General features: G+C 37.0%; 1 pseudogene; it reads left to right on the forward strand.

Moving 5' to 3' along the window:
• The first annotated feature begins 2,912 nt into the window (after positions 1-2,912).
• LOC124973898 (flavin-containing monooxygenase 5-like) lies at positions 2,913-26,442 on the forward strand (annotated as a pseudogene).
• Positions 26,443-72,089: the final 45,647 nt, after the last annotated feature.

Here is a 72,089-nt window from a genome sequence, read left to right on the forward strand (position 1 = left end):
AATGAACTAGATGGAGAATTGCCCATAATGAAAGCAGCATTTAGAGCAAGCAGAATGAAAGTGAAAACAAAATATCTTTCTTTGTTGATCGATGTCAATTAAATCTTTCTTGATCGACTATGCAAAGTCGATTAAATCCTAGTCCACAGACTAACCTTTGCTGATCGACTATACAAAGTCGATTAAATCCTAATCCACAGACTAACCTTTGCTGATCAACTATACAAAGTCGATTAAATCCTAGTCCACAGACTAACCTTTGCTGATCGACTATACAAAGTCGATTAAATCCTAGTCCACAGACCCCATTTACCTGTGGTATTAACCGGTGCACCCCCTGACCACTGAAAGTTCTGATTCCCGGGTTTCGGCACCACTTGTCGTGTCCCTCGCCCGCAAGAAAGCATGACACAGGAATCTTCCTTCAGCAGTTTAATCAGGACCTTAATATTATAAAACCATGGTTTTTCTTCTTCTCCCTCTTGAGCTGAATTCATACACTTTTATACTCTTGCAATAGCCAATCTACTCCTGCCACTTGGCCTATGTTCATAGGTGCTCCCATTTGCAACAGTTAGCTTAACCAAATATGGGCTTGTTTACCTAGAAAGCACTTCAGGAAACCAGTGCCATCTTATCATGGTGGTGAGGCGGCTCACCACAGATGCTGAACATTTTTTATGTTTGTTGTGTGCTATTAATATTTTCAAAATAGTATACTCCTCACAGGTTAAGTAGAATTTGCTCACATTTGCTCCTCTTATGTTCCTTGGTGATAACTTGATCATAAATTTACACATAGCTTAAAGGAGAACCAGAAAAATACAGTTCTTCTTTGGGCAGTCCCATTCCAAAGGGATAAATGATATTGTAAGAGGAGGAGAAAATATTTTACTGAGTATCTAGCAGTGTCTGCTTCTTGTCTAGCCACTAAAATTCAAGGTTAATACTGCTCTTGATATGCTCATTTCTACCCCAAAGATGACAGCTCCAAACCCATATGGCTACTGCACCCAACTTGAATTGCATGTCTGGGTGACATGCAGTTGTCACTTTCAGATTCAGTTGTAGCTCCTTGTGGTTTGGTGATGTATTAACAGAAAGAATGCCATCTGTGTTCTCCAACACCTGACCATTCCAGTTTAATAGAAACTGGATGGTTGTAGATAAGATGTCCTGTTCTTAAGTATTCCTTGGGCCTTCCACTACCATAGGTCTTAGGAGGGATGGATTGGGAAACTAATTATTCTAAAATCTCAAAGATTTAGGTAAATGAAAAAAAGAACATTGCTTTATCTTTATAGGAGAAAGTAGAATTGGACATAAGGAAAGGTACTTGGTGACAAAAGGCACTATTTTGATGGTAATCTGTGAGGACAGACACTAGTTAAATAAAGGTTTTAGTGGAAGTGTTGCAGGACAAAGTGAGAAGAGAACACAGAGCAAAATTAAATAGCAGCTCTTTTAAAATAAGAACTACTTTACTAGGTTATCTTGATGTGTCCATTGAAAGATTAGTGTATTTTAATGAATAACTTTTGACAGAACCACATCAAAAATTTAAAACATTCTGCCCAGTGCTGTGGCTCTCACCTGTAATCCCAGTGTCTCAGGATGTTGAAGCAGGAGGATCCCAAGTTCAAAGCCAGCTTAAGAAAAGTAGTGAGGCCCTAAGAAACTTAGTGAGACCCTGTCTCAAAATGAAAAATAATGGGTTGTGGCTCAGTACGTAAGTGCCCCAGATTCATTCTCTCATACTGCAACCAAAGTGAAAACATTCCTTTTTATTACATATATAAATACATATATAAATATATACATATACATATATAAATATACATATACATATATATATACACATATTTATGCACACACAAACAACTCCACCTTTGATCCTCTTTTCTTTCATTCTCCCAATAGGTGATGTGGACACTATGTGTTCCCCATTGTGTGCTTCCTATGTTTTTATATAATTCAGACCATATATTGATTGGTCCAAGACAGGCATCTTCCTGATGGAGTAAAATAATTATTCAAGCCAAAGATCTATTTGTAACCATATTTAAAAGCATTTGAAATTAAAACAGCTATAGTTCATCTAAAAGTAGTTTAAAACATGCATGGGGATTTTAAAGTAAATTCTACCAGTAGTGTGGATCTGAAGATAAAGTCCATGAGGTGGGGAGGAGGTAAGAAAAGAGTAGGATCACTTGTTTGAACAGATTTCCTGAAAGAAAGGTGTTCTGTATTTTGGCATTTCTATCAAGCTTGCTTGGGAGTTGTTGACAGTTTTGTTTTAGTAGGAGTTTGTCACTTTAAGGGAAAAGCAGAAGTTAAAAGTGAATGTGGAGAGTAGGGAAGCAAAAGAGTTTAGAGGACCATTCTGTCTCCAGAGGGAGTAAAAAGGCACTGCCTATAACAGCAGCTGAAAACTACAGAAGTTGTAGATGATTTTTGTTTGTTTTTATATTCTGCTCAATGCAGATTTGCTCCACATTTTCTTCCCATTAAGAGAGGGAGAATTGCTGCCAATGAGTATTGGCTGAAAGGAGGTGGGACAGAACAGTGCATCCCCATCAACTATTGCTGCTGTTTGTACTTCTGTAGTTTATATTTCTTTTATTACAACAGAAACACAGATTAACTTCCAGATCACAGTTGAAGAATTGGCCAGGTGTTTCTGGAAACAGTAAGATAATACTATGGAGCTTCTCAGTTCTGAGTCCTGCAGGCAACAGGACTGCCCTAGCCTGTGCAGGAGATTCCTTCTGAAGAGGGCAACCAAATCTGACTTTCGCAAAATCACCTCTTGTTACAGCATTTATTTGAGTGTCATGGCAACTGTCTTTTTTAAAAACTGTTGACAGATTTATGGTTTCTGTCTCTTGTCATTCTTTCTTTAGGAAAATTGGCATTGCCATAGCCAGGTGAAGACCTCTGGAGACCATGACCAAGAAAATAATTGCTGTGATTGGGAGTGAAGCCTGTGGGCTCTCTTCTGCAAAGTGCTGCCTGGATGAAGATTTGGAATCTGTTTGCTTTGAAAGGACTGATGACATTGGAGGGCTTTGTAGGTAATCAGGTAAATCTCCTTGTCCCTTAATACTTGAATCCCTCCTTGTAGATGGGTGCATGCAACACTTTATCTCATGTTAGGTAATATGAGAGCTTGATAGTAACTAAACCTGATAAAATTCTGCCTGTTGACTTCTTAACATCCCCCCACCCTACATTTTATCAGGGTTTCTGTGTACTTCTGTTGGCTGCAAAATGTAATGCAGATGTCCCTTTTTTTCCTTTTATACTGTCTATGAAAACCACAGACAACATTTTCATTTCATTAGTTTTTCTGTTTTCAGAAAAAGAAAACAATCTGGTAAAACAGGGAGGAAGAGTAACAGAACAACAAATATTAGAAAGCACAAATGGATTAGAAAATATAGGGATTAGAAAATGTAGAGTGGTTGCTTCTGATATGTCTTTAAGGTAAATGAGGTAGAATTGCCTGCTAACAACTCCTTCCAGAAATACCCTCCTCCAATCTTCAACATTACATTTTTATTAAAAAAAAAATCCAGGTATTTTTCTGACATTTCTTGTTCTTGAATTAGGTATAAAATTTGATAGTATTGTTTGCTGTGAACTTCTTGCTTTGAGAAATTCAAAGTCCTTTTTCTTCCAGAAGAGGGTAAAGGGCACCAGCAAATGGGCTTTCTTGTCCTTACACATACTCAGTTTTAAAGTTAAATTGTTTTAATATGCATTTGCAACCCTGCAACTTGTTAGGAACCATTGACAATATCATCTATTTAAATGGTATGCTTACTAAGTGCCAAAAAGTATCATTCACCTTCATTGATCTATAACTTGGTTTACTTTTAAACTCATTTTCTGAACAAGTGAATGGAATTGAGATGTCACAGATATATTTCACATGATAAAAACTAACACAGTGTTGGCCAACTACTTAAAAGTGGCCTTATGACATTTCTTAGTTGAACAAATGTGTTTTATCTTGGTTCCATTTTGGGAATTAATTCTGACTATAGACTTATTCAGATCTAAAATAAATCCCCTTAGCAAATCCCTATACCTTTTTCATAATCATATATGGGCTCAAAACCCTGTTAATTTGTTTTTAGTAACAGAAAATTCTACTCTTGAAATCCAGTCACACCCTAGTGTACAGGTTAAAAACACTGTTTCAGATTCAGAGACTGTCATTTACAAGATGTATCACCTTGGGCAAATCATTAAACCTCTCTGCCCACTGTTTTTTTAATCTTTAGGAAGGGATACTAGTAATACCCACTTTGTACAGTGATCATAGGAAGTAAGTGAATGAATAATTACATCAATCGCTTATAAAAGTGACAACTCTGCATATGGTTACATGTCAGTTATTATTCATACCTAGAGTGAGACCCCACATTTTGAGTCTCCTTAAGCATCCTAGTCAGGATGCTATTCCAGGTTTGGCAATTACTGAACAGCTGTGAAATCAATTGAGGCAGGGATGATGTTGGGAGTGTAGCCATTATTCTGCTGATTATCAGTTTTGTGGTTTCTAAACTCTAAAGGGATTTGAAGTTAAAATCTGCTGAATATACAGCATGGGGATTTCTTTCTTATTATCCTCTGGGCAAAATTTCAACACCTTATAAACTGCTTCCATAAAAAATAAACTTTTATCATAATGCTCTGCCTTCTCTGACTTTTCTTAACACAGACATACCAATATGGTTCATTATTATATTCTAGAACCAAGAATGATGCCTGGAATATATTTCCTACCCAATATATTTAGGTTTAATAAATGGATTTCTGAGACAGAAGCTGTCCTGAGTGGCTGCTAAGAATATTTATGAAGGTATAGACCTTCCTTTTCACATTTATCAGTTACATAACTATGGAGACTAAGATATTATAAACATCCTTTAATGGACTGAACATATTCTGCATGCTTCTTGTGGTTACCTTGAGAACTTTTTCCTGAGATGTACTTCGCTATCAGTCCCATGATCATTATTTGGAGTGTAGTTGTCCCTCCATCCCCCAAAACTTTTTTATAATTTGTTAGAGATTTCATATGTAGAATTGATCTAAGCCCTTTGAAATTGCACCTCCACTGGTAGGTGTCCAATAAGAACACTGGGAATTCAGGGTTTCTATTTTTTGTGACAATTTCCTGGGATTCAGTATATTTTTATTTTCTTCTCAGGTAGTACCACTTGCACTTTCCAATAATGATTCCTCTTTCATTTTTCTATCTGCCAAACAAGTGTTTTCTCTGACACCACCATTTCTATTTTCTGATCATGTTCCACCTACCAAACTGGTATTGTCTCCTCCTTGTACAGCTGAAAACTTTCTAATAATTATATGAGTTCTCAAGACATTAATTTCAATCAATTCTTGATCTCTTCATTAACATTGAGTAAGATTGATGGTAGAAAGTAGGTTGTGATATAATATATATATCAGTTTATTTTGATGATACCTTATGAATGAAATTACTTGAAAAGTTAATAAATTTCTTTCAAAATGCTAAGGATTTAATAAGTACTTGATGCTATAAAATAATCTTGATTTTTTTAGTCAAACTGCATATCTAAAAATTATTAAAGCATGCTAAATTGTGCTTTTCAAACTTTAATGTACACATAATTGCTGGAGATTCTCATGAATTAATTTGGCATATACCAAAATTCTCCATTTCTGACAAGCCCTAAGTGATATTGTTGCTAATGATTAGATAACTATTTCACATAATAAAGTTTTAAAGTATAGACAGATAAACAAATAGATGTCATGTGGGTGCAATATAATATAAAAGTAACTGTTACTGTTTAATCAGAAAATTAAATAATATACACCCTTTAAAGAAATATGTTTTTTTAAATAAATTTTATAACTCCTCCTTTCTCAAAAAAAGGCAAAAAAGAGAATAAAACAATAAATGGATTGAAAAAACACTTAAAAGGGTATACTTGTCCACTTTTGCTACATATTTAAGAATTAATCACTGGGAGAACATTAACAAAAAATAATGTCAGCCCATTCATGAAATTCTGGTTGTGTTAATCTGGAGTCCCAATAAAACTCTCTGCTAGGTAATATAGGAAATGTGAACAGTTAAAATGTTAATTAGGGCAGAGATATAGTCACAACCACACCTTAAATAAATACTTTGGTTAAAATAGGTAAAATAAATAAGAAAAGACTTGAAAGGAGACTCCTGAAAAGTTTATTAGCAGTCAAAAAGAAATAATTATGGGGCAGACAAATGAATATGATCAATTTTGGATTCCTAGATTAAATAATTCTTTAATAAGAATTGGGAGGAAAATAATCCTGAATGTGGACAAATCCAACACTCTGTTTTGTGGCTATTTAATGTTTTGTAATACCCACTCTCCTAATATTTATGAATTTCTGTAATACAAAGGAAGGAGAGGGTTCAAATTGGTTAAGGTGATTTTCTATAATCAAAAAGAATTTAAAATAATAGATTTGAAAACCTGTGGTTTGTGACGTTTCAGTGACAGAATAATAGGCTGGATTCATATTGCATTATTTTATTGGATTACCACCTTAACCCCATGAAGTAATTAGTTGGAAATTTTTGAGGAAGCAAAAAGTTTGTTGTAGGAAGAAAGACACTGAATTAGGGATTAATGTCATCTGAACCAGTGCTTCTCAGTTTTCATGTGCATCTCTATCAGTTGAGGATTTTGTTATGTTAGTTCTGATTCAATAAGTCTAGGGAGGGGCCTAAAATTCTGCATTTCTAACAATGTCCCTAGTGATCCTCTTTGTGCTGGTCCACATACCTTACTTTGGGTAGCAAACATCTAGAACAGTGGTTCTCAAATTTCAGTTATTTTTTCTTAAGCATTTAACTTGTTTTCTTTTTATTTTATGAATAATGCTGACAGTAACATCTTTAACAATAATCTTTGTTCACAAGTCTGAATATTTCTTTAAAAGGCTATGTAAATTTCAAGGATTTTTATATACATTGCAAAATTACTCAGAAAATATTGTACTAACTTATACTCTCCCTAGTATGTTTTAATCTAACTCATTTTAACTCATTTAAATGACTGTTATTAGCAATAATAACAATGGGGTAAATAACTTATACTGGAAAGAGACTTAGTACATTTTCTTGAGAGCAATGTCTCAATATATATCAAAATTCTTGAGACTTATTCCTTCAGCTGGAAAGTTCTCACTTGGAATTTCTTGTGATTGCCATCCAATGAGTGCTAAGACTGAATTTGATGTGACTACTTCGTTCACATGTTTAGAAATTTAGGTGGGATAACTAGAATTTCTGTAGGGGATTTGAATATTTCTCTATCCTAGATATTTTCTTCCATGTGCTAGGTTTGGCTTCCTAACAGTATTGTGGTCTCAATGTAGTTGGAGTTTTTATAGGAAATATTTAGAATATCCCCATAAAGCCCAGGTGTTCAAGTCTTGGTATCCAATGCAGCATTGTCCAGCAATGGGTCTTTTGGAAAGTGATTCAGTTATTAGAGTTCTGATATTATCAATGGATTAATTCATTGACAGCTGAATAAGTTACTAGGCAGTGGTAGAAACTGTAGGCAGGTGGGACATGGTTGAAAAGCAGATCATGTATTCAGGGGGGATTACACTTGGGGACTCTATCTTGTCCTGGGCCTCTTCCCCCAACCCCTGATTTCTGGCTACCATGAGCATAGAAGCTTTCCTCTGCCATACTATTCCACCATGATTTTCACCTTGCCTGAAGTCAAAAGCAGTGGAGCAGAAACCTCTGAATCCATGAGTCAAAAAAATTCTTTTTCATTTTCAGATATTTGGGTCACAGCTACAAAAGCTAACTTCTTACATGGCTGCTGGGTTCCACCAATGTGAGTCTTCTAAGACACCCAGGTGAAAGCTGCAAGACTACTTAAAACTTAGTATTGAAAGTCATTCAGTTCCATTTCAACTGTATACTCTTGGTCAAAAGCAAGTCATAAAGATACTGAGATTCAAGGGAAAGGAACTACACAGAGGTACAAGTACTGGGAGATGTGTGGAGGTGGTGTATTTGTGTCATTTGTTTGAATTGGCATTTATTTCAGGAAATTTTCAACTGTTCACTGGCTATTTGTAAATCATGAAATTAGTTCTCAAGTTGCCATGAACTTCTAATTTGCTGCAGGAAAGTCCTGAAGAAGGGAGAGTCAGTATTTACAAATTGGTGATCATCAATACTTCTAAGGAGATGATGTGCTTCAGTGACTATAGCATCCCAGATCATTATCTTAACTTCATGCACAATTTCCAGGTCCTAGAGTATTTCAGAATGTATACCAAAGACTTCAACCTTTAAAGTATATCCAGTTCAAGGTAGGCAGTTTTTTCATGTGTCTTTGTGTTTGAAGTTCTTCATCAAGTAAATGAATAAGGTGGTTTAATTAACCAGTGCTTATGTGCAAATATAAGCTTGATATGCTCAAGTACAAAGACTCCACTCTTTGTTCTCTCTCTAAAATACCACTGGGAAAGTCTCTCATATCTTTTGGCTATGGATACAGAAAGATACCTGCAACTATTATTTTCATTATCTTCATTTCACACTCTGCTTATAATAAAGGAAATGAGGGAAATGAATAGGAATGGGAATTTTAAATCTTTCTGGTTCCACAACTTTTCCACTATTACTTTATTCTTTTATACTTTCTGAGGCACTTTTCAATATATTATTTTTTGTTATCACCAAGACAACCTGGTGAAGTACCTAGTGACTGGGAAGTTATTGAGGAAGCAAAGAAGTTAAATCCGGTGGAGAGAGTAGAACACCAAATTAGAAAAAAAACCCTGAATTCTGGCCCTTGTTCTTACCACTAATTAACTTGTGACCTGAGATGAGTTAGTTTCTCAACTTGAATTTGTCATAATTTTCTAAATATGTAAAAGAAGATGATTGTACTGTATGGTTTTTGGTTTGGTTCCTTCCTTCTCTAAAGTCTGCTGTGATTTTCACATAATTTATAATCCTGACCATAAACAGATAAATCACCTGGCCCAAACCTTCCACCTTTTTCTGTTTGTCAACAATAATAAAATGGTAATATCTTGTGACAATTTCCAAAGTCAGTCATTAAAGCCCAGTGGTGCATCTCTGACCTGTCTAAGTGACAGTTCTTTAACAAGTTTGTTACTGTACTAAGCAGTGATGATGCAAAAACAAAAGAAATAAGTAACTTAACTAAGTAACTGTGTTTAAAGACACAGAAAAATGAAGAAAATTATTATTATACATATAAGTAATAAACCAAGTGATAAGTACTATAGAGATCTATACATTGCAGCTCAGAAGAGGGATATTTAACCCATCAGGGAGGAGGAATCAAGTACCAGGAAAGATTTTTAGAGAAGATAATGTCCAAGCTGGGTCTTGAGTAGAAAGGAGTCTACCAAATGAAGAAGGAATAAAAGGATGATCCAAGTAGAAGCAACAGCTTGTGTAAAAACACATGACAGGAACTATAAATAGTACAGGATGGTTAAGGCTTATTGTCTCTATTATTCAACCAAGACATTATAGCCAAGACCTTAGAAGCTCATTGGAATGCATTCTTGATGTTTCCTTATGCTGGCAGAGTAACCCATATTTATTGCTTTTATTTTTTGAAAAACTAAAAGTTATACAACTGATTTCTGTATCTCACAGCCTCTTTCTCTATAATTACTTGTAAAGTGGGCATATGTAAAAGGCAAAGAGAGATTACTATAAAACAAAATAAGAGCCACTGAAATATATTCCTGTTCTAACATGGAAGGGAACCTCAGAGTCACATGTTTGAGGTTAGTAAAAGAGAACAGGATTTGGGTATCAGAAGACATCAGAGAGTTTGGGGATGTCTGAGGTTAGTGGAGGAATAGGTGTTTAGTGCACAGAGTGTCACAGAAATGCAGGAGAAATTCAGGATTTATTCAGGTGCTACAATGCCTTAAGGCAGAGAGTAAAAATCCTTACAAATCCTACTTTTCTAGAGGCAAGGAGAGTACATTAGTCTGTCAACTCCATTTTACTTTCTCTGCTTTATAGAAGTCTTCTCATTCAGACCACAACCTCAAACAAAACTAAACTGTTCTTTATGGAGTATGAAAATCAAATATTCTTGCAAGGACCCTAATGATGTGATGGCACCTGCGGTATCAACATTTTGTGTAACATTTTGCAAGATAAGTCATGTCTAGGAAGATATACACTGTACTGGCTATGGTTACCATCCCTTGTGTATGTTACTTTTCTTTCAGACCACTGTGTACAGTGTGAAGAAGAGGCCTGATTTCTCTAGTTCAGGCCAATGGGAGGTGGTCACTGAGTGTAAAGGGAGAAAGAAAGTTCATGTCTTTGATGGAGTCATGGTTTGCACTGGCCATCACACTAATGCTCACTTACCCCTGGAAAGCTTTCCAGGTGAGTGACCTACCAGAAAGGAGGTTGACCCTTAAGCCATGCCTTTGACACTAAGGAATAGAAGGTTATGGTCTATGTATTTCTGTAAATAGAACATGATTGTAGAGTTTCACAATGACTTTGATCTCCTTAAGGATCAAAAAGGAAGACTGTGGAACTCTTACACAGCATTGGTTCAGACATGAATTTTTTTAGTGATTGAGAAAACAAAGAAATATTGAGTTTCTAAGTGTTAAATGAAAGCTTGAATAATTTAGTTTTAGTTTGGGGCCTGAATATTCTTTTTTTTTTTTTTAATTCACTTTTGTATATCCTAGAGTATACAGAAAAATAAATACTCTAATTGAAATGGGAGTATGTATCTAAGGGAATGAAAAGACAAAAGAGAATGGCAGTTTTCTGAAGCAGTTTGGTTTTGTGAGTTTGCAAATACAAAATACAAACTACTTATGATAAAGGAATCAAGTTACTATTCTGGGGCTATGGAAGAAAAAATAAGCAAAAGTATTCAGAATGACAAGAATAGCTGAATAAAGGGAGATCATATGAAGAATATGTTCTTCAACTTTAAATTCTACAAAAGAATGATTTAAAAAATGATATCCATCATATAAACTATCATTAAAAATTATTTTCTGTTCTTTTGCAGGAATTGAGAAGTTCAAAGGACAGTACTTCCATAGTTGAGACTATAAAAACCCAGAAGCATTGACTGGAAAAAGAGTATTATTGTTGGGAATTTTGGAGAAGATCTTTTTGCAGAGATTAACTACACAGCCAAGCAGGTTTGAGTCAATGGTTTACTTTGCTTCATTCTATCTTCAGTCTTATCAAGAAGGTAGACTCAACAAAGTATGGATGGCTGCACATTGCCCATCAGTAGCAATGGCAAATATGAGACTTGCTTGCATTATTTCAGTTGGAATCATGGTTGATGCTAATGGAGGGGCTTGATTACTGGTTAGAGTTCCACTATTCAGTTGGCTTTATACTAAGGAATAAGTTCACTGCTTCATGCTGCACTCAGAATCCCAGTTAGTGCTGGGGCTGTAACTCAGTGGCAAAGTGCTGTCCTGGCATGTGTGAAGTACTGTGTTCCATCCTTAGCACCACAGAAAAATAAACAAATAAAACAAATGCATACTGTCCATCTACAACTACAAAAAACATTTTTTTAAAGAATCCTAGTTAGCCTCTCCCTGGATTTGATGAACACCAGGTATTTGCTGGAAGATGTTGTGTAAATGCAATATTGAGAGTGTGAATTATCCATTGGCCATAAGGAATGCCATGTTCTCATACAAAGGAAGGCACATTATGGTAACTAAAAATTTTTACTTAATCGGATGGTGGGTGAGTTTTCTTTTTGCCACTCAAGTGGAAAAAGAAAAGAAGCAATCTGAACTTTCCAAAAACATATAGATATCAGCACTTACTCACTGAGACACTTCCCCAGCCCCTTTTTATGTTTTATTTAGAGACAGGGTCTCACTGAGTTGATTAGGGCCTTGCTAAATTGCTCAGGCAGACTTTGAACTCATGATCCTCCAGCCTCAGCCTCTGGAGCCACTGGGATTATAGGCATGTGCCACTGAGTCCAAACTATTCCATGATTTCTAATGAGTCCTATAGTTGGTAAGTGCTAGTGAAGTTCAGAGGATGGAGAGAGAATTGTCAGCCTTAAAGGTCAGTGGTGTTCTCATAGAGGAAGCCAACTTGATCTGGATCTTAAAAATAAATGGGCTGAAGAGAATTTAAAAGAGGAGAACTTTTCAAGCACATTATCTTTAAACAAAAACAGTGGTGGATCACAGTGAGATATATTCTTGGATAGTTTGGGAAGGAAAATGGCAGGAAATTTTTTAAAAAGATTGTACACAACTAAAATTCCACACTAGTGAGTTTGAACTTAATCTTAAATAATGTGGGAGTGCTTTCACATTGTGAACCAGAATGATGAAAGTAAACAATATATTCCATGCCTTTGGTATTCCTTGCAGCAGGAGTGGAGCTTGGATTCTGAATCATGTAGGGGAACCATAGAAATCCTTTTAATATATTATACTTTTCTCAATTTAAACATCTTATATCAAAGATATATGGCCAAGCATTAACAAGTAAATTTTTGGAAAAAGTATGAATCAAAGACTTGATTTTGAAATTTGGCCTGAAGCCTAAACACAGGTATGTTCTCAGGATGGGAATGGAGTTGGTGATGGCTAAGATACAAGAACAAGGATTGTTCACACAGGCTAACAGATCTATCTCAACCCATACATTAAGACAACTCAGAGATTTGAAATTCAATTTTTACCTTATCAACCACAGAAGACCAAGATCTGCTGGTCTAAAGGATTTCTGTCACTTATTCTCATTGGCATTAACCATTCTCTTATTCTGTCAGGTATCAGTTCTTTTTATATTGTGCCCAACAACAAAAAAAGGTAGTACAGGGCAGTGCATCATTCAGTCAGTCAAAAAATATGGGGCACCTTTTGTGAGCAAGGCATTATATTGGGCATGAAATACAGAGAGAAAAGACATGATAATACAAATAATACCTTAACTTTTTTGAAGAGTTTTTAAAGACAAGCACAGTGATGAGTTATATGTATTATCTCATTACCCTCACAAATGTTCCTGGGGGTCTGTACCTTTTTTTATGTCCATTTTACAGATTAAAAAGTTTGAAACTAAGAGAAACTAAGTAATTTGCCCAAGAAAAATATGAGTAACAAATGGAAGACTTCAGAATATATCTTACCTTAAAAATAAAAATGAGAAGACAGACAATAGAATATGACAAAGAAATGCATAGGATGCAGAGTATAAAAAAATGAGGTTCTCATACAGCCAGGAGGACAATTGTGAAATAATTTGTATATACTGACTTTAAATGATTTTCTTATAATTTCTCATTTTTGAAAATGAGAAATGAAGATCTACAGAAAAGCTGTTCAATAATAAATACATTGAACATTCATATATCCTTTACCTAGATTCACCTATCAAATATGGCCATATTTGCTTTTTCTGTTTTCCCTTTTAGAAGGTAGGAAGATCCAAACATTTTTTTAAAGTAAGTCAAAATCATTAATATCTACCTAAGAAAAAGGGCACTCCCTTATATACCATAATACAATTATCATATTTGGGAAATTTAACATTGATAAAATACATTATCTAAAATGTTGGCATATTCAAATTTCCAAAGATGTCCCAATAATATTCTTTTCTTTTTTCTTCAGGTATTGGGATTGAACCCAGAGTCACTTTCCAACCGAGTTACATTCCCAGCCCCTTGTATTTTTTGTGATAGGGTCTCACTAAGTTGCTTACGGCCTTGCTAAATTGCCTCAGCAATTTGAAATTAATTAGTGAGATGATACTTGGAATCTGATTCCCAATAAATTTTCTTTTAGTTATTTAAGCATGAATATCTTTTGTAGTTGCAAAACAAATTGAGGTGTTATGAAATAATAAGAGGTAGGCAAATAGTGTCAGCATGTAGCATTCTAATTATAATATCTTAGAATAGCAAAAGGCACATTGTAGCCTGAGACCTGCACATAGTCTAATACATCTAGACTATATGGCAAAGGTAGAAGAGTAGTTGAATATATATCTAGGTCTATCAGATAAGAAACTTTTTGTATGCTCTGCTAAATAAAAAGTTTGGGAGGTTGGGGATTTAGCTCAGTGGCAGAGCACTTGTCTAGAATTTAAGCAAGTGAGTGATATAATAAATCTGTAATAAAAGTATTGTAGAAACCACAGTACCTGATCCAATAATATTCTTTCTAGTTTTTTATTTTCTTTTCTAAATTGAGGATCCTAAAATGATTTTTATTTGTCTTTCTATTCTAAGGCAAATGATATAGAAGGCAGATAGAAAAAGAGCCATAAAGACAACTGTCATAGTTCAGGGGAGATAAGGAGGAAACAAAACTATTCTGGCTAATCTTCCTTTTTAAGAGATAAAGAGCATAGACTTGGTAAGCAGATATGAGACAGTTTTGTGACTTGGCCATCTATGTAAATGTTGGTACTCCTAGTAAAAGGGAATAAGTTTAGAGAGAAAAATGAATTAATGAGTTTGGGATGCAGAAAACATTCTTCCTAAAGGTTAGAATCAAAGCAAATAAAATTCAACAAATCAGGTATAGTTGTAAACATATAATATTTCTGAGGCTAGGCCAGGAAGATAATGGAATGAGGACTGTCAGAGCCTACTGACTTAAAATTCAGAAATTCAGACTGTTAAAAAACTGAATTAAGACTTTTTTTTAAAGACCCAAGATACTGGAAAACTGACATACTTATTTTGTTACAGTTGTTTTCAATGCTGTCTCTAGAAAACACTACTTAACAGGTCCAAAGTATCCCAACAGAGTTTATAGAAAACTATTTTAATAGAAATTCTAAAATATTAGGCTTAGGCTGTTTAACATTGGTCAAGTTACTTCACTTCTCTTGACTTCAGTTTCCACATCTATACTACCTAGATAACGACACCTATCCTATCTCCTTCTTAGAGTTTGTGTGACTGTCAAGTTAATGAATGGAAATGTAATTTAAATTCTAAATTGCTATATGGATGTAATTTGTTACATAGTTTGGGAAATGAAATTCTAAGTCTACCTCTTGGGCCTATGGAATTAGAAATGGAACTGAACAGAATATTAACAGACAAGTTCTGCCAGACTTAATGATATGTGGACAGAAACTATTGGCCTATAGCCTTATGATACCACAGAGTGTTAGTATTATTTAAGAAACCACATAAGCATTCCTCAAATAAAACTCTTCTTCCTTCACTTCTCCAGTACTTTCCCCTTTCAGTGACTTCTGGGTTTCAGTTTTTGCCCTGAAAAGCTGATATAAAGTAGAACTTGTATAAAGTAGAACTTTTCCAAATTTCATTAGTAGAGTGAGTGGAAACCATTGACATATTGTTTAACCACCTCCACTGAAGCAAAAATTTACTTACATGAATTATTTCTCTCTTTCCCCTTCTTTCCCTCTCTCAGTCATTTCTCCTCTTCATCATTATCGGCACTCATAGAGCTCTGAGCAAGCATCCAACAGTAAATGATGATCTGCCAAATATATAATTTCTGTGTTGGTAAAAGTGAAAGGAAATGTGAAGGAATTCACAGAGACATCTGCCATATTTGAGGATGGCTCCAGAGAGGATGACATTGATGCTGTTATCTTTGCCACAGGCTGTGGTTTGCCTTTGCTTTTCATGAAGATTCTGTCAAAGTGGTCAAAAACAAGATATCCCATATAAAAAGGTCTTCCCCCCAAACTAGAAAAGTCAATCTTGCTATAATAGGCCTGATTCAAACCTTAGGAGACATTATGTCCATTGCAGAGCTCCAAGGACACTGGTCCATTCAAGTATTTAAAGGTAAGTGACTATACAAATTAACTACTTAATTACTTGATGATGTTTAATTGTGTTTATGTACTTGCTTTTAAATAGCAGTATGTGTGACTGAAATCTTGAGGATTGCATAATATCTCTCATACCGTTAGTACTAGAATGTTTATTTTTAAGTGACCCTAAAGTAGTAGTTTATAACCATAAACATATTAGAATCACCTGGGATATTTTCCAAACTAAGAGATGCTTGATCTCATCCCTTCAGTACATCTGGGTGGGACAGGCATAAGATTTTAGATAAAATTGTTCCCCAGATGATTCCAGTCATCTAAGTTTTGGACAACTGGCATGTATTTGTGAAGTAAAAGAATGCCATCTTTCATTATAGAGAATGTCAAATATAGAAATGGTTTGACTTAACTTCAGACAGCAAGTTAACACCTGGTAGGAGAGTAGTCATAATGTAGAATATTCAACTTTCAAATCCTCACACTCCCTTTACATACCTTCTTTCAGTTTTTGCTAGGAATACTAGATAAAAACATTGAGGTTTGGGCTAGTAGACTCAATATGAATCAGCAGAGGATAAGGCTTCTAAAAGGCATGATTAAATCTAGCATCATCAAAATATTACGCCCCAGTACACATAATTGTTCTCTAAACTGATCAGACTACCACCTGAAAACATAAAAGTAAAACTGGAATTCATTGAATAAGGAGAGAGATAAGAATGATTTATGGAATGTGAAAACATATCATTTGAAATATACATAAATTTACTGGAGAAGTTTAGGCAAAAGAAGTTAAGATCTGGGGGAGATCTGAGAGTTCCCTTCAAATATTTGAAGGAATAACCTACTTAGTAGGGCAAAGAATCAAACTAGAACCAAGTAGTGAAATCTTGTTGGTTGCATAATATCAGCCTAACATTAAAAAATAAAAAAGACAAGACCTTTTCCTTTTTTGTCCACATAAAGTTTTTTTCTTAATTTGTTGTTTTTAGATATACATGACAGTAAGGTGTATTTTGACATATTATACATACATGAAGTGCAATCCATTCCAATTTGAATCCCATTCTTGTGGTTGAACATGATGTGGAGTTACACTGGTCTTGTATTCATATATAAGCATAGGAATGTTATGTCTAATTCATTCTACTGTCTTTCCAATTCTCATCCCTCCTCCTTTCCCTTCATTCCCTTTGTTTAATCCAGTGAACATCCATACTTTTCCTCCCTACTCTCCTTTGTTATGAGTTATCATTCACATATCAGAGAGTACTTTGGCCTTTTATTTCTTGGGACTGGTTAATTTTTTTCTAAATATTTTTTGGTGTATATGGACATAATAGTTTTATATTATTCATTTTTATGCAGAGTTGAGGATCAAACCCAGGACCTCACACATGCTAACCAAGCACTCAAACATTGAGCCACAACCATACTCCTGATTTATTTCACTTAGCATGATATTCTCCAGTTCCATCTATTTACTGGCAAATGCCACAATTTCATTCTTCTTCAAGGCTGAGTAATATTCCATTGTGTATATATACCACATATTCTTTTTGTATTTATCTGTTGAAGGGCACCTAGGTTGATTCCATAGCTTTGCTATCATGAATTGAGTGCTATAAATATTGATGTTGCTGTGTCACTGTAGTCTGCTGATTTTAAGTCCTTTGGGTATAAATCAAGGCATGGGATAACTGGATAACTGGGTCAAATGATGGTTCCATACCAAGTTTTCTGAGGAATCTCCATACTGCTATCTGCAGTGGTTGTACCAGTTTTCAGTCCACCAGCAATGTATGAGTGAATATTTTCCCCTACATCCTTGCCAACATTTACTGTGACTTGTATTCTTGATATATTTCTGACTGACATGAACTCTCAGTATAGTTTTAATTTGAATTTCTCTCATTACTAGAGATGTTGACCATTTTCTCATATTTCTTGACCATTTGCATTTCTTCTGTGAGGTGCCTGTTTTGTTCCTTTGCCCATTTATTGAGTTTTTGGGGATTTTTGGTATTAAGTTTTTTGAGTTCTTTGTATATCCTTGAGACTAATGCTCTGAGGTGTAGATGGTAAAGATTTTCTACCATTCTGAGAGCCTTTTTATTGTTTCCTTTGTTGCAAAGAAGCTTTTTATTTGATGCCATCTCATTTATTGATTCTTTATTTTACTTCTGCTTTAGGAGTCTTAAGGAAGATGTCGGTTCCTGAGCCAAAATGATACTTTTTTTTCTAATAGTGTCAGGGTTTTTAGTCTAATGCCTAGATCAACAAGACCTTTTCTTTGTCAGCCTCTGAAATTGTGAGAAATCCAAACATAGTAGCAAAGAATGTCACATGGCTAGATAGCCATTTGAACAGAGGTGAATGGAGGAGAGTTAAGCCTCGGAATAGGGAAGACAGATGACTTTGAAGTTTCTTTCTAAAGAAATTCTTTGATCCTATAATTATCATAATAAAATTTGTTATCATTACTAGTATTTAATTAAAACTATTTAGTGTTTTCATTGGAATTATAGCTTACTGTTTACTAGTGAGATCCTCATGATGTCAGAGGGAAAAAAATAGTGCTATATAGTTAATAGGTAAAAAACATCTTTCCAAATGTCTGACATTTCTTAATTTCTTACAGTCTATGCAAGAGATCATGTACTATTTAACAGCACTGGACCACCAAATGCAAGGTCCCATGATTGGCTTAATTCTAGTCATATTAAATGGATATTTTAATTAGATCAAATAATTAAGGGGAGAAAAATTCATTAACACTGGGCAAAATATCTTAGTATGCTTGAAGCAAATGGGACTCTTATTCCATGCCCAAGTAACTTGCAAAGAGAAATTGGAAACATGAGTATTTGGAAGAGTCTGCATTATGGGTATGAGAGTAGGTGATCCGAAGGAAAATGTACAAAAATTTCAGGTTCTTATGGTAGCAGAAGCCTAGCACATATTCTTCCAGCTTTTGCAAAAAAGAAATCTTCAAAGAACCCCTATGACTTTACCAAACTTCCAACAGGAACCCTGAATTATTTATTCTAGCCATGACTTACTGTCTACCTACCAAATTCTTGTCTTTCTCATCCCTGAATTTTATCTTCACTAAGTTTATCTTTGACCTAGTCTCTCCTAGTCTTTTGAGCCTGCCCAGCTTTCTCTTCTTTGGTCTGTCTTCCCTCTACTAAATCCCATTTTCCTTCTTCTTTCATTCTCTGGAATAATTGCCCTCATGTCAAGGGAAATATTCCACCCTTTTCTATAATGCTGAACCCACATTCTTACCATGTATGAAATCAAGTTTCTTTCTTCTTTGCCTGTTTTGCCAGTCTCACAAGGGTTCTTTCATTCAGCAACTTTCTTTCCTTGAAAACCATATCAAGTTATACCAATTCTTTGTATTACCAGAAGGTATAATGCCATAGGGTGATATTTAGGTTCCACCACAGATTGGTCTAACCTGCTTTTTCAGGTTTTTTTTTTTTTACTATTCTTTACCACACATCAAGTCTTCTAGAAGCACTGGATGACTAACTAAGTAACAATATAGCAGATATCCTTGTAACCAGAGCTTTTGTTTCTGATGTTCTCTTCTTAGTATGCCCTCCCTTTACTTTCTGTTTATACAGGACCAACCTATACATATTTTCCCCCTCCTTTATTAGTATATTGAAAGCTCTTTAAGTAATCATGTTTATTTACCTTTCTATTCCAAGGTAGACCAGTACCTAGCACATAGAAGGTATCTAATAAATTTCACTTCTAATGAATACAGTATGGCCTTCTAGCAAATGAAGTTCTGAATTCTGTAGTAGAAACTTCATAAGATCTCAGGTTATCAAGTGCCTTGGCCAATTTCTCTTCATGTTAAAAGGCTGAACTTGTCTGGAAGACCAGTATGACGGTCATATCTCTTTTCTCTTATAACATTATACCAAAATATGCAGGGCAAGTCAGGATTTCAAAAAGTCAGGATTACACAAATACAATATGCCTTACTCCTGAGAGTAGATCTTGAAAGACCCATTACCATAAAGCTTAATTTAGGCTCTCTTAATTCCCACATTTTCTTGGGACCCTGGGAGAATAAACTCCAATTCTTCACTGTTCTTGAACAACATTGTTCAGCAAACATTTACTGATCTCTCAGTATATATGATCTCCTAGGTGCAGAAAAAACAGAAAAACAAAAAAATCCCTATTTTCATGGAACTCAGTCATAGAAGGAAGACAGGCAAGAAACATTTAATGTGTTCATTCACTTCAGATATTTACTGCATCCTAAGAAGATGGTCTAGTGACAAAGTAGAGAAGCTACTATGGGAACAATGGGCAACAAGTACCTAATTCTTCCATGACTATACTCTAAAAAAAACAGAAAATTTTGATATATGAGTGGAAATATCACCAATATTTATATAAAGTTAGAGGAAACTCACAGTAAATTGAGAATGTTGGGAAATAATGTTATAGGAGTTAAGGAAAATGAAGTCAGGGGTATTCAGAGGTGATATCAAGAAAGTTCTTGGCTGCCATGCAAGTAACTTTTTAAAAATGTACACTATAAAGAACAACTGAAAGATTTTAACTGGGACAGGAGAACTCAAATCAGATTTGCAATGTAGAATACATGTTAGAGGGAGTAAAAGGGGAACATCAGTCCAAGTAAGACCTCATGAAGCCTTTAAACAAAAGTAATGGCAATGTAAATGAATAGGAGGAGAAAAACTTGAATGAAAATTCATAGGAACTTTTAAAAGGAATTGGTGGCAGAATACATTTTGAGATAAGAGAGAAAAGAATCTGCCCAGGTGCTGTGGCTATTATTGTAAACTAGGAATATAAAAAGGGGAGAAAGATTTGAGGGAAATAAGAAATATGATACAATATGTGTCTAAACAAGATAATACTGAAAGTTAATGAATTCAAAGAGAACAGCATCACAGAATGTTGTAAATATACTTGTCCATCAAATCTTGACAGATTTTTGTTATTGTTTATGAACTGACTGCCTGTCACCAAGAAATCTCTATCCACTCCTTCTCCATAAAGTTTCAAGTTAATAAATGCAAGATTTACTTGCATTTATTTACTCCCTCTGACATGTATTCTAAATTTCAAATCTTATTTGAGTTCTCTCCCAGTCAAAATCCTTCAGTGGTTCTCTATAGCCTACATTAAATGCAAATTTCTTGCATGGCAGCCAAGAACTTTCTTGATATCACTTCTATGAATACCCTGTAAGAAGTAATTGGAAATAAGCTCTCAAAATGTATTTCATGAGCATCCTAAAAGACCTGTGATTAATTTCAAAGGAAATATTCCCATTCTTTCTTATTGATTTATAAGTAATCATTTCTGCAGCTAAAATGAGAAAAGACATCAAAAAACACAGTAAGCTCTGAGTATTGAATTTCTGACTTCTGTGTTTCAGGAGAAGCATATCAGGATAGTTAATGCAGTGTGCCCAGAAAAGGGCAAGTAGAATGTCAGAGAACATGAAACCTGTTATATAAAGGAACCTGTGCTGGTTAGCCAGACAATGAAAAGATTAAAGTGGTTATGACAGGTGCTTTTCATATATTTTAAGACCTGTCATGTATTAAAATTCATTTCTGTGGCTCCAGAAGGAAGAACTAGTTCCATTGATGCAAGTAGAATAGAAGTAGATGTGGGGATCAGTACAAAAAATAATGTTCCAGCAACTACAGCAATCAATTACATCATCTCCTTAGATGGCAGTGAGATCTCCAAGACCAGAGACTTTTAAGGAGGAATGAGATGATCACTTGATATTTTTTTGTAGAAAGAAGGATTGGACTGAGTAAGACACATTCCTGTACTGATATTCTACATTCCAGAATTTTATAGAGTAACACTTTAGGATTGTGGCTTAACTTTTCTACATGGCATAGTGCCTACATGTCTGGTCATAAGGCTATATATCTTGGCAAAGGCTAATTGTTTGAGCTAGAGTTGTTTAAATGAACTTAAATGTGATTCTGCCTTTGTCTAGCCACATCCTTGGTGTTAGATCCTACTACAGGAACTATTTGTACATTAATGCTTAAATTTATTTGTCAAGATTGGGTATTACCCTTGGCCTTACCCCCCACACAAACTCCTATCTAATAAAAGAGGATAGAAGGTGAGGCTTATCTTTCATAGGACTTTAGCATAAAATGTGATTGAGAATTTATGTTTCCTTCCTTTACTCTCCATTGTATAAAAGACATTTATTATTAAGATACCTGTGTAGGTGAATTTCTCCAGTCCCCTCCTTTTATGAGATGGTGTTTTATTACATTGCTCAGACTGATTGAACCCCTGGACTCAAATTATCCTCCTACTTCAGCTTCCCACATGCTGGAATTGCAGGCTGTGTCATCACATCCAACTTGCCTTTAACCTTGTGCACATTTTCCATGTGCTTTTAAGACCATTTGTCATTTCCATGTGTCCATATTTCATTTACCAATTCAAAGACTATGTTAGGGAGGAGGCAGTTATTTGTTGGAAAGCAGAGTACAGTAAACATGTTAAGACAAAGCCAAATAAAGTAAGCTACACATATTGATACAGGAGAATATTCTTTATCTGAAATGCTTAGGATTACAGGTGTTTTGAACTTCATGTATTTTCAGAGTTTGAAATATTTGCATATGTATAATGGCCTATCTTGTAGATGGAACCCAAATCAAAAAATGAAATTCACTTATTTTTCTTATGTACCTTATAAACATAGCCATAATGTAATTTTATACAATAGCTTTAATGTACCTGTTTTTTGACTGTGAGCTATCACATGAGTTCAAGTGCTGAATTTTCTAATTGTGGCATCTTGTCAGGGTTCAAAGAATATTGGGGTTTGGAACATTTCAGATTTCAGTTTTTGCAATTAGGTATGCTCTACTTATATTTTGATGGTGGCAGGATCAGGTAATCAAGCAAAGTATAATCTCTGAATACAGAAAATTATCCTATATTTCTTTGAATTTCTCATAACACAGTAATTGTTAATAGGATCATTGTTTTTACTGAGGTAATTTACACTCAAATTTTAATTTTTCTTTAGGGCTAAAGGAATTTTCCTCACAAAGTGAAATGATGGCAGGTATAATTAAAATTCAAGAAAAAATGGCAAAAAGATAAGAAATTCTCCCAGGATGATGTATGGTAACTCTTTATATATATATATATTTCTTAATACAAACAATATTTACTACATTTCAGTTTCCTCTTGTTAATTTGAGAATTCTGATTAAAAATGGAACAATATTGGTGACAACTGAATGGGGAAATATCACTAACAGTTTCAATGCAAATGAGAAAGGAGAGAAAACTCAAGAAAAGGGTATAAAGACTATGTTTAAGACTTAAAAGAAAAGTTAGGTAGAAAAAACTCATGGAGAAAAAAGTTAGGTTTGTTATTTTGGGAGAAATTACTTGAAGCAGTAATATAGCTGCCAAAGGAAGAAAGAGTATGTTGAATTAATGATAAGTTCAAATCTGTTAAGTAGCTTTACAAATCTGAAGTGACTGCTTTGCTATCTATCATCAAGTGAATAGCACATGCAGGTTAGACTGGTTTGGAGCATGAAAAGTCCATGTGACATTGAAAGGTAATAACATCAGCTGACTGCTTAGTGCTTTGTTGAACACAATGAGTCAGAAGTCTGAACTTGAGCTCAATCCTAGGGTTATTTTTATTCAGAAAAAGTGGAAATTGATTGTTGAAGTCCCCAAAAGGGTGGTTTTCTGCAACTGACTATACTAGCTTAACTCCCCTATCTTGGAGGAAGAGAAAGTAATTTTTTATTAATCTTCTTATCCTTGCCATGTCTTCTCCTATTTTCTTCCTCTCTTTCATTGCCAAAACATCTGAAGTTTCTGCATCCTATGCTCTCAGGCCTCTCCCCTTTTTCCCCAGAGTCCCTGCATTTTAAACTCACCTCCTTACTCCTGACACTGTTCTCTTGAAAGTCATCCATGACCAGGTTCCAATCTCTTACTACTGAGCTTTGCATTTTCAAACCTTTTCCCTTGGAGTTTTTCTTTCCCTTCTTTTCTGGCAGTAAACTTTTATTTGGACTTTTCTGCTATCCTTCCTTCGACTTATTCTTGTCCCACCACCTTCTGACTATAACCAGTCTTCAAGAATATAATTTGAACTTTATTAAGGGTTGACAGTTATATTCAACATTTTATATACATGGAGTTTATTTAATCCTCAAAACAAATCCTGCAAGACTGGAACTAGTGAATCCTTTTGAGAAACCTTCATGAAAACTCCAGCTCTTGACCTACTGCTATAAGATAAATAAAAGCACACATACAAACACCTGAGTTAATGTCATCTCCAGAAAGCAAAGTTCTCAAATTCTTTCCTATTTAATCTCTTCAAAACTTCAGCCCCATTTTGATAAAGTACTACTTGACCATCTATCAGTTCCTTCAGAATTCCATCTCAAGAATTCTACCTAAACTTTATTTTTTAATCATATTTTTCCTGTCCTTGGTTTTGGATCCCTCAATCAGCTTAATTTGATTTTCCTCTTATTTCCTTTGTGTTCTGTTTTTCTTTCTATTACAGAAAGTGTCACTGGCTCTTTGCGGTGCCAAACCCACAGATATTTGTCACCGCCTGCAGTAACAATTTGCGAGGGTCTTTATGGGTGGTGGACTGGAAACTGAGCTACCTCTATTTCTGAGCTGCTTCCTTCCTTGCTTGCTTGTTTATATATGGTAGAGGAAATGAGGTTTACTTGCTTTGAGAGGAGAAACAGAGAGTCTTTACTTATCGGAGAGAAAGAGACTTTGCTTAAGAGAGACTATACTTTCAGAGATCTTATCTTTCTTATTTCTGCTGCTTCTTCTTAAAGGTGCATCCTGCATCCTGTGGACTAAGGGTGTGTCTAACTGAGGTGCTTCCTAATGATGCATCCCACATACCGCAATCTGCCTATCTGTGATCTGCAACCTAAAGATGTGTTCTCAGTTCTCCGCTCTGCGATCTGCCTTCCGCAGCTTCCCCTACTCACTGCTTCTATCTGCTTGCCGCTTCTTCTTCTTCCTTTCTGCTAATGGCTTCTTCACTTCTTTCTGCTAGCTGCTGCTATTACTCTCACACCCCCTTCCACCACCCACTTATATTCGCTCCAGGAGGTGGAGGGCAGGGCCACGCCAGTTGCAATCAGGTGAGGAGCCAGCTGCCCACTCACAAGCAGGCGTGAGCAGGAGCACTCAGGAACACCTGTGCACGCATACCTCCAATGTGATCAAAACAGCTTCTGGCTGGCTGCCAGGTGCCATCTTGGCGAGTCTGCATGGCATAGCCCCCAACAAGAAAGTAGCAAGTAAGTCTCCTAGTCACACTTCTTCCACATATTTTACTGCTCACCACATTTTCCCACTAAAACACTCTTTAGCTCTCCGAAAGCACTTGCTATAATCATTTCATCTGGTTCCATCTGGAGGACCACTTCCTTTTGTAGGATAAGTCACTCTCCCTCATCCTTTCAGGATTCCAAGTTAACGTTTTCCCTGGGAAGCCCTGATCTGTGGACACCCACCACCCCACCACCATTGCCCTCATACAATAATTGAGAATCCCATGTTTGAGGATTTTTGTGGTGAGTTTCCTCTTTTGTATCAGTCTTCTGAATCTGGAATGCTGTCCATTCTTGTTTTCTACTAATTTAGGCAATGATCATAAATATTCTTTGACCCATTCCTGCTTTATTCTTTCATTTTGCTGCTGTTCCCTGATTTTTAAAACTTTTCTTTGTTCTAATCTATATCTTTCACATCCTTCAAGGGCCTAGTATAGCCCTCTCTTAAGTGCCATTTTTTACATTTCTATTATCTGTCAAACCCACAATATTTAGCAAAACCCTTGAGTTCTGTTACATGTATACATATCTTATCTCTTACTAGTAGATTTGTAAGATCTTTAAGGATGGTGACAAATATCTTTTTTTTTTGCTATTCACTACAGCTAATAGCCCAGTATAAAATCAATACCAGCAATCAGAAATCACTGATTGATTGATCATATAATTGATTGCCTTATTGATAGGCTATGACTTCTATCTTCTCTACTTTTGGGTACAAGAAGAGCCAATATCATACCATTCAAGATCTTTAAGGATGGTGACAAATATCATTTTTCACTATTTACTACAGCTTATAGTCCAGAATAAAATCAATACCAGCAATCAGAAATCACTGATTGATTGATCATATAATTGATTGCCTTGTTAATAGGCCATGACTTCTATCTTCTCTACTTTTGGGTACGTGAAGAGCCAATATCATACCATTCAGGGAGATGACATGGATAGCATGGAAGGGATTACTGTTTTGGTGGGAGTCAAGCCTAATCTGTCTCTGGCCTTCACTGACCCCAAGCTAGCATGACAGTTATTTTTGGGAACCTGTACTCTGCTCCAGTTTTATCTACATGTCCTGGAAAGTGGGACAGGGTTTGAAAAACCATCTTAACCACAGACATGGGCAGGTTTATGCTAGCTGTTACTTTCTTTGTGGTGATTATGGTTTATTTTTAGATGTACCATTGTCAATGTCCTGACTTCCATTGGGAAGCTCAACCTAGAGATGGCTTCCAAACCTAACAAGATGGAATAACTCTCAGCTTCAAACTTCCCTGAAAATACTTTTATTTCTGTCTCAGAAGGATTGATCCTTTTTCTGCTTTTTTCTACAATAAAACCCTGGGTTTTTATTTGTGATGATTCACCTCCCCTTGCTCTTGTAATCTGTCATTTTTTCTTTCAATAATTTCTAGACTGTGAGCTCAGGGATTTCTTTAGTCATTTTTATATTGTGTCCTTAGGCATGTTGATTATCAAATATTATGGTGGGAACCCTAAATCAGCAAGTCTAGAAAATGTCTGACTCCATGTAATTATTCTGATATGATTTGATTTTCTATTAAAAGCTCATTTTTTGTTTGTTTTTAATATTATAACTAAATATATGTTTTCTGAGAGATAAGATAAATAATGGACTTAAAATAGTTGTCTATGATAAGACATTTTGTTTTACTTCCTATTTACTAATGTACCTGATAAGTGATCTATTTTGCTCCTCTCCCTAAGCAACATGTCTTTATTTTCTTAATAAAGAAATTACTTTCAACTTTCTAGGCTCATAGGTTGTTTTAATAATTTAGCATCAACCTATGGGTTCTACTAGGTTTAGACAATTGGGATTTTTTATAAGTAGCTGTCCTATATTTTTTGATCTCTTATTCCCAGATTGAATCTAATCAGAGTTTTACTTTGGGAAATAAGTAGCTGCCAACTATTGTAATATGAATTACAAATGTAGTCTCCTCCTACTCTAATTTTCTCCCATTCATTCAAGTAGATTCTAAGTAATAAGAATTCAAAGAAGTTATGTCTAAAATGTAGGAATATTTTTTTAATGCCTCTTTTTCTTATGTCATACCATGTAGTTCTCAAAAACAGAGCAAAGAAATAGAAAGCAGGAACTTGGGTTTACATCCAGTGCTGCTGCTTATATTTTTTTTCTCATATGTTGAAGTTTTGCTTTGTTCTAGTTCATGAGAAATTGTCAGCTGTCAAGCACAATGAACTCCATAGGGAAAGGTGCTGAAAGTACCAGTCAAGTGTATATTCATTAATAGCTGTTGTGCAATATGTTTATAAGTTTGGATTGCTCCCAATTTTTTAACTACAGGATAAATTTGAACAATTAAAAGGACATCCAACAAATACAAATGCACATAAGAGGTTTGAAATGTGAGAGCTAAAACTTCTTAATCACATAATTATTTGGTTTTTTGTTTGTTTGTTTGTTTTGTATTGGGGTGCTGGGGATTGAACCCAGGACCTTGTGCTTGCAAGGCAAGCACTGTACCAACTGAACTATATCCCCATCCCTCACATAATTATTTGGACAGTTTCCTATCATTTCACCATTTCAAGAACTAAAGTACTGAAAGTTGATATTATTTCTTAGGTCTTTTAACTTCTCTAATATTTATGATACAAGGGATTTGTCATCTATTAAAGTAGAACTAGTATTTTTTGATCTGCAGATTTTTCTTGTTCAAAAGTAAATTGAAGTTCTCTTCTTAAATTTTCTCCTTTTATAATATAAACTTACCTCTGTTTTAGAATGTAAATGTATTGAATTAATAATCCTCTAATAATTCCTAATTATTACTAATAATGCCCCAATTTCCTCTTTAAATTGTTTATTTTTAGATCAATTTGATTTCTATTATGTAAGACTACCAAAAAATGAAATCATCACTGATTTTCTCAACCAAGCTGAAAGCAAGATTTGAATAGAATATTGCACTCAGAACAACTCAAGATTCAAAGCCTTAGTTATTGATGCATATGTATTAATATTCTACTTATATATTTTGCTCTTTATAAAGATCATATACATGTATTCATATATATTTATGTAAAATTTTTCCAATTGTATTACATCTGGTTACCAAAGAAAAATGCATTCTTTTAATGCCAGAGAGTAAGAAAATGCTCAAAACAAACTGAATAAGCATATGTCAAAGGGACACCAGAGCCATCATATAGTGGAAAATTTGAACAATAAAATAGATAACCTAGTATTAGAATATAAGACATAAAAATACATGAGTCCATAGTGATATAAATAAATGATTCAATAAATAAATGAATAAATTAATAAATGATATGAAAGAGACAACTCTGCCATACAAAAGAATTCTGAATTTATATAGTTTCTTCTCAAGGAGTTGGAACACAATTTTTTACTTCTTAAATGGACTGCATAGATTGACTTCCTTTCAAAAATTACAGTATAGAAAGGAGGAAAAAGAGACCATAGTGGAAAAATTTGAAAAAAAAACCACTGCAGCTAGGTGATCAAGATTAACATCAATAGTGATAAGTCATTCTGACAGTATGTGCCCTTGAAATGATATGACAAGAAGGTCACTTACTTCTGTGATATTCCTCCCCTAAACCATAACCCAGTTTAACCATGAGAAAAGTATCAATAATCTCAAGTTGAGGAATATTCTACAAATGACCTGACCACCTCAAAACTTTCAAGGTCACAAAAACAAGGAAATTTTTATCAACTGTCACAGTATAGAGGAGCCTAAGGAAATCTGTCATAAAAATATAATGGGTATTCTGGAATAAAGAGAGGATCAATTTTAAAAATAGGTGAATATAAGTAAAATAGGTATTTTGATTACTAATGATGTGTCAATGTTGTTTTATGAGTTGTGACAAATGTACCATAATAATGTGTAAACAATAAGAAAAATTAGGTGTGGTATATCCAAGAACTTTGAAATATATTTGCAACCTTTCTTTTTTTTTTTTTAAACCATATTAAGCAGGTTTTAGTTAAAGGTAATAATATAGACTTCTTCCGGCAGGAAGAAGGGGGCCATGACTGATGTTCTAAAGTCCCAAGAAGTGTGTGCACCCTACATCTTTTATAGATTAAAGTCTCTTTTGTTCTCCAGTTCTTTCCCCCCTTATTTCTCCTTCCTGCCTACATGACTATGCCTGGTTTTGCATTAAGTGAAAAGTCATGGGCAGGGGGAGGGCCAAGGTGATTCAGGCAGGTAAGGGCCCAGGGGGCATTAATTAGCAGCTCCTTGCTTACAGTCCTTGATAAAGGCAGGTAAATTTGGAAATCAATGGGCTCCAGAGATCCTTGACATTCCATTCTTCCAGGGACAGTCTCCAACTTCCAGAGGCAGATGGCTTCATGGCTTCATTTCCTTGAATTGACAGGATTCCCTATTTCTACACTAACTACCTGTCCTTAATTCTGGCTTCATTCCCCCCTTTAGTTTTAGGAACTCCTAACTGCTGTAAGGAAAAGAAAGGGGGCACCAATCATTCTGGCTGCTTCAAAGCTGAAAGGGCGCAGCGAGGGGCATGCAGTTTGGAGTTCCTTTTTTAAAAATTGGGTCAATCGATGGGTCCAAGGTAGAAGTCTAGTTGGGGAAGAGCAGGTTGTAAAGTCATCTGGGGGTGGGTTCTTCTATGATAGAAGAACAAAATGATATGAGTACTGAAATGAAAATAAATGATGCAGCATCTGAAACATGCCACTGAGTATCATGAAAATGACAGAAGTCAATCTCTCACCAGGAGGTGGAAGAACTGGGAAATTGTTCCCATAACTAGGCCTACCAAAGGCTGGAGAGGACAAGGCCTTTATTTGGGGACTTTAACATTGTCCAGGTTATCAGGAATGTAAACACAACATTTAACTCTTAATGTCATAGATGTCCCCAGAAAATTCAGTTAAGCTACTTAATGTCATCTGATTTTTGTAAAATATTCCTTTATTGGTATAATCTGTGTTTAGTAGAGATCTCTATACTTCTGTTTCTTAGGGATAGATAATCATACGAGCAAACATAGATTAAGTCTACCTGTGTAGCTTAAGAAGGTCTGCAGGCCTTAAACTGACTAAAACTTCTGACTCTGGCAGTTTCTCTTGATAGTTATCAGGCACATTAGCTGAAGAATCTTTCATTTGTAGCTTCCAGTCTTTATTCTAGTGGGCTAATACAAGTGTACATCTTAAGTTACATTTAACTATTATTTCTTTAAAATGCCCAAGAATGGCTGTATTTTGGTTTTAACTGTTTTGTTGGGTGTCTAATATCCAAGCTGGTCAAATGACCTGTTTCCTGTCTTGTTAAAGAGTCAGCTGAGTTCCCACAGGGGCCACTCAAAGAGAACTTAAGAGCAGCTTCTTAGCTCCACCAGTGCCATTGGTTAGGCCAGGTCTCCTTGATGAGGTGGCTTCCTTTGGAAACATTAAGGGATGTCTCCCTTTTTCTATGACTCTCCTCTGCAGCAGATGCACTGAGTGATTTTTCATCACCTAGTCTCAACAATCTCCTTGATCAGGAGGTTGTGCGACCCAGAGTTGCAAAGCTCCTTAGAGAAGTTCTCTTGTTCGTGGGTTCAGGCTGACTGAGGGCAAAAGATCCAAATACTAGTCTATCTTGTCTTCTGTATTTAATTCCAATTTCTAAGTTTGATATTAATCATCCAGCAAACCAGTCTCACCAGTCATAAAGTAAGAGTACTGGGCTTTAACTTCATTTTCTATAACTTTACAATTATTTATACTTTTATCTAACTGGAGTCTGCATTAGTACTGGAAGTTACCACTATCTGTTGTATAGTTGATGGCTTATTATCACAAGTTACCTAGGTTGTGTGTTCTTGAAGCAGCTAACATTACATTAACAGGTAATAGTTTTACAAAATTAAATTAGCAAGAGTGAAAATATATTCAACTTGTATAATAGCTATCTTGAATTTTGACTGAGAACCACATTATATCCCCTATTTGAGATCACACTACTTTTACAAGAACCAATATTTTGACTATAACTTTAAATAAGCTGAAGTCTGACTTATTTTGGAATCACTCTAACATGCAGTAAGGTGGGAGGTAGAGCCTTATCTCAGGTAAGGCGTGGCTCTTTACTGATCTTAAGTGTTCTAATTTTGATGTTGATCTTTGCTTCTTTCTTAAATGTCATTTTAAGAAGTTTACATATATTGTTTCCTGAGCCTATATAAACTTTATAATTAACACAATTTAACATTGTATCTAAAACATGAATCAAAGAAAGGCTGAGAGAGATTTTAACTTTCCTTTTGTGTGTCAAAATGGCAAAATGTTTTCATGTTTCACAATATTAACCTCTAAACAAGTCAGACTCTAACTTTTATAAATACTTTTATATTTGAAATTCTTTGTCTCAGTGTAAAAAGTAACAAGTTTTACATATACTCTATTGATAACAGGTCCTATAATAGAACATTAAATTATAGAAATAAATCCCCAATTAAAATTTACTCTTTATAAGATTAAGATTACCATTACAGACAAGTTTAATCTGGAGAATAGCAGAGCTTAATAAATTCCTTGCTTTAAAAACTTGTGTATCCGAAAAATATGAACACATTTAATATACAAACTAGTGACCATCTCACAATTACCTTGACATTTTATCTTACCAAATTTAGTTTGTAAAGAAAAATTTAGACTCTGTAACATAGTACAATAATCTAACAGTTGTTCAACCATAATTGTATAAACTCCAATTTTAAGACTAATTGTTCTAAAGAATAAAACTTAATAGACACAAAGTTAAGAGTAAATTAGTGTTTCTAAGAAATCCTTGTCATTTTACCATATAGATTAAGCTTTGGTTTATTATCAGAACAATAGTATTTCACCTTAGGAAAAACCTTAAATAGCTTTAGCTGTCTCACATACATACAACCAACTTAGTTACAAGCAAACTTGTTTAAACTTGCCCTTTACTTACACACAGACTTTCTTAGCACTTACTTAGGCCCTCATGAATTTATTCACACAAGCACTTTCTTACCCAGAAACATTTCCTTTTCCCTTTTACTAAATATATTTCCATACCCAGAACCTTTTATTTTTTCTTTTCTATTTGTTTTGACCCCTTTTTGTTCACATTCTGAAACAACTCTTATGAAATTTCTGAATTTAGATAAATTACTTTAATAAGATTAAATATTTTTTGTTTATAGTATTCTAATCGAAACACACTTGAAACTTTTGTGACACTTTGTATATAGAATTGCACTTGTTAGGACGTAACTCTTAGTAACCTTGTTTTTAGTTTAGTGATGACACAAAGCAAGTTTAAAACCTTTTATTTACCAACCTATGAAAACACCAATAATGTTTAAGTATGATACCCCATGGAATTTAAGGAGTTAAGAGTACTTGATGTCATTTAACAATTAGTATTTTAACTTTGTAAATTAATCAATGTCTCCACAAACACATTTGAGTAATCCCATACATGTTAACTCTAATTCACTTATTCTGTAAAAATCAAGATATCAGGCAAGTGTCCTAAACAGTATTTGCTGTCTCTTTCCTGTTGAAGAAAAGTCCTAGAAACAATTGATATTAGACATTTTTAACATCAATATTTTATTAGCTTGACCACCTAGAGACTTGCAAGTTATTTTCAAAGACATTTTACCTCTCTTAGTTTACCCAATTTGAATTGAACAATTTTAAATCACGTGAAATAAGAGTATCTGGATCCATTTTTAAATTTTAATTTTAGGAGCGCTCAGTTTTGATACAGACAAAACATGACATCAGACAGCACGACATACAAATAACACAAAATCAAAGGTCTTGTAACTTTATAGGTGAATCTCCATTGCAATGTAACAGATGTTCAAAAAATCTAGTTGAATAAAAAATAGAACTGATCAAAAAAAATCATGAGCTCAAAAAAATATGGAATTTAAAAAAAACAAGAGTCCTGGAAAAATGATACAGCCATTAATTACTTTAGTAAGGCACCATAAAATTTACTTTTGCTGGAGGTTAGGTAAGACTCTTTTTTACCTTTTTTTTTCCTTGGGTTTGAGACCGGTCTCTTACTGAGCCTTTAGACTTCCTTTATTTACATTTCAATATAAGCCTTGACTGAGATCTGGAAGGATCTAACAAGTTTTAACAGAAACCTTGTGCCTAGGGCATTTCAGCCATCTCATCAGGACAGGTTGGATGTCAAAGAAATTTATGAGACCTTATTTTCCATTACTTTTGAGAATGAAGCTACTTTGCTAAGTTCCACACTGAGACATGCCATTGGTTATTGAATTGCCTATGGCTACCTATCCAGGATTTATTTTCCCCTTTGTGATGAACAGGTTAAATCTTGCTTCATAGGTAAGTTGAGGACAGGAACTTGAAGTAAGACCACTTCTTGATATTCCTGGGGCAGAATATTGTCCTATAGTGGCTATTTTCTGTAGTATTGAACATGTTGATGACATAATTAAGCTTTATTTTTTGAGATCTTTTAATTCCTATTAGCTAAGAAGTTTAGGAGTTCTGCAATGGTCTTTTGATATTCCTCCTGGGTGGAGGCACATAAAGGATGTACTTTACTTATTGGAGAACAATCACAGAATGTTTTATCTCTGAATTTTGTTAAGTCCTTAGCTAAGGTATGTCCGGAACAGGTGAGGGTCATCTAAATCCTGAGGCAATACTGTCTAGGTTAGTTGAGATACAGTATCTGGTTCTTCAAAGGCAAATAGAAATTGCTCTTCAGATTTTATCATAAACAGGAAAAGCCATCTTTTAAATCTAACTTAGTAAATCAAGCAGCATTTGGAATCCAAGATATAAGTGTATGGATTAAGAACTACAGGGTAGGGGTAATTACTGCTTCATTATTCTAAGGTTTTGGACTAGGCAGTTTGCTTTTTAACTCCTAAAATGGGCAAATTGCATGGACTATTGCAAGACATTAAAAGTGTCTATCAGTTTGAATGATGTTTAATAAGTCCTTTTTCTTGCCTATATGTTCCCTTTTCTTTCTTTTTGATGTCTATTATTAAAAAAAAAACAACAGAAGATGCAAGCTGGAGAAGATAATCTGAGGATTGATCAGGGCCACGTGCCAAATTTTGTGATTTTCTCTAAATATTTGGGGCTGACTAAATGATAAATTTATACTTTAAAAGTAGGTGGCCCTTTATAGATTCAGGATTCAGAGTGGTGTGTTTTCTTATTGCTTTCCTAAGTCTCTCCATGAAAATAGCAGGACTTTCCTGAAGGCTGCATAATAGTGTTTTTTAGGCATCCTACTCATTATTCGAATCCCAGTTAGGATGGTTTCTGTGAACTGCCTGTGCTCTAGATGGTTAATAGCATAATTTTCCAGGTGAATTAAAAAACCTGGCATAAGTTTGAAAACATCTCAATATTTACTAGGATCCTTCAAAAATCTCCCTAAATTTATTTTTGTGTGTCTTAAGTTGGGAGGGTCCCCTTGATTTTCCTCCCTTAGTGGGCGATTCCTCAAGGCTTTCTCCTCTCATGGTAGAGATTATTGCTGGCAAGCATGGTAACATATTGAAGAAACTTTTCTTGGTCATTTGTAATTTAGCAATATGCAGGCTAGTGATGAACCTGGCAATACTGTTGAGAGAGAAGCTCCCTTCTGAGTTATTAGGGACATCTCCCTAACTTTGAGCTTCCTTCCGGTCCAGAAAAACTCATCTCTCACTACCTGACTTTGCAAAAGTTATTTCTGGCCTATGTCGGCAAAGTGCTAGGGTCCTAGTTTGCCCTGTGCTAGAGACCCTGGGAGGATTCAGACTTAAGGGCATTACTGCTTTCCTCCTGCCACTATAAACTCCTAATTATGAAAATGATGACAAAAGTAAAACATGTGCCTTTTGCCTATCTTTTTGCCCTGTAGACTAAAGGAATCTCCGGAGGATGGGGGGACATCTATTGTTTCCTAGGCGTATAACGCCCTTTGCTTGGAGGGTCTCATGGGAGGGGTTTTTAAATGTGTCCCTCTTGCAATGTAAAGAGAACACTGTGAGCACATTTAAGCACAGGAACAGTAACGGGGAGACTCTAGTGTCTAGACTAGTGAAGGCTAACTATGCAAACAAAGGGAACCTGGGCATTTTCATACTAATCATCCCAGGCCTTAATCCTACAGCTTGAATTCCTAATGTCTGACCGGCAAGGGAAGGGGAGCATCCTGGAGGGAGTGGATGTTCAGGAGTGTTGTGCACTGTGCAGCCCAAACGGAGGCAAAGGTAATTGGTGCTTTCCCTCAGTGCCATTTGTCTACTGATCAGTCTGGATACCCCTCAGGGCTGTCAGGAGGGGGAGTCCAGAGAAGGAACATTTGGGGTCCACCCGAGAGTAGCCCGGGCCAAGAACCCCACAGTTGTCCCAACCCTTCCTCTGCCTCCACACATCCTGGGCAGATCAGGACTAGGGACACTGTGTACTCATGGCAATTGCCCTCCAGGCCTGGACAGAAAAGTACGAAATGGCTACACCACAGTCCAACTTGCCTACAGAGCAGGTGATTGGAAACTTGCCTGGGCCAGGAAACCTCTCACCCAAGTCTTAAGAATGGTGGCTGCACTAACTGCATTTAAGTAGCCGATGGGTGCCCATTTTGCCCTCCAAAAATAAAGAGACAGAAAGATGCACCTCAAACAGATGTTGGGTGCATGGAGAGAGAAGCTTACTTACCTTGGCATAGATCTCGATGGAACCTCCAAATCTGATACCGCCATTTACCGGTGATGAGTTCTGCTCCTTCTAATGTTGAAGATTGAACACTAGAGAAGTACACCAAGGCAACCATATTAAGCAGGTTTTATTTAAAGTTAATAATACAGACTTCTCCCGGCAGGAAGAAGGGGGCCCCAGAGCCCCACCCTGGCCTGATCTCTAAGATGGTGCCTTGCAGCTTGCCAAACATAGGTGCACACATAAACAAGTTTTAGGAAGTAACACTGGTTGGCTATTGTACATGAGGTGATCCTGGTATCTGCCTGGAGACTGTTCCTTGATAGGCTGCCTTTCCTGGTAGTCTACTCTCTGATAGGCTGATGTTCTTGATATAAGTCTGAGACTTGCAGAATAAACTACTTTTGGTTCCTGTGATCAAGAAGAGCGTAGGCATTGTGACTGTACCCGCGGGTGGTGGGAGATCATAAGTGGTGCCGAAACCCGGGAACTTGAGTTACAAAGAAGGAACTGATCAGGTAAATACAGGGTAAGTAAAGTACAGTCTGGTCAGGTTAAAATTCACAGAATAAGCGACGGAGTTAAAGTTCGCAAGAAGCGAGGGAGATTGAGTGTTTGTAAGTGCTTTCACTTTTGTTTTCCTAATTAAAGTGCTTTGCATTCTGTTCGTTTAATAGAGAAATATGGGCACTGAAATGTCACAAATGCACATGGAAGGTCCCTTAAAGGATTTGCTCTGGGCTAATGGAATTCCTCTTGAAACTAAAACAGCCCAAAACTTTTTACATCCCTACAGACCTAAAAGGTCCCTTACCTCCTGATATTGTTGGAATTTTATTAAGTAGGAGCTCTAGTGCACTGAGGGGACTTATAGATATCCCTGGAGTTATTGACTCTGATTTTACAGGAGAAATTAAGGTTCTTGCACATTTTCCTCAAGGAATTATCTCCATGTCACCTGGGGACCGCATAGCTCAGCTTTTGATTATTCCCAGCCTTCATAATAATTTTCCATCAACCACAGCAACTAGGGGAACTGCAGGTTTGGGATCTTCTGGAGTTGATTTTGCCTGTCTTATCATGGACTTAAAAATTAGGCCAATGCTTAAAATAAAGATTAAAAATAGAGAATTTTCAGGACTCCTAGGTAAAGGAGCTGATACTAGCATTATTACCCTAAAAGATTGGCCAAAAGAATGGCCTCTACAAGTAGCGGAACAAACCCTGAGGGAATTGGGTGTAGCTACTAGCCCACAAAGGAGTAGTTCTGTATTGACATGGAAAAATGATGACGGCCAACAGGGAACATTTAAACCTATGTCTTAGACCATTTACCTGTTAATTTATGGGGCAGAGATATTCTCATACAAATGGATTCAGTACTCACTACAGAAGGCCATTATAGCCAAAAGGCTCAAAATCTAATGGAAAAACAAGGTCATAAATGGGACAAGGCGCTTGGCCACTATGGCCAGGGAAACACCCAGCCAATTAGTGTTAAGGGCAATCAAGGTCCCCAAGGCTTGGGTTTTTCCTTGGGGCTACTGAACAAAAGTATGTAAAAATAACTTGGAAATCCAATGCACCATTGTGGGTCTCTCAGTGGCCCCTGACATTAGAAAAACTTAAAGCAGTCCAAGAACTGGTACAACAACAATTAGAAGCAAATCATATTAGACCTTCAACTTCTTCTTGGAATACCCCTATTTTTGTCATAAAAAAGAAATCAGGGAGGGTTTTCAAGATGGTGGACTAGAGAGCGGCTGTGTTTCATGTTGCTCCAGGACACAGGATTCAAAAGAGGAGATAGTGAGAGACTTGGGACCAACTCAAAGCCGCTGGGTGAGTCTCTCCCATTGAGGAGGCGTCCCGGATGGGGCGGTAGTCCCGGAATGCAGGGAACTTTGTGAAGTAGAGTTGCTCGGTGAGACGCCCCTCCCCCCACTGGACCGGTGAACACGGACAACTGGGATCATGGTAGAGGAGGTGGCTCAGCACAGCGCTTGGACTTGGAGCGACCACTGGGGCTCCGGGAGGCTGCCTGAGGAGGAGCTGCGTGGCGAGCTGTTTGGACTCAGAATGACCGATCCTGAACACCGGTGACCTGCCTGGAGGAGGAGTGCGGTTGGTCACTTGGTCTCGGAGCCACCACTCCTGAACACCCGGGGGGCTATCCCGAGGAGGAGGAGGAGGAACAAGGCGGGTCACTTGGACTCGGAGTGACTGCCTAGGGCTACAGGCGGTTGGCTGGAGGAGGAGATGTGAAGTGAGTTACTTGGACTCCTAGAGACTGCGTCAGAAACCGGGCAACTGTCTGGAGGAGGAGGTGTGTGGCGAGTCTCTGGGTCTTGAAGGTATTGTGCGGGGCTCTGGGTGGCGGCTCAGGGGAGGGATCGCATAGCCAGGCGATTAGGTGCAGAGCAGGGTCCCCCGAACTAGGCGGCTTCTTGCTGGAAGAGCCACACAGAGACATGCCTAGGGGCGGAGCAGGAAGAGTCTCTGAGGAGAGGCAGCCTAGGGAGACTTGCCTGCAAAGGGTGAGGCTCCCAGGCGCAGGAGGTAGGTCCTGGCCCCTGGGAACGTTGCAGAGGAAGACAGCCCAGCCCAGGCAGTAGTTGTAGATTGAGGGGAAACTCTAGGAGGGGAACTGACCAGCGAGACGTCCCCACCAGGTGAGTCTTCCCTGCCAGGTGAGGTTTTCCCACAGGGACGGTAAAACCAGAGACACAGGCACAAACAGGCCTTGCCTCAGCCCACAGCCTAGTTCCCCATTGGATGACCATTGGTCAACAAGTGGAGGCACCTCTGCCTACTAGCAGGGAATATACCCCACCTGAGTGTCACCAACCCTAGAGAGGCAGCTTCTTCGTGGAGCTACGCATTATCAACTTCCTCCAAGAATTCAGGCTACTGAAGGATAAGAGGGGATATACTAGCAATCTTCAGGGACATTAAAAGTCGATAGAGGAAATCTGCAATATCGTAAATACCCACTGATTCCTGAACAATAAGACAAAACAAAGGAAGAAAATGCCTCAAACAAATCTAGATGTTACATCAATAAAATCCAATGACAGCATAGCAGAAGAAATGACAGAAACGGAGTTCAGAATGTACATAATTAAAATGATCAGGGAAGCAAATAATGAGATGAAAGAGAAAAGGAAGGCATTTAATGATTGCACCAATCGACAGTTAACAGAGCAAATGGAGCAAGCAAAAGATCATTTCAATAAAGTTAGAGAGATTGAAAAAAAAAAACCAAACAGAAATCCTTGAAATGAAGGAACAATAAACCAAATTAAGAACTCCATAGAAAGCATAACCAATAGAATAGAACACCTGGAAAACAGAACTTCAGATATTGAAGACAAAATATTTAACCTCGAAAACAAAGTTGAACAAACAGAGAAGATGGTAAGAAATCATGAACAGAATCTCCAAGAACTATGGGGTATCATGAAAAGGCCAAATTTGAGAATTATTGGGATTGAGGAAGGCTTAGAGAAACAAACCAAAGGAATGAACAATCTATTCAATGAAATAATTTCTGAAAATTTCCCAAATCTGAAGAATGAAATGGAAATCAAGTTCAAGAGGCTTATAGGACTCCAAATACACAAAATTACAACAGACCAACACCAAGGCACATTATAATGAAAATACCTAACATACAAAATAAAGACAGAATTTTAAAGGCTGTGAGAGAAAAGAACCAAATTACATTCGGGGGAAACCAATACGGATATCAGCAGATTTTTCAATCCAGACATTAAAAGCTAGACAGGCCAGGAATAACATTTTTCAAGCCCTAAAAGAAAATGGATGCCAACCAAGCATCTTATACCCAGCAAAACTTATCTTCAGATTTGACGATGAAATAAAATCCTTCCATGATAAACAAAAGCTAAAAGAATTTACAAAAAGAAAGCCAGCATTAGAGAACATTCTCAGCAAAATATTCCATGAGGAAGAGATGAAAAACAAAGAAGCAAATCGGCAAAGGGAGGAGATATCCTAAAGGAACTCTCAAATAAAGAGGAACCAAGTCGTGTCAAAAATAAACAAATAAATGAATAAAATGAGTCAAATGACCGGGAATCCAAATCATATCTCAATAATAAACCTGAATGTTAATGGCCTGAATTTATCATCAAAAGACATAGACTGGAAGATTGGATTAAAAAGATAGATCCAACAATATGTTGCCTGCCAGAGACTCACCTCATAGAAAGAGATACCCATGGACTAAAGGTGAAAGGATGGGGAAAAACATACCATGCACATGGACTCAGCAAAACTGCTGGAGTATCCATCCTCATTTCAGATAATGTGGACTTCAAGCCAATGTTAGTCAGAAGGGATAAAGAAGGACATTTCATACTGCTTAAGGGAGGCATAAATCAGCAAGATATAACAATCATAAACATCTATGCCCCAAACAGTGGCTCATCCATGTATGTCAAACAAATCCTTCTCAATTTTAGAAACCAAATAGATCATAACAATAATACTAGCTGATTTTAAGACGCCTCTCTCACCACTGGACAAATCTTCCAAACAAAAATTGAACAAAGAAACCATAGATCTCAATAACACAATCAATAATTTAGACTTAACAGACATTTATAGAATATACCATCCAACCAAGAGTGAATACACTTTCTTCTCAGCAGCATGTGGATCCTTCTCAAAAATAGACCATATATTATGCCACAAAGCTAATGTCAGCAAATACAAGAAGATAGAGACACTACTTTGTATTCTATCAGATCATAATGGATTGAATTTAGAAATAAATGAAAGAGTAGAAAACAGAAACTACTCCAACACCTGGAGATTAAACAATATGCTATTATATGATGAATGGATAACAGAAGATATTAGGAAGAAAATTAAAAAAATTCTTAGAGGTAAATGAGAACAAAGAAACATCATATCAAAATCTCTGGGACACTATGAAAGCAGAATTTAGAGGAAAATTTATTTCATGGAGCACATTTAATAAAAGAAGTAAAACTCAACAAATAAATGACCTAACACTACAGATCAAAGCCCTAGAAAAGGAAGAACAGACCAACACCAAAAGCAGTAGAAGACAGGAAATAATTAAACTCAGAGCTGAAATCAACAAAATTGAAACAAAAGAAACAATACAAAAAATTGACAAAATAAATAGTTGGTTCTTCGAAAAAATAAACAAAATTGATAAACGTTTAGCAACACTAACAAAGAGAAGATGAGAAAAAATCCAAATCACTAATATTCGGAATGAACAAGGAAATATCACAACAGACACGACTGAAATACAAAACATAATTAGAAGCTATTTTGAAAATCTATACTCCAAAAAATAGAAAATTTTGAAGACATCAACAGGTTTCTTGAGACATATGAATTGCCTAAACTGAACGAGGAGGACATACACAATTTAAATAGACCAATTTCAAGTAATGAAATAGAAGAAGTCATCAAAAGCCTACCAACAAAGAAAAGTCCAGTACCAGATGGGTTCTCAGTCGAGTTCTACAAAACCTTTAAAGAAGAGCTCATTCCATTACTTCTCAAAGTATTCCATGAAATAGAAGAGGAGGGAACCCTCCCAAACTCATTCTCTGAAGCCAATATTACCCTGATACCTAAACCAGACAGAGACACATCGAGGAAAGAAAATTTCAGACCAATATCTTTAATGAATATCGATGAAAAAATTCTAAACAAAATTTTAGCAAATTGCATACAAAAACATATTAAACAGATAGTGCACCATCATCAAGTGGGTTTCATCCCAGGGATGCAAGGTTGGTTCAACATCAGGAAATCAATAAATGTACTTCACCATATCAATAGACTTAAAGTCAAGAATCACATAATTATTTCAATAGATGCAGAGAAAGCATTTGATAAAATACAGCACCCCTCCATGCTCAAAACACTAGAAAAAATAGGGATAGTGGGAACATTCCTTAACATTGTAAAAGCCATCTATGCTAAGCCCATGGCTAATATCATTCTAAATGGTGAAAAACTGAAAGCATTACCTTTAAAAACTGGAACAATGCAGGGATGTCCTCTTTCACCACTTCTTTTCAATATCGTCCTTGAAACTCTAGCCAGAGCAATTAGGCAGACCAAAGAAATTAAAGGGATACGAATAGGAAAAGAAGAACTCAAAATATTCCTATTTGCTGATGATATGATTGTATTCTTAGAGGAACCAGGAAATTCCACCAGAAAACTTTTAGATCTCATTAGTGAATTCAGTAAAGTAGCGGGATATAAGATCAATGCACATAAATCTAAGGCTTTTTTATACATAAGTGATGAATCTTTGGAAAGAATAATTAGGAAATCTATCCCATTCACAATAGCCTCGAAAAAATTAAATACTTGAGAATCAATCTCACAAAAGAAGCGAAAGACCTCTACAATGAAAACTACAGAACACTAAAGAAAGAAATTAAAGAAAACCTTAGAAGATGGAAAGATCTCCCATGTTCTTGGATAGGCAGAATTACTATTGTCAAAATGGCCATACTACCAAAAGTGCTATACAGATTCAATGCAATTCCAATTAAAATCCCAATGACGTACCTTACAGAAATAGAGCAAGCAATTATGAAATTCATCTGGAAGAATAAAAAACCCAGAATAGCTAAAGCAATCCTTGGCAGAAAGAGTGAAGCAGGGGGTATCGCAATACCAGATCTTCAACTCTACTGCAAAGCAATAGTAACAAAAACGGCATGGTATTGGTACCAAAATAGAAAAGCGGATCAATGATACGAATAGAGGACACGGATACAAACCCAAATAAATACAATTTTCTCATACTAGACAAAGGGGCCAAAAATATGCAATGGAGGAAAGATAGCCTCTTCAACAAATGGTGCTGGGAGAATTGGAAATCCATATGCAACAGAATGAAACTAAACCCATATCTCTCACCATGCATGAAACTAAACTCAAAATGGATTAAGGATCTCGGAATCAGACCAGAGACCTTGCACCTTACAGAAAAAAAAGTAGATCCAGAGCTTCAACATGTCGGCTTAGGACCAGACTTCCTCAACAGGACTCCCATAGCACAAGAAATAAAAGCAAGAATTAATAACTGCGATAGATTCAAACTAAAAAGCTTTCTCTCAGCAAAGGAAACTATTAGCAATGCAATTAAAGAGCCTACAGAGTGGGAGAAAATCTTTGCCAATCATACTTCAGATAGAGCACTAATCTCCAGAATCTATAAAGAACTCCAAAAACTCTACACCAAGAATGCAAATAATCCAATCGACAAATGGGCTAAGGAAATGAATAGACACTTCACAGAAGAAGATCTACAAGCAATCAACAAACATATGGAAAAATGTTCAACATCTCTAGTAATAAGAGAAATGCAAATCAAAACGGCCCTAAGATTCCATCTCACCCCAATTAGAATGGTGATTATCAAGAATACAAGCAACAGTAGGTGTTGATGAGGATGTGGGGAGAAAGGTACACTAATACATTGTGGGTGGTGTTGCAAATTAGTGCAGCCACTCTGGAAAGCAGTGTGTATACTCCTTAGAAAACTTGGAATGGAACTACCATTTGACCCAGCTATCCCACTCCTTGGTCTATACCCAAAGGACTTAAAATCAGCATATTACAGAGATTCAGCCACATCAATGTTCATAACTGCACAGTTCACAATAGCCAGATTGTGGAACCAACCTAGATGTCCTTCAATTGATGAATGGATAAAGAAAATGTGGTGTATATATACAATGGAATATTACTCAGCCATAAAGAATTATAAAATTATGGCATTTGCAGGCAAATGGATGAAACTGGAGAATATCATGCTAAGTGAGATAAGCCAATCTCAATAAACCAAAGGACTAATGATATCACTAATAAGTGGATGATGACACATAATGGGGGCTGGGAGGGTTTAGTGTTAGGGTTAGAGTTAGTGTTAAGGAGGGGGGCAAGAATGGAGGAAGGAAGTACTGTATAGTGGGAAAAGAAGCATGGGAGGTGTGGGGGGAAGGGAAAAATATCAGAATGAATCAAACATCATTACCCTATGTAAATTTATGATTACACAAATGGTATGCCTTTACGCCATGTACAAACAGAGAAACAACATGTATCCCATTTGTTTACAATAAAAAAAAGAAATCAGGTAAATGGAGGCTCCTTCATGACTTAAGAGCTATTAATGCTACTATGCAATCTATGGGGTCATCTCAGTTAGGGCTTCCAGTCTTTACTGCTTTACCAAAAGATTGGCCTACAATAATTATAGACATAAAAGATTTTTTTTTCTTTTCCATTACATCCTCAGGATTGTGAGAGATTCGCTTTCACTCTCCCATCTCTAAGTCACCAACAACCTGATCAACGATATGAATGGGTTGTTTTGCCACAAGGTATGGCCATTAGCCTCACTATTTGTCAAATTTATGTTGATCAGGTGTTAAAAGCCAATTTGACAAAAATACTCCAAACTTATTATCTATAATTATATGGATGATATATTATTATGCCACTCTGAGGAAGATATTTTAAAGGATATTTACTCTGAATTAATAGAACACTCAAAATATGTGTACTCATTATAGCCCCTGATAAGGTTCAAGTTGGTACTACACAGGAATTCTTAGGAGCCCAATTAAACAGGGCTGTAGTAAAGCCACTAAAAACTGTCATCAGGGTAGATCATCTAAAAACATTAAATGATTTTCAAAAGCTACTAGGGGATATAAATTGGATTCATCCGTATTTGAGGCTTTCCATAGGAGAAATACTTCTCTTTTTAATATCTTACAAGGAGATCCCCATCCCACATCTCCCAGACAGCTCACTCCTGAAGCATGTCTGGTTTTGAATATTATACAAAAAAGATTAGATGAGGCCCAGGTAGATCATATTGATCTCTCTCAGTGATTACAATTCATTGGTATTCCTAACAAGAAATACCCACTGGAGTCTTTTGGCAAGTGGATCCCTTGTTTGGGGTCCATCTAGCCTGTTCACCCAATAAAACTCTCTTACCCTACCTTGAAGCAGTAGCTCAAGTAATCCTAAAGGCACTTAAATCATTTATCATAGTGTTTGGAATTCACCCAGTTACTATCATTATTCCCTATGATAAGCATCAACTTTCTTGGTTATGTAATTTCATGGATTCTTGGACTGTTGTTAGATGCTCCACTCAAGCTAACTTTGATATTCACTCTCCTAAACATCCTTATATACAATTTTGTAGTAATAATTCTGAAATATTCCCAAGAGTTACCAGAAAACAACCTATTCCTAAGGCTCCTGTGATTTTCACTGATAGATCCAAAACAGGGACTGGAGCTATTTGTTATCAAGATAAAGTCCAAACATTCCTTTTCCCTAACTCTTCTGCTCAACAAACAGAATTCTTAACAGTTCTTGAAGTTTTTAAAATGTTCCCTAATATTCCATTCAATGTTTACTCAGATAGTTTATATGTAGTTCAAGCTCTCAGTAACTTAGAATGGGCAGGGCTTATTGCCACAAACTCTACTATTTTTCATTGTTTACGAACTTTACAACAAATGATTTGGGATCATTATAATCCTTTCTTTATTGGACATATCAGAGCTCATACCAATTTACCTGTACCTTCAGCTCTAGGGAATAATGCAGCAGACATAGCAACTAAGGATCCCCACATTTTTTCTTCATTTGAGGCAGCAAAAAAATTATCATCAACAATTCCATGTTAATTCTACAACAATAAAACTGAAGTTTCCCATTACTAAAGAAACTGCACGTGCTATTGTTAAATCTTGTGGCCAGTGTACAGTCCTCCATCATCCACCTTTTCTAGGAGTTAATCCTAAAAGACTGTTACCTTATCATCTATGGCAAATGAATGTTACTCACATTCCTGAATTTGGTAACCTTAAATATGTACATGTATCTGTAGACACATGTTCAGGTATCATCTTTGCATTGCTACACAGTGGAGAAAAAGTCAAAGATGTCATTTCCCACTGTCTCCAGGCTTTTGCAGCCTGGGGACTTCCTAAACAACTTAAAATGGACAATGACCCTGCTTATACTTCAACCTCCTTTAACCAATTTCTCACTAAATTTGAAATAACTCTAACCACAGGTATACCTTATAACCCACAAGGACAAGGTATTGTTGAACATGCACATCTCACCCTCAAAAATACTCTTTATAAACAACAAGGGGGAATAGGGGAGACCTTCAGGTCCCCTAAAGATAAACTTTCTCTTTGCCTCTTCATTTTAAATTTTTTAACTCTAGATAATGAGGGTTGCTCTGCTGCTGAGAGACATGGCAATCATAAACAACATGATAGAGCGACGGTAAAATGGAAGGAAGTTCTTACTGGACAATGGAACGGCCCGGATCCGGTGCTTTACTGGAGCCACGGCTCAGTTTATGTGTTTCCACAGGATAAAACGTCACCTATCTGGGTTCCTGAATGGCTGACTTGACCAGTGGCAATGCTACCAAGTAATTTGGATCAACAAAATGAAGACGCCAAAGACATTCCTGACGATCATGCTGTTGACAGTCTTTCACCCCTTAGCCACGCTTTCTTTTCGCCCAGGTGAAAGTGGTTCTACATTTCAAGAATACATAAAAAACTTAATAGGAGATGCTGTTTTACTTTCAGGATGGGTAACTTGCAGACATAATGCTACAGGAACTACTTTAAAAACCCCTAGAATCTTCCCTCCTTGTAATCCTAAACACAGTACACCTCCTTTATGGACAGGTTGTCAACATGCAGAACCAGCGACTCCTGTACAAAATGGATTTTTTTTCACTCCCAATTTCACTTATTTCACTGCTAATGATAACTTCACTAATAATGATGTTCAATTAGGCATTAAACATGTCAACCCCTTTGACAATTGGATGCTTTTCACTGCAGCTTCAGAATATACTAACTTACAATCTTTTTCTAGTCTCTTAGGAGGGGCATTTTGGCTATGTACTTGAAACTCCTCTACATGGACAAACAGGTCTAGGTTCACTGGTGCTGCCTCACAATCTATGTGTACCAGAAATATTACCATTCCACCTACCCCAGTTTGTGTGTCCCCCCCTTTTTATGTTTTTGTTAGCTAATAAACCAAATTCAACTTCTCTTCTCAATTGCACCTCAAGCAATTGCTCTCTCTCTCAATACTGGAATGCTTCTGCATTTGACCTGGTGGTCTTAATGTGTATTCCTACCTTCCTACCTGTTCCAGTCTCTGTTACAGATACAGAACTGCCAGTACTACTATCTAGAGAGAAGAGAGATTTTGGCATTACAGTGGCTGTGGTCACTGCATTAGTGGTTTCTGCAACAGCAGCACTAGCAACTGCCATACCTACAGCAATAGCAGTCAATCACTTGGTCGAAAATACAGCTACAGCCTTACAGACTCAAGAAGCTCTAAACAACCATTTAAAGGCAGACATACTCCTTGTAAATCAAAGAGTGGACTTACTACAAGAACAAGTGGATATCTTGCAAGAACTTTCAGGACTGGGATGTGTTTATCCTTTAAGAGCAGTGTGTGTCACCCCTATTGCTTATAATAACCTTAGCTCTGTGGCTATGTTATCTAAAAATCTCTGTGTCTACCTTACTGGTAATTGGTCATCTACGTTTGATAATTTAACCAGTCAGCTACGAGCTGAAATACTCAGAGTCAATGCCAACAGGGTTCAAGTTACATCGGTATCTGAGATGTTCTCTTTGTTATCTAAAGTCCTGTGGTTGACAAAACAGTGGGATGGAACAGTAGCTGTTCTGATTATCTGCTTAGGGATAGCCTTTGTTATACACAGCCAAATCAGAGCTCGCCAAGATGCCCTACGTCATCAACGGGCTATAGTACAGGCTTTGACAGCCATTGAGACAGGCACATCCCCCAAAGTGTGGCTAAGCATGCTGGACCAGTAGTCAAAGACGGGTAAGATCTGTGGGAATGCATACCAACATAAGACAGGGTTCTGAGGCCTGGAGGTCAGAATTCCAATGACGGTAAGGATGTAATTTGCCATGAACAACCTAAGACAGGCATGGTCCCAAGTCATCTTTTCTTTATTTAAGGAATAAGGGGGAGATGTCAGGGGCGGGCTCTGAGGGCCCCAGAGCCACACCATGGCCTGATCTCTAAGATGGTGCATGGCAGCTTGCCAGACATAGCTGCACTCATAAACAAGTTTTAGGAAATAACTCTGGTTGGTTATTGTACATGAGGCGGCACTATTGTCAAACTTCATCTCCTGGCTGGGATACGCACCTCAATGACAAAGACCTTCTGCAGGGCCCACTGCTTCAAAGTTCTGCCACCTCCATTGAACACCACCTGAGCACAAAGTCTTTAACAGAAGGACTTTTGGATGACCCAAACCAGATCCAAACCACAGCAGATGGGGATAAGGAAGAACCCCATCAAGATGATTAAATTTTAGTGCAGATCTAAAGGAGATAAGGGAGAAAGCATATGGAAAGACTGAGGCACAGAATTTTATGCAGAAGGAATACTCAGTACAGAGTTCTTGAGGTCATACTGTGTGCACATGTATTAGGACCAGCACAGAGGCCTCAAGTAGAGTGAGTTGGTGGGGAACTGCATGACATAAAGTGAGATAAATAACAGGTTCAGACAGTTTTGAGAAATACCTTACTAGGGGCTTTGACCCTGAGTGATATGGGAAGGTTTTGTATCATTTTGAGAGTGATACATACTGGTTTGCATGTTAGTAGGGTGACACTGGCTTCTGTGTTGGGAGCACACCATAGGCCACAAGGAGGCAGAGGAGAGGAAAGTGATGAGGGGATATTCCAATAATCCAGTTGAGAGGTGATGGGTGACCCTGATTATGGTGATGGCCATTGGGGTGGTGAGAGTGGCTAGACTCTGAGTATATTTGAAAAATAATGAGAAATGGAATTATTGACAGGTTAGAGGTGGGTCATAAGAGAAAATGAAATGACTGCAAGGTCTAGAGTTGAAACTGTGTGGTTTACATTGCTGAGGAAAAATTCAAATACTCAAGATTTGGAGGGTTGGAGGTCAGCTGTTCTTTATGGAACATGCTGAATATACATGATCACTGTGAAAAGAAGCAGAATAGGGACATTTTGGTTGACACACTCAAAAATACTGAATCCTAAGAGTGACCTGGATCTTCTGAGCCCCAGAAGTGGTCTTTTCTCCTCATATCACACTGATGATACCAAAATTTTTATTTTGAAAGATAATAAGTACTTCCAACTCCCCTCCTTGCCTGCTGAACAAAATCCAAGTCCAACACAACATCATTTGGCTTGCTTAGGGAAGAAATGGTCTATACATCTGCAGGTTCTATCTGACACTCATAACAAGAGCTGAGGGAGGACATATGGGCTGGATCCCAGGGGTGCTGGATCAAGACATGGAGCATCAGACTGGATAAGGGAAAGCTGGTGCAGAAGACATTTCTCATGTCATAGGAGTTAGCACTCCACCAAGGACCTGAGAGATGTACTACCATGTTGCTAGATTGGCTTTTCAAAGCCTAGAGAAACAATGGTTCACTCTAGTGAAGGATTTCCAGAACTGCCATTGCAGACAGTAAGAAAGAAGTGGGAACAGAACTAGGAATCCTTGGAATGGTGATCTTACAAGGGCCAGGGCACTCACACCATCAAAAGGCATGATCTCTTGCCAACTCTCTGGGCTTGATGCAGTTCTCAGTCTCAGAAGCAAGGACAAAAAGCGAGGCCAGTTCACCTCAAGGGAGTTCCCTCCAACAGCAAGTCAAATCTATGCAGCAATCATCCCTGCTAATCCTTTCACCTAAATATCTATACCCATGTACTTGGAGAACAACTTCCCTGACTAGAAAAGATTGGGCAAGCATTTTGAGATGGTTCTATAGTATGATTTGATACCAAAAGACTGAAGCTCCATAGCAGACTGTTCTAGTGAGTGGCTGAGGATAATGGCAGGTCACAAATGGAGCCCCGTCCCAGAGGCTCTCTTGGTTCTATGTCGCTGGCTCTTTGCAGTGCCAAATCCATGGGTATTTGTCACCGCCTGAAGCAACAATTTGTGCAGGTCTTTATTGGTGGTTGACTGGAAACAAACTGCTTCTATCTTTCTTTTAGTGGACTGCTTTCTCACTTTTTACTTGTTCCCAGGGCTATTGAGGAAGAAAGGCTTTTCTTAGAGAGAGAGAGAGAGAGAGACTTTGCATAAGAGAGAGACTTTGCTTAAGAGAGAGAGACTACACTTTCAGAGATCTATATCTTCTTAGTTCTGCTGCTTCTTCTTAAAGGTGCGTCCTGCATTCTGTGAACTAAGGGTGCGTCTATCTGAGGTGCTTCTTAGTGATGCATCCCGCGTACTGCGATCTAACTGTCTGTGATCTAGAAGTGTGTTCTCAATTCTCCGCTCTCTGATCTGCCTTCACCCACTGCCTGCTGCTTCTCTCTGCTAGCTGCTTCTCTCTGTTTGCCGCTTCTTCTTCCTTTCTGCTAGTGGTTTCTCTCCGCCTCTTGCTGCTAGCTGCTGCTACTTACTGTCACTACTTACTCTCATGCCTCCACCCACCACCCGCTTATATTCCCTCCAGGAGGTGGAGGGTGGGGCCACACCAGTTATGATCAGGCGAGGAGCCAGCTGCCCCATCACCACAAGAGTCAAAATGAGCAGGCCTGAGCAGACGCGCTGGGGAACACCTGTGCACACGTTGTGCACATAGACTTAACTGAATACAGCCAGTGATAAATCACCTGAGTGCACTTATGTCAATTAGCCTCCTCACTGCTGATGTGATCAGGTGCCGTTCTGGCTGGCACAGCCCCCAACTGTTCTACACACGCACATCTCAGTTACATGCCAAATCTCTGTAGGTATAATGGGAACGCTAATGTTCTGGTTTCTTGGTTAGCAGCATAGAAGTACATAAAGTGGGAAACAAATGGAATTTTCTAAAACTTCTTCCTTCCAATGATCCAAGTAGTAAATCCAAAACATGGTATTCTGGAGGGAATCATAAAGATGAATACCATTCTTAAAAATCAGAGGATGTGAGACTGTTTGTCTATATAATTTTCCATGTAATTCACCAGTGCAGACACTATAAGTGACTCAGGAGGTTGACAGTGGACAACCACAAACTCAAAACAAGTAATGTTTCCAACTGTATCTCCTATTCCACAATACAGGATTCTGGCCTTAGAAGATTAACACAGACTCAAGTACAGGTGGAGCATCCCAAATCCAAAAATATGAGATCTGAAATACCCCCAAATCTAAAACATTTTGAGGATCAATGTGCCACCAGAAATGGAACATTTCACATCTGACCTCATGTGACAGGTCATAATCAAAATGTAAGTGCACTAAACATTTGTACAAAATCACCTTTAGGCTGTCTGTATAAGCTATTTATAAAACAAGTGAATTCTGTGTTTAGAATTATGTCCCATCCCCAAATGCTGCATATCTCTTAGAATATGTAAATATTCCAAGATACCCAAAATTCCAAAACAATTCTGGTTTAAGTTTTTTGGATAACTTGCACATGGTTTGAAGTCCCTGACATGGCACAGGTGTTCTCCATCCCTAGCAGAAGCATAACCTGGAGCAATTAACTTTCCAGTGATAAGGAAGAGATAGTTGATCTGCATTCTTGCTGTGTTAACCCACATGTCCATTTTCATGCTCTCTGATGGGACCTGTATAATCGGACCTCTCTCAAATCATAACATTAATAATGCATGTTCATGCAGATGAATGAATAAAAGAAATGTGGCATACATATATAATGGAATGTTTCTCAGTCATAAAAAAAGAATGTTTCTGACATCTTGTGAAAAATGTATCTGAAGACTATTATCCTAGGCAAAATAAGCCAATCCCAAAAACCAAAGGTCAAATGTGGTCTCTGATATGTGGATGCTAACACACAAGTGTAAGGGTGGGAGAAGTTCAGGAGGTTAGGTAAAGGGGCATTAGAGAAAGGGAGAGGGGATGGGAAAAGAGAAGACCAAGGAGGGATTCTGACATACTCTCCTGTGTACATGTGTGAATATCCCACTGTGAATTTGTACATCATGGACAACCACAAGATGGAGATCCTTGTAGAACAAAATGTACTCCATGTTTGTATAAATAAGTCAAATTATACTCTACTGTCATTATAACTAAAAGGAACAAAAATAAAAAAATGTTATGTTGATGAAATTACCTTGATGAGAACAGAGAAACAAGAAGTGACAAGTATTTTGGAGGCCTTGGAAAGACATCTGCATTTGAGATGTATAATATATATCTAGCAAAGATTCAGTTGATGAAGTGATTATGGACCCAGCAATCTAACAAGAGACCATTTACAAAAAAGCACAAATCATGGCATCTTTCATTTTCCAACACTGACAAGAAACCCATTGCCAAATTGGCTTTTTTAGGTTATGGTATTTGCATGTTCCACAATTGAGAAAATTGAGAATGCCTCTCTGATCTGTGCATTGAGAGACAAGGGAGATGGATAAGCTAGCATTGAGCAGCAGAACAACAATGAAGACTTGCAGGGTACTGGATCATGTCCTGTCATCTGCAGCAGAGAACACTACAACCAGAAACATACTCCTAGTAGAGATGGAATCCCTCCATATGAAGTCAGAGCTGACCACCATGGATCAAATTCTGAGGTCCTCAGCTCATAAAGTCAAGCAGAACTGAAGAAATCCATCCTAAGATGGAGGGTCCAAGAGTCAGTCTAGAGGGGACAAGTGAGTCATTCAAGCAGACAGCCAGGAGCTCCAGGAGCTCCATGACTTCTTGATTGGTGGGGGGAGAATAGTACCTCACCCTCAACCACCCTCAACTGCCACAGATGAGGTATGTGTGGGGCTTTCCCTACCAGCTACCCAGGAAGGAAATGTACATCTTAGTTTATAAATAGTTACCTCAGTGTCCAGTAGAATCTGCAAGTGGTTTGTAGGACAACACTTACAGAAGGCTCTGAAGGTGCAGAGAAAAGAAATTCTGATAGGCAGAGCTGCAGGGAAAGAGTGCATGTGGTTCTCCACTTTGTATGGAGAAAAAATTGGCCAAGGGAATAAAATATATGGGTCCCTGGAGAAAATCAATAGCTTCTTATCAGTCAGGAACTGGAAGATGAGTGGTATCATCGCCCACTGCCTGTGGAGGCAATGATCACACGTACACCGTTCTTGGTCACAGGAACAAAAGACCCTTTATTGAGGATGTGTCTAGATTATATAGAGAACATAAGCCTATCAGAGAGCAGTCTACCAGAAAAGTCAGCCTACCAAGGAACAGTCTCCAGGAAGTTACAAGAATCGCCTCATATACAGCAGCCAATCAGAGTTACTTCCTGAAACTTGTTTATGAGTATGGCTTATTCTGGCAAGCTGCCAGGTGCCATCTTAGAGATCAGGCCAGGGTGCAGCTCTGGGACCCTCAGAACCTGCCCCTGACAGAGTGGAATATCTGGAAGGTCAGGGACAGGGAGGTCTGAGGCAGAAGCAGATTGGTAAGAGTTAGTATGGAGTTTGAAGGTCTTAATCTTGCATGGTAACACCTGCCAGAGAGTACACACACACAAACACACCATGGAAAAGGAATTGAATTTTCATCCAGACATGATGACCAGCCTGTCTTCCACCTTCCCAGGACTGACAAAATAGTCATTAATGGAGTAGCATTAATGGAGGGGTTGAGGTACTGGTTACAACCAACAGCACAAACTCCTATTAAAACTGATATGTTAGTCACACAGCCCATGTCTAATCTGCTGCCAAAAGCAACATATCTTGATTCCTCTAATATAATACATTTGTCAAGGAAACTAACCAGTCTAACTCTAGGAGGGGAAGCAATTCAATTTGGTTGGAATCGACATATTCAAGGTATGAGTTTGCCTTCCCTGCCTTCAGATCCTCAGCCAGTACTGTGTGAGGGCACTTAGAATGTTTTCTGTACAAACAAGTCCTCATCCAACTCATTGGACCCAAGAACCCACTTATAAAAATAACAATGGAACACAATCACAAACTCCATGAAGAGGATGGAACAGTATACAGTCCATTAACTGATACCCTCATGGAGGGATGGAGGGACATGACTGAAATACTAGCTTGGAGGTGATACCCTGTCAAAATCAAGTGCCTTTCTGGAAGGCAACATAGGAAACATTATATAATGCTTTGTCCTCAACAGATTGAATACATGGAACTAAAAGGTTGAATTAGAAGTAATTTCTGTTACCATGACTCGTAGAAACTGACTTGTATAATTTGTACATTTTCTACCCCCCAATTTAAATTCTGTGGGTCTAGAGAGTTTGATTTCCAAAGTGAGAAGGCTTCCACCAGGAGACACTGTAAGAGTCCTCTTAAACTTTAAGCTCTGACTATCTTTCACCTGGGTTCCTCATGCTGAGATATCTTCCCCAAGGAAGTCACTGACACTGATCACTGGAAGCAGTAAGGCTGTTACTAGATTCTGGGGACAGGAAAGGATATATTTGGCACCCAAGTGGCACACTAAGATGTCTTCTAGATGTTCCTGGCCAAAATTTGATAGCAAATCAATAGGTCACCACCCAGAGTGTCTGAAGGTCATGGTGGTCAGGGGCTCAGATGCTTCAGTGATGAAGATGTGAATTATGCCACCAAGTAAACCAGAGTATTGGGCAGGGATGGAGAGGACAGGTGTGAGAGTAGGTAGCCAATGAACTTAAGACAAACAGCAAGTGGATTCAAGCTGTGGGAGTACAGACTACAGCAAATACCATGGTATGCCACTCCCATTCTTCCCTTGAGGATGAGGGTATTCACTTTATTCCCTGCTGAGAGCACTGGGATCTGACAGAACTCAGAAGAAAACATTTCTCAGATTTGCCCTCAGAGTCATTTAACCCAAAATCATACTCCAAGGCACAGCTCATATTCACCCAGCCTGAAGGCAGGACAAACTGGAGGGAAATCTAGCACGAAGCTCTCTGCAGGATGGGCTACAGCATCAGTCACAATTGCAATCCAACTGTATTATTGTTCTGAAGTTTGACTTCTTCCTCTGCCGAAACCTACCTCCTTTGCCGCTCAAGACAATGTTCTCAGGATCACACCAAAACAATGTGCACAGAAACTTGTATTCCAGGATCTGTCTCCTGGGGAAACTTACTCATAGCAAAGGCATGTTGAGATGAGTTCCAGTCAACTCAATGCAAGGACTGGTGGTGAGACTGGGTATGCTCATGACCATGGAGCTTGCTCTTGACTTCTGCTAACAAAGACAGAATACCTTGGGGAGTCTGTACATTTCCTCTGATAGTCTTTGATCTTATTACTCTATTTTGGACCTGCAATGGGCATGATTTAGAAAGAAGCAAGAAAGCTTTCTTGAAACCACCTGTGAGCTGAATTGTGTTAGAGGAAAAACTGTAAATGCTAACAAGGATTTTGATAAAAGGTGGGCCTGTGGCAATAAATTGCATTTTTTTTGTGTGTGGTGTTGGGGATTTGAACCCAAGGTCTTGTGCATATGAGGCAAGCACTATACCAACTGAGCTATATCCCCAGCCCCAAAAATAGCCTTTTTAATGGTGCTGGTAGTAGCTGAAAGATTATAATAACACAATGAGAATGTCAGCATCAATTTTTATTAGTGCCATGAACAAGATACACTGTACTTAAATTAGCTTCATTTGCATTAGTATTTTTTAAGTAGTCTCTCTGGAAACAATGACATATCCAATGTATTTTAAAAATAACTTGCCAGTGTTCTCTAAAAAACAACCATAATTTTATATAGGGGAAAACATGCCACATTACCCAAGGGTACTCAGAAATTCAGGAACAAAATTGTAATTCTGAATTCCAAAAAAATTGTAGAATAAGTTAGAAGAACATTATAGGAGATGGATTAGGTTTTACAAAAGTTGCCTGAAAATTAAAGAGGAACTAAAAATAAAGTGTTTAAAAAGTAAATCACCACTCTTCCTCTCCAAAATAGATAGAATAATAATGAGGGATTGATTATGTCTAGGTTAATTTAAGCCACTTAAGGAATGACTTGGCAGTTCTTCAGCCAAAACAAGATCATGTCATTCAACATAAATTATTGTAAAATTTAAAATGATCAGTTAGTAATTTCTATTAATTGATTGCTATTAAATAAAAATAAAGGAATCTGTTTCATGTATGAATCTTCCCAGAAATTTCCAACATTTTTCTGAATTAGTCTAATAACAAATTAGTTCATGGTGCTGGGAAAACTGGAAAAACTTATACAGTGAAATAAAATTAAACCCCTATTTCTCACCCTGCACAAAGCTCAACTCAAAATGGATCAAGGACCTAAAAATTGAACCACAGACCCTTCATCAATAAAAGGAAAAGTAAGTCCAAATCTTCATCATGTTGGCATAGGACCAGACTTTCTTAATGTGACTCCCAAAGCATAACAAATAAAAGCAGGAATCAATAATTTGGATAGATTAGAACTAAAAAGCTTTTTCTCAGCAAAGGAAACAATCAACAATGTGGAGAGAGAGACTACGAAGTGGGAGAAAATATTTGCCACATGCACTTCAGATAGCATTATTCTCCAGAATCTATGAAGAACTCAAAAAACTTGACACCAAGAATACAAATAACCCAATCAATAAATGGGCTAAGGAAATGAGCAGAAACTCCACAGAAGTACATCTACAAGCAATCAACAGATATATGAAAAAATGTTCAACATCTCTAGTAATAAGAGAAATGCAAATCAAAACTACCCTAAGATTTTATCTTACCCTTATTTGAATGGTTATCAAGAATGTAAGAAATAAGAGGTGTTGGCAAAGATGTGGGGTAAAAGATACACTCATACATTGCTGGTTGGTTTGCAAATTGGTGCAGCCTCTCTTGAAAGCAGAATTGCTCTGAAGAGTCCTTAGAAAATGTGGAATGGAACCACCATTTGACCCAGCTATCCCACTCCTTAGCCTATACCCATAGGAGTTAAAATTAGCACACTATAGTGATACAGCTACATCAATGTTTATAGCAGCTTAATTCATAATAGTGAGATTGTGGAACCAACCTAGATGCCCTTCAGTAGATGAATGGATAAAGAAACTGTGACATATATACACAATGGAATATTATTCCACCATAAAGAATAAGATTATGGCATTTGAAGGTAAATGGATGGAGTTGGAGAATATCATGCTAAGTGAAATAGGACAATCCTAAAAAACAAAAGGCCATATGATTTCTCTTGTAAGTGGATGATGATACATAATGGGGAAGGGGAAGGCAAGAATGGAGGAAGAATAAATTAGGTAGAGGAAAATGAGGTGTTGAGTGGGGGCAGGGGAACAAAAATAATAGAATGAGGCAAACATCATTACCCAATGAACATGTTTGATTATGCAAATGGTGTGAATCTACTTCTTGACAACCAGAGAAATGGAAGTTCTACCCCATTTCTGTACTATGAATCAAAATTTAAAAAATAAAATAAATTATTGCAAATGAAATTTTTGACAGAAAAATGATTTCTAAAGAATTGGGAGAACAGGAAGCATTATTATTTCTAAACAAAATATATTTTTTGTCCAAATTTTAGAAAACTAGATTGTTTAATGATAACTCTGATAGTTAAAATGTGGAACTTTGAAAAAAACATAAGCAGTGATTTACTTCTTGATTTCATGTTGTGGGTAGTACTAACTGTGGATGAGAGAAAGCATAGCCTGTTGATAGGGAAGCTGGTCTATGATCTGAACTCTGGATTACTAATTAGTGTGCAGCATTTAATTATTTATATATACTGCTTATTTTCACTTTATTTTTTTCTGAAAATTTGCATAGTCACAATTTCTAACTTGTAAGATTACTCTTGAGGATTAAATGAGATAACTGGATGAAAAAGATATTGAGTGTATGTCACATAAGATCTTGATGAATATTATTTTATTATAATCATTAATGGTAATGACATGCTTAAATAGTGATTTCTATTTCTCTACAAAGGTTAGATTAAACATTTTCCCCATAAATTTGCTTCTCTGTTTCTTTTCCTCTCTGAATTATGCATTTCTTCTCATGTTGATGCAGCTAACAATTCCCTCAAAATTATTTTTTTAAGTTATTTTCAAGATACATGACAAAAAACATTCATTTTTGCCCTCTGAATGATCTGATTTCCTAAAGGGCTGACAGATATGTTCACTGGAATGCTATTCTTCTGGTCATGGGCACAGTTTCTGTGGTAGGCCACCAGGAAACCACTCACAGTGCTGCAGACATCTCTCAAACTCAGAGCACTTGATTATTTAAATTTCTTTTAACTTTTTACAGGAAACATAAAAGTCTCTACAAAGGAATTTTAGATGAGAGTAGATTTTAAAAACAAGATTCTAAAGGAGCCAAGTAGTTCAACAGTTTAATCCTTTCCAACTGTGTGAATGTATTACATGTCCTGTTTTTATTAAAACAGTTTACAAAACAAAATTCTTAATGATAAGAATAACACAGATAGGGCCATAAAAATTTCCTACTACCAAACTTCTATAGAGAATAGCATCAAGGTTAGTTTTAATAGGTATATGTTCCTCTAAATGGGTGGACCAAGGCTGGGATAGAATGAGTCATATGCAACAGGGAAGTTGCTAAGGCAACCTGTGTTTCAGGGATCAACAGAGCATGGCTGCCTGGAAAAAGAATTATGTAAATTTCAGTGCATACCTTATAAATTACAAGCATGTCAGATACTGTAACACATTATATATATATATATATATATTTTTTTTTTTGTGGGGATCACACCCAGGGCATTGTGCTTGCAAGGCAAGCACTCTACCAACTGAGCTATCTTCCCAGCCCACATCCACTATTTTTCAAACACAACCCTGAGAAACATACATAGATCATTTCTGTTTTTAAAAAGGGGAACTAACTCTGAAAGCACAAGAAGTAAATTCAAGAATCAATAAATGGGATGTATTCAAACTAAAAAGCTTCTTCTCAGCCAACAAAACAATCAATAACATGAAGAGAGAGCCTACATATTGGGAGAAAATCTTTACCACATGCACCTCAGATACAGCACTAACTCCAGGACACATAAAAAACACAAAAAACTTAACACCAAAAACCAAAATAAACCGATCAATAAATGAACAAAGGAACTGAACAGACACCTCACAGAAAAAGAAATATTAATGGTCAACTAATATATGAAAAAAATGTTCAAGATTTTTAGCAACTAGAGAAATGCAAGTTAAAGCTACTGTAAGATTTCATTTCACTCCAGTTAGAAAGGCAATTACCAAGAATACAAGTGACAATAAAATGTTGTCAAGGATGTGGGGGAAAATGTACATTCCCAGTGAGGCTGCAAATTGGTGCAACCACTCTGGAAAGCAGTATGGAGATTCCTCAGAAAACTTGGAATGGAACCATTATTTTACCCAGTTATCCTACTCCTTGGTTTATACCCAAAGGACTTAAAATCAGCATACTACAGTGACACAGCTACATTAATGTTTATAGCAGTTCAATTCACAACAGCTAAACTATAGAACCAACCTAGGTGCCCTTCAACAGGTGAATGGATTAAAAAATGTGAGATATATATATATATATATATATATATATATATATATGTATGTACTTAATATATATGTATGAATGTACATGATGGAATATTGCTCAGCCTCAGAAAAGAATGAAATTATGGCAATAAATTCATGGAGCTGGAAATATCATGCTAAGTGAAATAAGCCAATCCCAAAAAATTAAGCTGCATATTTTCTCTAATATGCAGATGCTAATTTACAATGAGGGGTGACTAGGGACGAACAGAGTCACTTTAGGTAGAGAGGAGTGAAGGGAGTGGAGGGGGTATGGGGTAGTAAGGACAGTGGAGTGACTCAGACATTATTACCTCAGGTACATATGTAGCTGTACAACTGGTGGTATTCTACATCATGTATAACCAGAAGAATGAGAATCATATCCATTATATATGATGTAGCAAAGTACACTCTTACTGTCATGCATAAACTAATTAAAACACATAAAAATTTAAAATTAAGGTGGAATAAAAGTTAATTTAGGACTTTCTGAAATTTCCATAACAAACCTTGAAAACAGGAAAGGGGATCATCTTGTTTCTGAAAGAAAATGAGTCATCAGCACATTTTCTTTTTTTCTTAAGTACATTTGTTATCATTTCTTCTTCTTTACTATACCTCAACCAAGACTCTGTGAAAGAAAATCTAATGGAAATTTATACTGCAAAACCAGGTAGAACTTTCAAAATACATTAGCTCTGAGGTGAGTTATGATACCTAAGGTAGAAATATATGGACCCTTTCAAAAAACCTATTTGTCACATTATCTTCTAACGTGTAGGTTGAAAAGAACCAATTGTGGCTACTGGTGAAATTATCTAATTGTTAAAATAAAATATGTATAATTTGGGATCTGGGTGATCCACTATGCAGGTTCACAGATGGCAGTTCAGGTCACTGAGCTTTGGTATAAAATTCAACCATTTGGTGTTTAGAAAATGTGTGGCAGCCCACATTCCATGAAGTACAGTGGGAAATTACTTGCATTATAGCAACATCTTGTTATTCTTTGTTAATGGAATATCAGCTCAACTGTTTTGGGTCATTATCAGGACAGCTGTCCCATTCTTGGCTTATTTGATGTACAGAGTCTAGGTGAAGGAAGTCCAGGACCCATGGGGTAGAAGGCACTCTTTCCCCAAACCCAGTGACCTCCCATACCACAGGCAGGTCTGTAGTGGCACTGGTAAGATTTAGCCTATAAAAATAATGCTCAGCACACAGCAAAAACATGTCACAGAAACAAAGCTGTGTGATGACATTTACATCCCCAGACACTGGCAACTGGCCTCTGTGGGTGGAAATTGTCCCTGGCTGGAGCTGCTACTCTCAGGGCACAGGATGGCATTGCCAATGCTTCCACAGAGAGCAGGTTTGTGGAGGCAAGTTCAAGCAAGTGTTTCCAGGGATGCCACAGTGACCCAGTGGCTCATGAAGTGCCTGCAGAGGGACGTGACATCACACAGGCCCATGGTCCAAATACACTAGGTCATTTTGCCAGATCTGAGCCTGGATTTCCATGTCAACATGAGACCCAAGTGCTCTTGAGGTTGACCTTTCTGTATAGCATATATTTCAGGGGCTACTTTAGCTGTTGAAGAGATTTGATTTATTAATGCATTGACATTCAAAACTGTGTGCCAATAAAAGAAAACAAAATCTATCCAGCCTCTCCCCTTTGCCTGCCCTTTATTACTCACTAACAGCAGAGCCAAACCAAAGCAGCCAACTTCCTTACTAGGAAATACTACTTCTATTTTTCTAGTGTGCTCAAGGTACTATGTTGGACTTCACCAAATCCCCCAAACTTCTGATCATGGGAGCTGGGTGTGGCTGTTCCCTAGAATGCATTTCTCCTAGGGAGCCCAGGGAGGTGTCCCTCTGTCATTCCTTATTTAAGAGCCCATTTGCAAAGATGGGTTTAATTCTGTGCTCCTTGGAGACTTTCATACAACCGGTGACAAACAGTGATGATGATGCTTATCATAGTGGCTGTCAATAAGCATAAATACAACCTTCATTGCTGTAAATAAGGCGTCCTGCTGGTGGTCTCCCTGCCAGAGGATGCAGGGCCACAGGTGAAGTCAAATTGGGTGAGACAACGCACACCCACTGCTGGTAGCATGCCAAAGTGGGGATTAGAAAAGGGCTCATCCTGTCTTTTGAAGGAGGTTCTCACCTCACGACTGGTCCAGGCTTGTTCTCCTTTCGGGCTGCTCGGTCTCAACCCCGGGATGGCTCATGCCATCCTTTGCTGCTGTTCTGCCAGCTTACCAGCTGAGCTGGGCACCACCATCAGCGACATCCACATGCTCACCAGTACCCAGACAAGGTCAGGAGGGCCAGAAGCAGCGATTCACTCTCAAGGGATCTTCTTCCACTGGCACCTCCAGTCCCCAAAGCATACCTCGAGTGGTTTGAGACTCAGACACATGCCTGGAGTCCATAGCAGGTGGAGTCATGCAGGGGTGTGTCCAGGTTGCCCTGCTTTTTGCTCATGAGTAGTTCTCAGGCAGTTGAGACAGCCACGGCTGGATAGGCGGATGCACAGCACAGGTCTGGACCCGCCCACTGCGCATGCGCTGGCACTCTGGAGGTCTCGACTTTGTGTCCGGTGTTGGCATCTGGCTGCTTCAGCACTGGCAGAGACATATTGCCTGGAACACATGCTGCTGTGGTCGCCTGACCACTGCCCCGCCCTCAGGGAAGGCCACCCTTGGGAAAGGCAGCCTCCCTCCAGTAAGTCTGCTGTCCCCTGGTAACCCCGCCTACCGCTGAATTCAGGTAAGTCCATCTGGGTAAAGTTACTGCCCTAGGGGAAGGCTGACTCCTGCTGCCTCCGGGTCAGGACGCTGCCCTCAGGGAATGCTGCATCTCTTGGGTCAGACCGCCCTCTGCGAAGGCCTCCACCCTCCATGGGGTCTCAGATTGGTGTGTCTTGGAGCAGAGAAGCTCTATCTGAGACTGACCCCAGGTCTCTGGACCTGGAGGTAGGGGATCTGGGACAGGGAGGTGTCAGGGGCTGGGCACAGACAGAAGGGAGGACAGGGACTCCATGTGCTCAACCCATCCTGTGGCAGTGGCCACCATTGGTGATGCACGTCTCTTGGTAAGGTCACTGCCCTTGGGTCAGACTACCCACGGGTCTGGGCAAGACCAGGCAGGGCGGGATGGGGCAAGGCAATGCAAGGTGGGGAAAGGAGTAGGGAGGCAGAGGAGAGTGGGTTTGGGGGTTGGGGAGGTGGGGGGGAGGGGTGGAGTGACTTGGGGCAATACTGAAAGAGTGCTCAGGGTGGGTAAACTGTGTGCACTGTCCTGTGGCAGAACACTTACTTAGCATGTGAGAAACTCTGGCTTGGTTTGCACACACACACACACCACAATAAATCTTCCTAATTCAGATGACTTTATTCTAAGAAAAAAATTTCAAATACTTTTTAGAAGATAGAAGCAGAATGGTGATATGTTTAATGTCAGCTATTATATGGCATGGTATTTAAAACCACTCTATGAAATTTTCTCAGGACTCAAATCATTATAGTATTTAAGAGAAAAGACAGCAGTTGCTTCTTCTAATTCTGATATATTTATAAAGAGAATCTTTGAAAATTATTTTCTTTTCTAATTTTCAAACTTAGAAAGTGTAACCATTTGTCTTCCTAAAGCTGTACATTCATCAGAAAGTTTTTCTCTTATTTCTTGCCTTGAAGGGGATGGGCCTATTGTCACAGGAAGTGCCATGACTAGGTTTTATCATAACACCAGTGCCCCTATGGATTTCAGATCAAAGTCATGTGTACCTCTCATATTTGTTGAATTTATTAACAAAGAACATACAATTTTTATTATATTTGAAAGGTCATCAAATTTGAATTAGTAGAAGCAGGGGTTTAACACGTTATATTATCAGCTGAACACAGTGCAATTTAGTTTGATCATTTTGGGAGGTTGGCATAATGACTTCTGCCCTGTTCTTTGATAAATTGTCTGGCCTGCACCATTTTTTGGCAGTGATATTTGAACCAAGTGACCATTGTAGCATGTGCTAGGGAAGCACAGAGCTACATACATCCCCATCCATTTAAATGTTTTATTTTGAGACAGGGTCTTGCCTAAATGCCCATGTGGGTCCCAAATATGTCATCCCCCTTCCTTAGCCTGCCAAGTGATGGACTAACAGCACTTGGTATCAAAGTGCCTGACTTGTCATGGAGGATTTGATGTCAGTATCATATGCTTCTAATGTGTCCTTTCCCAAGCTAGACCATGTCCATTTTCCCTTGTCAACAGTCAGTAAAGGCTTTTTTGTTGTTTTGATGTATGCTTAAGATGACCATGCTTTATGATGAGACACTACTGTTCAAGATAGTCTAGGTGTGCGATCCACTCTGAGGGAATATTTTTATTTTGATAGTGTCCACTCTTTTGGGTCTAGAAAGAAGTTTTGGTAAAAGAAGTGATTATTAATTTTGTACTTGATTATGTAAATAAGATATAGTTCTTTTTTTTCTTTTGTGGTGCTGGAGGTTGAACCCAGGGCCTCCTGCATGCTAGACAAGTGCTCTTCTGTTGAACTACATCCCCAGCAACTAGATCTTTTGTTATCATAAATTTTATGATCAGATAGAGTGATAATAAAATCATTTAGAAGTTCAACTCAATTTGGAGCCATTCCAGATTTTTGACCTCCAATAATGGCTTTGATTTCTAAAAGGAAAAGTAATTTTCCAAAACTTAGCAGCATCTAAGATCATCCATGGACTATGTGTCCCCAGTTTATTCACTTCCTGCAGAGCATCATGGAGGCAATGGACTCTGGTGTCCTTCTAACCTGTTCTGCTCACTAGGCATCATCCACTGTGGTTGTCAATCCTGTTATCTTTTTCTTCTCTTTGACTATTTGTCAAATGACAATTTGAATTTAATACTACTAAAGAGTATGAATAGAAATAAAAAAAAGGACAAGGATTCTTTGGGATAAGAGACCAAATCACAGTGAAAGTCCCTCTGTTGAGGTTCAGTCATGAGTTGAAATTGTCTCTAAAATGTTATTTTTTTCCTCTAGTGCAAGTGGTCAAGTTTTTAGAAGCTGCACCTAGTACCTATGACTGCATAAAAATATAAGTTGACCTACATGTGTTCTTATTTCAACATAAAACCTGTAAAAGAGGCACTATCTTGAATCATATATTAGATGAAATGGTTTAATTTTTTTGTTAAAATACTTTTTGAATCCATAGTAAAATACAGAACCAGTTAGAATGTCACTTACCAGCAATTATAATTGTGTAAACAGCCAAGTGTTTGAAAACATATAACCATGTGTTAAGGATTTATTTTTGAGTCAATTTTATCTTTATACAGAAATTTCAAAGAAAGTGCAGAGATTTCCCAGGTAGCCTCATCCTTGTTTCTATTTGATATGATTTATATGCACTGTCTCAGATGGGTTAACGTCCTAATAAATATGTCATGAAGAACAAACACTAGTGTGCTATCACTAAGTGCAGTTGCCTTTCCTTTGGATTCTCAGTTCTGTCTCTTCCTGTTCCAGGACCACATCCAGGATCCCAAATCACATTCAGTTCCTTTCCCTATGGATTTCTCTTTGTGGGTGAACAGTTTTTCAGACCTTCCTTGTTCCGATGAGCTTAACAAGGTTAGAAGGACCTTTCAGGTAGTTTTTACATTGTTCTCTGTTGGAGTTTACTTTTTATCTTCATATTTATCCTGGGACTGTGTGTCTGGGGGAGGCAGGTCACAGAAGTGCACAACATCTCTGTGTTCTCAGGCCCCAATGGGGAATATCCTGCTAGTACTGACTGTGCTTACCTGACTGAGGCAGGGCCTTTCAAGTTTCTCATTGGGAAGTTTCTGTCTCTGTGTGTTCACATTTTTTGTGATCTTCTGGAGGAAGTCACTCTGCATGACCTGCACATAAGGAACAGGGAGTTAGCTCCACCTCCTTGATGGTGTGCCCCAATTATCTGAAATTCTTCAGCACAAGTGGTTTCCAGTCAACCCACTTATTTATCTATTCAGTTACTTATTTGTATCACTGTGGATATTGGATAGTTACCTTAAGCTGTTATTTATTATCCAATTCTGTAGTTTCTCATTCTTCAATTTATTCTCAGTTTAACCTTTGGGGTCTTTCCACTGGGATCTTTTTTTCCATTATCTCCTGTTGTCCTATAGCACATTTTCTTGTTTTGTCCCAAAGCTCGTTCTGATACTTACATGTTACCCTGACTTTATACTTACTCCTTTGGTTCTAGTATCTTCCACTTCTTCAAAGAGCCCTGACTCCTAGGATTAGAGACATATGAAAATCTTATTTCTGGCTGGGTATGCTGGAGCACACCTGTAATCCCAGTCACTTGGGAGGCTTAGGCAGAAGGCATACAAGTTCAGATGAGACCCTAAGCAATTTAGACCCTATCTGTAAATAAAGTAGCAAAAAGGACTGAGGTGTAGCTTAGTGGTTAAGCACCCCTGGGTTCAATCCCTGGTACCAAAATAAATAAATAAATACATTAATTAATTAATAATACACAAATTTCTATTAAAAACTTTCATCTGGCAATTAAGGGTGCCCATGCATTTTTTAGAATGATGTTTTTATATATGTTTTATATATATATATATATATATATATATATATATATATAGAGAGAGAGAGAGAGAGAGAGAGAGAGAGATTCTTATTTATTTATTTATTTATTTATTTATTTTAGCTGCAGATGAACATTATACCCTTATTCTCATTTATTTATTTTCTTGTGGTGGTAAGGATCAAACTCAGTGTGTCACAGGATCCAGGTGAGTTCTCTGCCACTGAGCCATACCCCCAGCTTCTACCAATTGCATCTGTTCTTTTTTTTTTTTTTCTGTTTCATCTCCTGGTTTTATTAACCAGCATGGAGCCACCAAGATGAGGGAGGTAGTCTCATTCCTCTGATATTTTAGCTTAAAATGTGTGATTTTCATAGCCTAGCTTAAGCACTAACTACATATTTAGATTTATTTCTTTCCAAAGATCTCTGTTCTCGGGGTACCTGATGTGTAGCATCAACAGGATTCCAATTAGCTATAAATTTTGATTTCAGGAAATGCTTTTCCTTCCTAGCCATATCCAATCACTGTCAATACACATATGATAAAACCAGTTTGCTTTTATAAGAGGGAATTTCACTTTCATAACCAGTTACAGCACTGTCAATATCCTGCTTTAGTATTAGTTATGTAAAACAATGCCACTTAAGGAAACTGGATGAAGAATATACAAAATGTATTATTTTACCAACTTCCTGGGAGAATGTAATTATTTTAAAATAGTGTTTTACCTTATTTAGGGTGATGGGGTTTGACCCCAAGGTCTCCCTCACACTGCCAATGCTCCACCACTGAGGAACATCCCCAGCCCTTTTAACTTTGAGACTTGTCAATAACTGCCTAGGCAGATTTCCCAAACATGTGACCCTCCTGCATTGACCTCCCAAAGTAGCTCATATTAGAGGTGTGTACCACCATGCCTGGCTCAAAATGTTTTAAAAATCTAAACAAATATGTTACTCAGAAAAGAACAAGAGGAGGAAAACACAGAAGTGAAAAAGAAAATAGAAATGGACTTAGAAGAGAGGGTGGGACTCACCTAACCAATGGAGGACATCTTTCAAGGGTATTGTCACCCCTTGAAAAGAATGAAGGGTTTGATATAATAACTACCCTTTGACCTTTAAGATTAAGGTAATATCCATACTCTAGCATTTAAAGCTAATTTATAGCATCTCTGAGACCCTTAACATCAATGAAATATCAATGCTAATGCATGTTTAACTAATATAATAGCTGTCCCACGAGCTTTATTATTTAATATTGTAGTATCTTATACATACATACTTGCTGTCCTGTGGTCTTTCATATAAATATGATATGTGTTATGTGGCATGTAAAAGTAATATAATAGCTACCTGTGGCTTTTCACACTGATAAAATAGTCTTACTATAGCAGCTAATGCTAATGTAATATTTTTCCAGTGGACTTTAGAACTAATGTAATCTCCATAGTACAACATTTATACTTGATAAAATAGGTGTTCTATGGCCTTTCAGAGTAATATAGTATCTATAATATATAATCTTAAACTAATATAATAGCATCTTAAACTATTCTAATAGCTAGTCTGTGGACTTAAATAATAATGTACTGTCCATGCTAGAGCATCTAAATTCAATATAATGCCAGACTTTTCATTTAGTGCTAATATAATGTCCATAGTGTAACATCTAAAACTAATAAAATGACTTCCATGTGGCCTATGATAAGCATATGATATCCATACCATAGCATCTAAAACTAGTATACTAACTTCCCTGAGGCCTTTAACTTTAATATAATACCAATACTGTGTTCCCAGAAACTAATATAGTAGTTGTCCTGTGGCCTTTAATGGTAATATACTATCCATACTACAGCATCAAATACTGTTGTTATGGCTGCTATGTGGTCTTTCATACTAAGATAGTATGCATATTGTGGCCTCTAAAATTAGTATAATAGCTTCTATGTGACCTTCAATACTAATTGAGTTTCACTATGATACCAAAATTTTAAAACAGATGCTCTGTGATCTTTAATACCAATGATATCCATTCTATAAAATCTAAAACTAATACTATAGGTATTATATTCTTTGGTCTTTAATACTACAGATGTTCATCCTTTGCCATTTAAAACTAATGTAGTAGTTTTCCTGTGGCTTTAAAATATTATAATACTCATTCTACAGTATCAAAGATTAATTTAAGAGCTGTGTTGTGGAATTTATATGAACTGAATATCCATACTATAACATCCAACACTAATATAATAGCTGCTTTGCTATCTTTTACAGTAGTATCATATACATAATGTACCATTTCAGTCTAAGGTCCTGTGGACCTTAAAACTAGTGTACTATACAAACTGTCTCATGTAATCTAATCTAATAGATGCCCTGTTTTCTTTACTACTAATGTAATGTCCATCAATAGCACTGACATCCGATATATTTGCCTCTAATACTAATATGATGCCCATACTCTAGTATCTAATGTGAATATAATGACTACCCTGCAGCCCTTAATACTTATGTGATATCCATTACATAGCCTCTATAAATAAACTGATGTAATAGCTGACCAGTGACCCTTGATATTTCTGTAAAGCCAGACTACAGAATCTCATACTAATATATTAGCTGCCTGTGATCTTTAAATAGGCTATTTATTCTACAGCTTCTCAAGTTAGCATAATAGATGCCATGTGTTCTTTAATATTAACTTAATATCCATATGATAGCATGTCTACCTAATATAATAGGTTCCCTGTGGATTTGAACATTAATATAATATCTATAATATGACATCTTAATACCATCTATATCCTGTTCCCTTAGTACTAATATTATATCCATGCTATAGGATCTAAAAGTAGTATAAGTGATGACTGGTGGCCTTTAATGTTTTTATGATAAATGTATTGCATTCTTTAAAATTAATAAAATATCTGTCCTTTGGCCTCTGATATTTATGTAATATCCATATCATAGTATCTAAAATTACTATAATAACTGTCCTGTGACTATTAATATTCATACATTATCCATACTATAAAATCTAAAACTAATGTAATTACTGACCTGTATCCTTTTGTAGAAAAATAATATCCTTACTCTAACATCTCAAGCAAATAGAATAGCTGCCCTGTGGCTATTCATAGTAATGTAATATCTGTATTACAGCAACTTAAACTAATACAGTGGATAACTTGGGTCTCTGATATTAATGTACTATCTATGCTATAGAATCAAAACCTAACATAAAATGTGATATGTAGTCTTTATTTAATGTAATATCTCTACTTAAACAGTTTAAACTAATGTAATATATGTCCTGCAACCTTACATACCAATATGATATCCATATTATTGCATCCAAGGCTAACATAATAGCTGATACTTGAACTTTAATATTAATATAACATGTTTACTATACAGTGTAAAAGTAACATAATAGCTGTCCTGTGGCTTTCATTATTAATTCAAATCCATACCTTGGCATCTAAAATTAATAGCTTCCCTGTGGCCTTTAATGCTATTGTAATATTCATATTATAGTATGCAAAACTAATGTAATAGCTTCTCTGTGCCTTTATTATTAATATAATCTTCATAGAATAGCTTCTGAAACTAATATAATTGCTGCTAGACTTCAATTTTAGTCAAATATCCATTCTCTGGCCTCTAAATCTAATATAGCAACTGCCCTGTGGTCCTTATTCTTGATATAATATCCATATTACATCATAGGAAACTGACAACTGCTCTGTGACCTTTAACATTAATAAATGCATATTGTCACATCTAACACTATTAAAATAGCTGTGTTTTGACCTTCAATACTAATATAATGCCCTTACTATAATATCTAAAATAAACCTAACAACTTCCCTGTAGCTTTTAATATGGATATAATATACATGCTGTAGCATCTTACATTAATATTTGTCCTGTTGCCTTTAATAGTAATATGATAGCCAGACATTAGTACCTCAAACTGATGAAATAGCTGCCTTTGACCTTTAACATCAATGTAACACCCATACTTTGCTCTCTAAAATTAATATAATAGCTGCCATTTGTCTTTTTATACTAATATTGTATGCAGAGAATAACATTGAAAATTAATATAATGACTGACTTCTGGCCATTGAGTTAAAGTAATATTGATGCAATAACAAAGCTCATATATAGCTGAACTTTGGCCTTTAGGATTAATATAACATGTATACTACAGCATCTTATACTAATATATTAGCTGTCCCTTGGCCTTTCATGTTAATATAAAATCCATGTATAGCCATTTGATCTAATATCTGCTCTGTGGCCTTAAATAATATGTAATATACTTCTTAAACTAATGTGATAACTGTCATATGGACTTTAGTATTAATGTAAAATTCATACTATAGTATCATGGCTGCACTGTGATACTTAATATTAATATAACCATCTATAAAAGAATGGTTTTCCTTTGTTCATTTTTGGTTTTAGTTACCAGGAATTGAACCCCTGAACACATATTTTGCTCTTTTTTTATTATTCTTTTTTTGAGAAAGGGTTTTGCTAAGGTACTTAGGACTTAGCTAAGTTTCTGAGGCTGACTTTGAACTTGTGTTCCTCCTGCCTTAGCCTCCTCAGCCACTGGGGTTACAGACCTGTGCCACTGCATCCAGCTCTGCTGTATGCTTTTAAAATTAATATCATAGCCACACTGTGACTTTTAATACTAATATAATATACAAACTGTACCATCAAATAGTGATATGATAACTGCCCTAGAGTCTTTAATAGTCACATTATATTCATACCATAATATCTACAATTATAATAGGTACCAAGGGCCTTATACTAGCATGGTATCAATACTATATCATCAATATTAGTATAATAGCTGCCCAGTGGACATAAATATTAATATAATATCCACATTGTAGCATTTTAAACAAACACAATAACAGAATGTAGGACTTTAATACTATTAACATATGTGTACTATAGCATCTTAAAATACTGTAAGAGATGCCCTGTGGCATTTAATATTAGAATGTGTACATATTGTGACCTTAAAACTGAAGAAATAGCTGCCTTGTGGCCTTTTAATACTACATAATATCCATACAGTAGCATCTAAAACTCATAAAATAGCTGTCCTGTGGCCTTTATGACTAATGCAATATCCATAAGGTAACCTTTAATATAATAGCTATCCTGTGGCATCTGATATTAATATTATATCCACAATGTGACCTCCAAAACTAATAGTATAGTTGTTCTGTGGCCTTTAATATTAATAACATATCAAAACTTGCCCCTGAACATAAAATAGTAGCTGCCCTTTGATCTTTAAATATCATACTATATAGTACATCCATTCTATAGCAATTAGAGTTAATATACTAGCTTGCCTATGAACATATTAATATAATAAACAATCTAAATAATGTAATTGCTCCCTTGTGACCTGTAATACTTACATGATATGTAAACTATGGAATCTAAAACTAATAAAATAACAACCTACTGACTCTTAATACTTATGTAATGTATATACTCAAGTAATATAATAACTGCATTGTTGTCTTTAATACTAATATATTATCCAGCATATAAACTCTAAAACTAATACTACAGCTGCCCTGTGAACTTTATTATTAATAAACTATCCATATTGTAGCATCTAAGAGAGACATAGAGCTAACCTGTGGCTGTTAATATTGATGTAATATTCACACCATAGCATGTAAAGCTAATAACTGCCCTGTGGTTTTACTATTATTAAAGACATCCATAGTATAGCATGCACAATTAATATGCTAGATTCCCTGCAGTCTTTAATGTTAATATATAT

Source organism: Sciurus carolinensis, unplaced genomic scaffold, assembly GCF_902686445.1.
Source record: "Sciurus carolinensis unplaced genomic scaffold, mSciCar1.2, whole genome shotgun sequence".
Taxonomy (NCBI): Eukaryota; Metazoa; Chordata; class Mammalia; order Rodentia; family Sciuridae; genus Sciurus; species Sciurus carolinensis.